The sequence below is a fragment of the Symsagittifera roscoffensis genome, chromosome 1 (assembly GCF_963678635.1).
Source record: "Symsagittifera roscoffensis chromosome 1, txSymRosc1.1, whole genome shotgun sequence".
In the NCBI taxonomy this organism is placed as follows: Eukaryota; Metazoa; Xenacoelomorpha; order Acoela; family Convolutidae; genus Symsagittifera; species Symsagittifera roscoffensis.
Window position 1 is genome coordinate 22,388,940 of NC_087062.1, and position 72,089 is coordinate 22,461,028.

Genomic DNA, 72,089 nt, shown 5'->3' on the forward strand with positions numbered 1-72,089 from the left:
ATGATGTTCGCCAAATACCAACGTTCATCATCCATCCTTCAAATTGCAGAAACATAGTTCTAAAAAACTCTGTAATCCCCGGATGTGTGGAACTTGATCTAAACTACATTTTATTATTGGATAAATTAAATATTTTACTACTGTAAAATATTTAATATTAACCAATCATAATCCATCTAACTAACAACCCACTTATTTGTAAGTGCTGAAATTACTTGTAATTTCAGCAACAGAGAGATTTGAATTTAACTTAGAAATTAGTTGCCTCTCCAAGAGAACTTCAGCTGCCGCAATAAGCCAGTATACTCTAGATCTATTGAGCCTAGCAGAGACTAGTTAAACACCCTGAGACTAGTAGATATAAGAGTAAGATTAGGATCGGTATTAGACTAAGAAGTTGCATGAATCTATCCGGCCGAAAATAAGATAGCGTGACGAGCAGACCGTGTACCCTATCCGAAATTACTCTATGAGTTAACCACATCCATCTTAATTCAAATTTTACAACTACGGCAGCGACGAAATTGACCGGTTTCGCGGGAGCCCCCTTTCAAATAAAAACAGAACAGTCAGATGAGGATTTCGAAGCAATCGACAAACGGGAAATGGATCAGACCAAAGAAAAGGAAAACGTTCCAAGGGAGAGAAGGTAGATGCTATAAAAGGGGCGGATAATCAACAAACGGCCATGTCTACAAGCGGCCATCGCTTGAAGCCGGAGTGGCATCAGAATAACGTAAATTACATCAGAATTACGTATATAGTGCATAACAACACCGAGAATCTGTTGTTATGATGCATAACAACATTAATTTTCGGCTTGTTGGAATGGTTATCCTTTTTCGGCTTTCAATAGATGCAATAGTTTATTTAGGAGAGTAATATTATACAGACAGGTAAATAATAAACCGTATGTACAAATCAAACCCACCAAGGATCATGAAAAAACCTATGACAGAAGTTGCGAGATAATATCCGACTTGATGATTCAAAAAAATAAATCTAGAAGATCTCCATTATCTTTAAGAAACAATGAAAACAATTTTTTGAAATACCCATATAGTTGATGCTCAGTTAATCGGCTTGTTGGCACTTCGGCTTGTTGGCCTACCACCATGAAAGGAGTAACTGAGGAATAAAGTGGGACTTTAAAAACATACCTAAAATTGAAAAAGGACTAGGTAAAGGTTAAGGAGAGCACTTAAGAGCACTCCAACTGGAATAATCCAAGGGCAGAAGAGTTAGAGTTCGACGATCCAGGGGAGATCCGTCACAGCTTCAGCTAGCTCTGTGTATTACCTTCGCCCGGTTGATTAGTCCCCTGTTAAAGAATATAAAGAGTGCAATGTAAGTTGGTATGTAAGCTGATAGTTACTTGCTCGCATGAAAGATTAGATTCATCGTCCTGAAATGTTCTTCAATTTTAGTGAATAGATTTTCGTTGTCCAGTTTTTGTCATTAGTTGTTGTACTTTTGGCGTTCATTTTTTTCTTCTTTTTGTTTGTTCAGTTCTCTTGATATCTACTAATATTACCGTCGGCGAGACGAAAAAACTATCCGAGCAATCCTCTAGTTGTTTGATATGTTTTTGTTTTAGAAGTTTGTTTATTTCCACGTCCATTTTTTTCTGCGATGTTACCGGGGGATTCTGAGGATTCACCTATCGACAAGTTTGCTGGACCCCGAAGTCATTCTCATTTCTCCTATTTTAAATATGGATATCTGAGAAAAACTTTTCATCCACAGCTAAGTTTCTTGTCCGTTAATTCTAATGGGAGTTGTTCGCCCGCTACTTCATTTCGGTTTTTCGCTTCGCTTGTGCAGACCGTATTGCCCCTACTGCGGTGGATTATCCGATCCGACCAGGCTTTCGTAATGCGACGTGTGGTCTCCTCCCTCACATGATCGTCGAGCTTCTGATTCTCCTGTCCTTTCCGACTGCTCTCCATCTTCTATACCTAATTTTTTAACCCTGGAGGTACGATCAAAATGTCCCATTTTTGACAGACCTTACAGGATTTTCCATTTGCTGGACGTCTAGCCATTTGCTCTGCTGTAAAACCTGGTTGGTCTTAATTGTAGCACCTGTGATTAGTTTTGTTCGCTTCTCGCGAGTTTATCAATTCTCATGGCACTGTTCCCGCTTCAAAGTAAACTTGAAGGGGTTCAAAAGTCAAATATCCAGAGGTGTGAGATGTAAAAATGTGGGATAAGGAGTCTGTGGGTTGGATTTGTCCCCCAAGTCAATCCATAAAACGAAAGTAAATCCAAAAAGTTGAGCAATATCAAAAAAAACTTATAAATAAATTTTTTTTTAAAGATTATACTGTTCTGATTGGTATAGACAAAATATAATTACATGTAACGCTACCAAAATGCGAAAGGTTATGCGACCATTTAGCGATATATTTTAAAAATTTTAATTTTTCTAGTGCTATAGTATCAAAAATCATCACTAATTTATCTATGAATGACCATGAAAAATGCGTTAAGACATCGACTTATGAATTAAAATGGAGTCATTCACGAAAATTTTCTCAAGACTGGATTATAAATTTTTCATCGATGCTTGTTCCTGGTAAGTCAATCCGGGAGAAAAAAGTTATACTAAATTAAATATAATTAGCTAGATTCTCACCACCTCACGCCCAGTTTGCCTAAGTTACAAACCAGCAAAACTGCAACACCGCAATGGCGTTTCTGCAGCTCTAGGTCAATTGGAATCAATCACTAATAAGATGACAAGTTGACCAAAACTTTTCATCAAACAATTTCGAATATTGAAAATTATCTTATCATACCTTTCCATACAATTCCATACGTTAAAAAAATTTTAAAATCTATTTGACAAACATTATTTCATATATGAAAATTGTATGACAAGCTTTTTCCATAAACCAAAAAAAAACTTCTTCTTTTGGAATTTTAACTTCTGAAATTTTTTGAGTCGTGTTCGTAAACGAAGGCATGTAACAATATATTTGTGTATCCAGGAATGCGTTGTGTACACAGGATATTAGAAAAATAAAAAAAATTATTTGAGTTCAAACTTCGTTTTGAGGTTGAAAAAAATATATATTTGTGTATCCAGGATGCGTTGTGTACACAGGAAATTAGAAAAATAAAAAAAAATATTGGAGTTCAAACTTCGTTTTGAGGTTGAAAAAAATATATATTTTTTTCCTGGGGCAACTTCAAAATAACTTGAAAAACTTTGCCTATAATACAGCTTCAAGATATGGGAATTGCATGATAAGCATTTCTTCCATACACTTGAGGGATGAAACTGTATGATAAGCAAGTTTGGTGTATGGTAGTCAACCCGGGTTTTTTGCAAGGTTGCTTGAATCAGAGCAACGTTCTGAGTGATACTAATACCTTTTAAGGTACCGGCAGTAATTTTTTTATACTTGAACATCTTTATCGACTTAAATTTTTTTCAAACTTTCTTTGTTGTAAATATGATCTATGTCTCACGAATTAATTTATTTGGCAGAATTAGGCCGTAAATGATTTGATACAAAAACGAAACCAATTTTTTTTGAGCTCAGGATATTAATATCGTCAGATGTTAAAGAAATTTTTATCAAAACATTCTATTGAAAAGTTGAAATTGGTCTGAAAAAAAAACACGAAGCATAAGTATTCCGTCACAAATTGAAACGAAAACTCAAAACTCAGAACTTCTAAGCTTTTTTTGATAGCAGTCCAGTCCAATTACTCCTTTCAAAAATCTGAAACGTGAAGTTCCCGCAAAATGAGAACTTTGGCGGCGTCGGTTTTTTTCTTCCAATCAAACTCATCAATTTTACACACGTTTAAACTATTTATAAAATTTTTGTTTGTATTATGGGGGATGTTAGTTTGGTATTACTTTTGAACTGCAAAATCTGTCTGAGCCAAAATTTGTCAACTTGTAACTCTTCGACTAGCATGCTGTTCATTGATAAAACCCAAGTTCATGTTCAATATTCTTTTGTCATTTGGGTCAGCAATTGAAACAATCTTTGTTTGTGTTCGTACTTAGCTATTGAAATGAATGAACAAATGAATAGATTATTCACATATCTGAAGCAGTACATGTTTGATTAATTGCCCAAAAATTGAAAATAACTAAATTAAGAATAACTAAACCAATTGCCCAAAGAAAAAAATTACCCAAATTTCTTGAAAAATGCCACTAAGTGACAATTTTGAAGACCTCTTGACATCCGAGGCTATATTTGAAAACCAGGAACAAATCGGCCCAGAGGAAGCTGTCGAAAGAGAAGAACTAGAGTGTAATTTATACGAAAATGTGAACTTGAGAAAACCGTTGCAGTTGGGACTCTTTTACGACAAACTAGGCCAGGCATTTACAAGTAAACTTGTTTTTACAAAAGTGGCTTTATACCCCTTTTTTGGGGTTTATTTGAACGTTCCTGGTCACATGTATGCGGCATTGACCTCGATTTTGCCGATGTTTTGGAGTCTGAAGTTCTTCTGGGGTTTTTTGAGCGATTCGAAGCCAATCTTTGGAAGAGGAAGGATTTACTACATGGCTCTAGGTCAGTAGAAATTTAATGGCATAGGGTTTGAATGACGTTTTGTGGCGTCGAAATAGCGTATTTAAAGCTTTAACTCGAATTCTAATTTTGGGCCGCGTCGAGTATAACCGGACATATACTAAGGAATTAGTTTCCACAAAAATTGAACATAGAGTTTCCCAAAACGGATCGTACGAAAAACTCAACTTATGCAATTTCGATACTAGAAAATTTTCGCTCACTATTTTTTTGTATGATAATAACAAAGTAGTTCGTCCAAAAACCATTCTCAGATTTTAATTGCGAGATCATTTGTGCACTCAATCATTCTTTTCAGATATTTTATTTCGCTAGTTAAATTAGATTTCTTTGTTAATAATGTAGTCTAGATGGACAAAAGAAACATTTGAAGAGTGAACACAGAAAAACCAAAAAACTGAAGTAAAATTGTCAAAAACCGAAATAAAAATTTTCAAAATCATACATTCACGCATTTGATTCGAGAAACAGTTATAATTTAAATGATTTTGGCATAAGACTGTTCAGTTAATGGTTATTTTTGTTCCGACTTTCAAAAAAAAACGATATACTTAAACTCGGTGTGGTTTTTTTTCTATCCAGTCAATTTTCGCCGATCGAAATAATAGTTTTCAACAAAGTTTTCTTATACAATTGAAGATGTTGACTTTCTGAGTCCAAACTCAAAAAGATATTTTACCTCCAGTTGTTTTTTGAAAAGTTCAGGGGTTTGAAAAATGTCAAACTGGCCATGTTCAGGACTAAATTATGCGTGCTTTGAAGAACTTATTCGAATTGCTGAGAACGTAACGCGAATTATTTATGCGGGGCAAATTATCCCGCACAACAAAATCGTTCGAAATTGAATTGAGGCTAGCCAATCGGATCGGTCGTATTAATTTCATACGACTCAAATTTCCCACTTTGATATTGTCCAAAATTTATAGGTTTTCGATATTTTCGCCTCCCAGTAACTATTCGATCTGAGTTAAGAGACGGTTGGAATCTTCAAGGCTTTGCCTTGATATACGAGCAGTCTCGTTCCGACTTTCGTAACGAAACTAACGGAATATTTGTGCTCGGGTAGGTCTTTTCTTCGGACCAATTTCGATTTTAAGATAGCCATTTTGAAGAAATTTTTGAATATCACTCAAAAGGTATTGTTGTCCTCAGCTTAAATTTGAAAAAAAAACTCACTACTGATCATTTTTCGTAAAGTAATGGGGGATTTGAGATGGCCATTTTGGCCGAATTGGGATAAAGAACGCGCGATATATATTGCAATACTAACTCGTAAGCTGAGATTTAATCCGACTTAAAAATCGTTCCAAATTGATTTAAGGAAGGTTTTTGCCATTATTGATATCCTACTACGAGCGAAATTTATCAGCTTGTACTCTAAGTGACTTTTAGAGTACTCAAGTTCAAAAAAATCTCAAGTTAAATAAAAATCAATTGTTTTTTTACATTTAGTTGTTTCATTTTGTTACTGCTCCATAGACCTGAAAAGATAGTAGGAACATTCAGGGCTTCGCTTTGATATGAGCAGTTTTGTTAGTGTTTGACGTATCTCGTAGTGCAAACGTACTGTTCGATTCGAAATGCAGTTAGGTCATAATGTCATTGTTTTGGCTTTCGAAGAAAATGAAGGAATGCATGTGCGGGGTCTTCTCTAGACAAGGTTCACAAGGTTTTTAACTAGCTCTTTTAGTTTTTAGCTAGTCCTCTCGATAAAGCAATAACTCAACGAACCGTCTTGAGTTTTGTCGCTTCTGTGTTTGACCCTGTTGGGTTAGTAGCTCCATACACAGTTAGAGCCCGTCTTTTGCTTAAAGATATTTTGAAAATCAGTGGCCAAAGTTGGGACGATGAATTGCCGGAAGACATAAGAGATAAGTTTCTAGAGTGGCACTACGGTCTCCTTCTCTTAGGGCAATTGACTACTCCCCGTTGTTAATTCACAGAACCTGTGGATCAAATTCAGCTCCACATGTTCGGTGATAGCTCGCAGGACGTTTTCTGTGCGGTTGGATTTTTGCGTGCGCGACTCTCGAGTTCGCCAAAAACTCAAATATCCTTCACCTTTGGTAAAGCTCGCGTTGCGCCCATGAAAGCTCTATCTATACCGAAGCTAGAGCTTCGAGCTGCTCTGCTCGCCACACGACTGAAAGATGATATACTGACCGCCCTTACTGTCAGCGTTAACCATGTCTACATGTGGACAGATAGTACAACAGTTTTGCAGTGGCTAAACTCCACTGAAAAATTACCTGTATTCGCGCTAATCGTGTCGGCGAAATCCTCGAATCGACCACTATTGATGAGTGGCACCATGTTCTGAGCGATGATTAACCAGCTGATAACGGTACGCGGAGGGTTTCTTCGGAAGCCCTCAAGGATAGCATCTGGGTTATTGGTCCGAGCATTCTCAGGACTACTGATTGGCCGTTTATACCCGTCGAACGTGTAATCAATAAAATTCGTTTGAAGGGTCCTTCTTGTGATGTTGATTATTGCTTGGAGACATCATCTTCCTTCGTTACCGTGGTCACATCCATCAAACCTCCCGAACACGGGTTCAATTGGGAAAGGTTCAGTTGCTTTACAATATATAAACGAGTAGTGGCTTTCATGTTGAGGATGCTGCCTTCACATAAGCATTTTCGTAATAAAGACTTACGAATCACCGACCCTACTGAACTTGATATTGCGGAAAGCAAACTGATTCATCTTGCTCAATGAAATCCTTCCCCGTTGAGTTAAAAACACTCATTGCTGGCAAACCTATTAAGAATACTAGTAAAATTACCACATACTCGCCATTTATCGGTCCCGCTGGTATCATTCATTCCACCGGACGGATTTTGCGCTTAGTGAATACCGAGTTTGATGCTAAGCACCCATATTACTCAACACCCGACATACCCTAGTTCATTTGCTGGCCCGCAGCCTCCACCAAAAGCATTTTCATCAAGGTTTAGACTATATGCGCTCCGCTTTAAATATGAAATATGCAATACTTGGGTCGCGTCGACTACTTCGATTCATCGATTCAGCAATTTTATGTCCAATTTACCTGTCAAACGTCTTGAATATAAGCAACTATTCTTCAATCATACGGCTGTGGATTACTTTGGAGCGCTTTACGTTCCGCTTTGCAGAATCACTGAAAAAAGATTGGGATTTTTTTTTCTTGCCTCACCACCAGGGCTGTACACCTTGAGATTGTACCATCTCTGGACACTAGTTCTTTTGTCATGGGCATTGAACGATTCATTGCGCGTCGTGGTACACCAAGCACGATCTGGTCGGATAACGGCACGAACTTCGTTGGTGCGGAGAAGGAACTACTTGCCTGCATCAAGAGCTGGAATGGCATGGCTCCGACCATTTTTGCACACAAAGGTGTTACTTGGAAATTTAACCCGCCAGGCGCACCCCATCATGACGGCTCCTGGGAGCGCTTCGTCCGAAGCGTGAACCGCGTGCTTTACGATATTTTAGGCAGTAGGCGACTCACCGAAGAGGTGTTAGGAACAACACTTTGCTTAGTTGAGCAGGCTTTGAATTTGAGGCCAATCACTCCCGCTAGTACTGATTCACGTGAGTTAAAAGCGTTAACCCCAAACGACTTTTTGCTGGGACAACATGCCACAAGCTTTCCTTCGCTTTTACCTGGGGAGCACTTCGACCACAAGAAAAGGTACGTGCGAGCGCAGTCATATGCTAACGCGATTTGGTCTCGTTAGCTTCGCGAACATGTTCCCTCACTGAATAAGTGTGTCAAGTGGCACACTCATTCTGACTTCACTCTTAAAACAGACCGAAGTCATTCGACCGACCGTTAAGCTCGCTCCTGTTCTTCCTTCTGCAGGGAAGAGGATGTTGCAACGCAAATGAAGAATATAAATGCATATAAAGCCAAACACAAGCTTGAATATGATTGGACCAAAATGTAACAACCATTAGCACAGTTGGCCAAGCGGACTAAGGCAAAGTAACACAACGCCGATTATATATGTGACATGACAGTTGACGTAGGTTCGAGTCCCCCACATGCCCATATAAAAAAAGGTGTTATATCCTAGTTTAACTGTTTTTTGATTCTAATTCGGTTCAGCCTTGATTAAGGCTGACCGCCAAAAAGAGCAATTTGTCTCAAGAACATTACCGACCGGTTCTTGTGGCTAGTTTGCGCCGATTTGTACCAAAACAAGCTGATGGTTGAAATTATACGATGTTTATGCTCGATAGAGGTTATGATGAGTTTAGCCGATAAAGGCTCTCATTAATTTAAACTTCTTGAACCTTCATATTTGTTGATTTACGGAGATTGAGCGCACACAAATTGTTACAGAAGAAGATGGATGAGCCCAATTTCAATTTTAAATGAGCTAATTCATTTATCAGCTACCACAAATAACCATCGGACAGGGTTGACTGATATATCATATTAAAGAAAAGGTCGAGAAAAAGCGTTTTGAAATTTTAGATTTTTGATCTAATTTCGAGCAAACTGGTAAGGAAGACTGTAGTTGCAATAGTTTATTTAGGCTTAAATTAAGCCGTGAAAATTTTGATTTACCAGCGCAATTTTTGGGAATCAAAAACTTTAAAATTTTTTAAAAAATTCTGTTGACCTACTATGATTCTCAAATATGTCTAAATTCGATTTTTACTATGACCTATTGACCTATTTAGCTATGACTCTCAAATATGCCTAAATCTATTTTTTCGCTCAGGTTTTGTATCACGACATGCCGAAAAAAACGACACCAATTTGAGAAAACATTTTCATATTTTTTAGACTGTGGTCGGTTCATTTTGTGCTATTTGCACACTAACCGGCTATCCTTGTTAAACTTTGTCCTCAGTCTTCTCGTTTGGCTCCAATTTTGACTTATGAAAAAGGGCTAAATTCGAGTTTTAATCCGCCGAAGCGACGCAAGTACATTTAAAGGTCTCACCTATCATATTTGTATGGTTGTACTGAATTTTTTTGTGTAATATAGAGAAATGACGTCTCTATGTTCTATCATTCATGTCTTAGGCTGGTTGATATCTGTTCTGGCCTATACAATATCCCTTTTCATTCCCTACCCTGAGCCCTACTACCAAGTTGCCAATTGTACCCTGGATAACACAGTAGTGAACAACCCAGACGCACCCAATGCAGGCATGTACTATGTGGCCATCATGGCTGTGGGCGTGTTCGGAGTCGGAATCACCGATCTAGCTTCGGGTGACTTTCCTTACGTTTTCACAATTGAATTTCTCTTTCGAATAAATTCTCGGTTGCAATTTCTACTTTTTCTACAGTCGTTGCATCAAATTTGAATGGTCTGGAACAAAACTTTAATAAAAACTCGGACGAATGGCTGAAAGTTCTTGAGGATGATTTTTATTAAAAAGATGAATTTCACAAAAACAATGGACTCACAGAATAGTATAAGTTTGTGGCTAGTTTGCAGGTTTTAAGAAAATTTTCGGAAAATCAAAATGTATCGGGAAAGGTCTTTTCTTTTCTTCAACCCTTTTCCTTTCGTCTAATGACTTCATTGCTTAAATAAAATTTTCTGAGATGTTGAGTTTTCCAGCCAATCGTTGGTGAGTTTTTCTGTTTGAGATGCCCTGGTGGTGGATTATGTGAAGCGAGAGCCTCTTAAACACCGGGGCAGGATCAACATCTTCGCTGCCATGTGTAACACCTTCGGGGGAGTCCTCTTGCTTCTGGTCATCGGAGTTCTACTCAACAGGTACGCATGCACTTCTTACCCGAGCAGGACAAAAACATATGGAACAAATAATACCTTGCCTGTGGTTAGAACTTTAGCAACAATAAAACGAAACTTTGTCATTAATTAGATTCCAGGTATGATTTTTGAATAACATTGACTGTTTTATTACTATTTTTTGCGTACTTGTTCAATACTATTTCAGTATTATTCTGTATGTGTTGTCCGACATGTAGCGAACCTCCCCAAAAGGGAGAAAAGGGGAAAATAGTTAAAGAACTCAGTATTTTCCTTCCATGAAATCAAAATTACGAAGCCGCTATTTGTTGAAAAATGTAACTGTGCGACAACTGTATGACATTTAGCAGAGGATAGGCGGTTGCTGTGAGAGTAGCACATAACTTCACAACCACGTTTGTCTTTGCAAAAAAGAATAACAGAAAACTTCAACTGTTTTCTTCATTCGAATCTGGGAGTGGGAGGGGGAGGGGAATGGCGCTGACAGAAAGCAATTTCATAAAATAGTTAATACAATGTTACTTAACGTTATGAGGGAGTGTTAGCTCTGTACTGATTCAATTTTTGAGAGACGTAATTGTTCCGACTTACCAAAAAAATGCGAAATTTTCATTCTTGGGGTTTTTTATTCAGTCGCTTTTCCCCGATTGAAGTAAACATTTTCAACGAAAATTCTTCTTACCCCAATGAAGGTTTTGAGTTTATATGTAAAAAAATATTTTGCCTCCGATCACTTTTTGAAAAATACTGAGCGTCTCAAAAAGCCAATTTGGCCATTCCCTGAATTATTTTGTGCGCGCTGTGAAGTTTTTATTTATGATGCTGAAAGTCTTATGCGATTTAATCATAAGCGTCGGATTATCCCGCACAACAAAATTGTTCCAAAATGAACTGAGGCAAGCTAATCGGTCGCATCAAATGATTGCACTCAAGATTTGCACTCAATCCAAACCATGATCAACAAGTCGTTAAAAGAAAAAAAGACTGCTCGCGAGGCCCTGAAGGTTTCGACTGCACTTTCACGTCAAATAAAAAGGTTTTGGTTGATTAATTGACAATTTCTTTATTTTCATTTTTCTTTTTAAAAATCACATGCTATGTAAGATACAAAGTGTGTGTTAAGCGTCTCTAATTTTTTAAGGACTAAATCACTGACCTCATTTCAGTTAGGAACACATTAACTTGTCGCTTACTAGTATTATAGGAACGCAGTATATCACGCGTTAATTTTCTCATATTGACCAAAATAGCAATTTTCAAACGCCGGTAATTTTACAAAAATTGATCTCAGGTGAAATCTTTTTTTAAAGTTGAGCTTAGGACAACAATATCTTCCTGGTGGTATAAGAAGCTCCGTCACAAAACTTAGTAAAGAAGACAACAAAGGAATAAAAAACACCCCGAGCATAATTATTCCGTACTTTTTTCAAAGTCGGCGGAACAATAATAGGCTTGACTCGCTATAAGGTTTGCTGGAAGAGACAAATGTAATTGGCCGAAGAGGCAAATGACTCAAATGATTTCTTGCAGTTTCTTCACGACCTGGTCGTAACAAACAATTCTGTAATCATAAGTAAGTATAGGCAGTCGCCTAGGCCTCAAAAATGTCAAAGATTATGTCAATTACAGAAGCTAAAAGGAGTGAAAATTGTCTATAGTTAAAATATTTGAAGTTATTATTGTTCCGCCTTTTTTCGAAGAAAGTAACGGAATATTTATGCTCGGAGTGAATTTGTTTCTTCCGACACAATTCAACCTTTTTGAGTGCCACTTTTTGACGGAAATTTTTGTATCATTTGAAAGAAAATAGATAGTTTTGCTTTGTAAAAGAAGTGTGGGGGGATGGTTTATAAAAACATCAATATTTTTAACAGTTTTTTTTTTTGTAAATTTCAAGAATGATTTCGTTTTAATCTACTCCAGAGAAGTTAAAACGCAGTTAAAAAATTTAGGGCTTCGCCCTGATACGAGCAGTTTCTTTAACATAAGTTATGAATATGTAGAAGAATTTTTTCTCTCTAGCCCCGCATATGGTGGCAGGTTCTGTTCGCTCAACTTCACCTTCAGGGACATACTCATGATCCTCCTCTGCATCTCAGTGTTAGGTTTCTTCAACTCCTCCTTCATGACCTTCGAGACAGAAACAAAGAAAATTAAAGTGGACCTAATGGAAACAGTGAGAGAGTAAATTTGATATTTTGATGACGCGGATTTAGGGGGGGGGGGGGGGGGGGGGGGGGGAAGGCGGGGCAGGGAGCGGAGTTTCCTTTTTTTCTCAGAGATTACATCCCATTTGGTACTATTTTAAGATATTCATACATTTTTAATCATCCAATACATATTTTCTTGTGGATTCCGCAAACTGCTCTGGATTTCGCAAACTTTTTTTGGATTCCGCAAAGTATGCTGCTTTTTTAGCGATTCTGAGCAATTTAGCGTTTTGCTTATTTCTTCGTAGAATCCAAAACAGCAAACCATCAAAAATCGTCTTGTTCTGGATTTTGCGACAATCGGTTTTCAGCCTGTTGCGAAATCCGCTCACAATTGACAAACTATACAATTACACAAAAAATACACAAAATACTCGTAATGTTGCCCGGAATTTGAATATAAAAATCTGCATGAATATAACCTGTTGCTTTCAAATTAAAAGTAAAACTCTATTTTGTGTCTCCTGAAAAAAGCATGTTTGGAAGAGGATCTCGTTCAAAAAATCCAATTCGTTTGAATGATCCAATTTATCAAAAAAACTGCTCATGCTCGAAATACACATAGTCTCGAGTTTAAGAAAATCAGTATTACTAGGAGGGGTGGATTTAGGGGGGGCGGACGCCCCCCCCCCCCCCCCTCAGGGATTCGACCCCCTGCCGACCCAAAGGGTCCCATTTTGATACTTTTTCAGAAATCCATTTGTGGCCGACCGACCCCAAAAATTTTTCTAAAGGCGCCTTTGGCGCCAATATATACAAACTTTGAGGGGGAGCGCGCCAAAAAAACGAAATTTTTTTGTCAAAATTTTTCAAAAAGTGCCCAAAAACGGGCCGAAAATTTAGCCAAAATAGGGGCAAAACAGTGCTTTGGAAGAGCTCGAAAAATCAATTTGATCGACCTAAAAAAAAAGGTCGTCAAAATTTTCGAAATTTTTTTTTTGAAAAGCCAACCCACCCCCCCCCCCCTCCTAGATCCCCCCCTGATTACTAGTAGGTTCAAAATGCAACTACATAAATGCCTCAACGATTCTTTGGTATGAAATATGGACGGCAACAATTTTTTTTTTTCTGTAGTTTCTATAGATAAGCCTGACCCTAGTAAATACTACTCTTATACCTCCTTTCAAAAGGGTATTGGTAAAGTTAATTGTCTAATTTCAGGTGCATAAATTCTGGAGTTTCATGCACTACCGGGTGTTCCAGCGTTGTGCGTTGTTGTTCATCCTAGTGCCATCTCTCTACAATGCCAAGACATCCGCCAACGTCAAGATCAGGAAGAACTGGGCAAAGGTTGAACTTGAACTTACTTGCAATTATTCTTAGACACAAATATGACTAGGGAAAGTTATTTTTCTGTGAGGGAACAGTTGCAACAAGCCACAACTCGTGATATGCGGCACTTATCATTGTGTGGCAATTCGTGTAATTCGTGGTTAAGCGTCAAACGCACTGAGGGAGCCAAGCGGTTAAAGCGGTCTCTACTTGACCATTGATAATGAGGAGAAACTTTGTATTCGGGTGTGTTTTAAGGGAAAATCAGGTACCACAATTATTCATCAGTGTGGATTGAGTAGTATATGTTATATTAAAGCCATTTCAGCTGAGATTCAAATGACATTAAAGCTTTCAAAAATTTGTCCCAGTGTGTACAAAAAACGGTTTGAAAAATTTGAGTTTTAGTTTAATTTCGAACGAGTAAAGTCCGTCATATTAAAACTTAATTTTGATAAAAGCAAAAATAGTTTTGAATGCTACGTTTATCGTTTCCTTGTCCCAAAAAAATGTTTTCTGATAAGTTTTGGAAATAATTGCGCAAAAAACTTTTCAAATTGTTTTTAAATATTTTTTTTCATTTATCGTTTGTTATTCATTTTTTGGCACAACTGTTGTCAATTATGCCTAATTTACTAATTTTCTACGCGTTTATATAGTTTTTTCATCGCATCTTGTGCAAAAAAAATTAAATTGAAGAAATTTTTTTTTTGGACTTATGAAGTGCACAGCAACCGACTATCCTTAGTATGAATTGTCGCATGCTACAAATGATCGCCCAAACTTATCTTCCGTAAATTACTAGCTTTGAGCAACTCTATGGGCAAGCATTTTTGAATTTTTGAAATGATGATGATATGTTTGTATCACACAGTCTAAAGTGTAAAAACCTCTAGGTCGAACCATTCTACGGATCCATGATTGGAGTGGCCGTGGCCTTGCTGGTCATAGTGGGGATGTATGTACTTCAAAGGTGGTTTCTGCACGTTAGCTGGAAAAAGTTGTACTCATACACCAAGGTAAATTAAGCTTGATGTAAGTTTGTTCAAGGTCTACTCAGAGACGTTGTTCGATTTAGTTTTCGGTATCTTCTAAACAAATTTCAAATTTTTTGAATGAGTTTTGTTGGACTTATTTTAAGCATAGGCTTGCAGAAAACAGGCATTAACTTTATCAACAAGTAATAAAAGGCCAAACTGTTTATTTTGTGAGTTGAAGCGGATTCTGCTATAAGGCAGTTCTCTTCGATCTTTTTTGTTCTTGCGTCTCATCTGATCTGATAAATCTTCGAATAAATCCCTTCCTTGAAAAATGCATTTAAAGTTTGAAGAAATTTAAATCAACCTCAGTTAGTAGAAGCCTAACTTTAGGCTTTAGTACCATGGTGGCGAAACTGTTAATAGGTTTACATAGAGAGTTTTCAATTTTTTTTATTGCTTTCAATTCCGGTTGTTTGCATCAAAATCCATTTTTATGAAACTATTTGAAGAGACAAAGATCAAAAATAACTCGAACCCGTTTCAAACATTTGAATCAAGGCGGAGCATTTATTGTTCAAAATAATCTTAAAATGTGTATGTAAATTTTTGCTTTTTCAGTTCACTTCTTTACCACTTCTCAAATAATCATTTTTTTACCCCAACGCAAAGTTTTTACCCCAACGCAATTCACTTCTTTACCACCTCTCAAATAATCTTTTTTTACCCCAACGCAAAGTAAAGTAATAAAGGCTGGTGTCGCAAAACTTAAGCCAATTAGCGTGTCTAAAATCAGTTTCGAACAACTTTTAATAAAAATTATTAACGCGTTAACAGAAAAATGATAGCGCGCATACATTGGCATTTTTCGAGTTTGTCGAAAAAAGATAGCAAGCAAAATAGATCTGAATAGTTGAGTTCCTAGAATTATTAGCATTTAGATGGTATAAAAAAAACTGGCAAAAATAAATTTTCTGACTCGATCGTATACATTTATTAAGCATAAATCAAATGCAAAACTTTTTTCTTAATTCATTGATTAACTTCAAAACTTACTTTATTTTTGACAATGCGTTCGGGACTAAATTTTGCAAAGTAAATACAAAAAGTCAAATATAAATGTCTTGCCAGAACTCACTGCAACTGATAAGCAAAATTCATATTCAGGAACTCACCATGAAAGAAGCAATTTTTTTGAATGAGTTAAAAAATAATGGTTTTTGAGCTGGTTTCATTCAAATTTTGCACAAAAGCTTTTTTTAAAAAATCGTTAAGTTTTTGAAACGGTTTTATTAAGTACGTATTAACTATCTTAAGAGTGCACTCCTTAAGACCTTCATCCCATTAAAAAGGGCACGTATAAAATTCAAGTTTTGTCCGGAGAAAAAAACACCCTGAGCATAAACTATTTCATTACTGCCTCTGAGAGTGAAAACAAAAATCAGAACAATAGTTGAGACCAACTTCACGCGGCGCAAAATTAATGTTGTGGTATATTAGATACTTGTTCCGACTTTCGAAGAAAGTGACGGAACCTTTATAGTTAGTAGAAACCAACCTCAGTTAGTAGAAGCCTAAACTTAGGCTTTAGTACCATGGTGGCAAAACTGTTAATAGTTTTACATAGAGTTTTCAGTTTTTTTGTTGCTTTCAATTCCGGTTGTTTGCATCAAAATCCATTTTTATGAAACTATTTGCAGAGACAAAGATCAAAAATATCTCGAACCCGTTTCAAACATTTGAATCAAGGCGGAGCTTTTATTGTTCAAACTAATCTTAAAATGTGTATGTAAATTTTTGCTTTTTCAATTCACTTCTTTACCACTTCTCAAATAATCATTTTTTTACCCCAACGCAAAGTTTTTACCCCAACGCAATTCACTTCTTTACCACCTCTCAAATAATCTTTTTTTTTACCCCAACGTAAAGTAAAGTAATAAAGGCTGGTGTCGCAAAACTTAAGCCAATTAGCGTGTCTAAAATCAGTTTCGAACAACTTTTAATAAAAATTATTAACGCGTTAACAGAAAAATGATAGCGCGCATACATTGGTATTTTTCGAGTTTGTCGAAAAAAGATAGCAAGCAAAATAGATCTGAATAGTTGAGATCCTAGAATTATTAGCATTTAGATGGTATAAAAAAACTCGCAAAAATAAATTTTCTGACTCGAGCATAAACATTTATTAAGCATAAATCACATGCAAAACCTTTTTTTTAATTCATTGATTAACTTTAAAACTTACTTTAATTTTGACAATGCGTTCGGGACTAACTTTTGCAAAGTGAATACAAAGAGTCAAATATAAATGTCTTGCCAGAACTCACTGCAACTGATAAGAAAAATTCATATTCAGGAACTCACCATGAAAGAAGCAATTTTTTTGAAAGAGTTAAAAAGTAATGGTTTTGAGCTGGTTTCATTCAAATTTTGCACAAAAGCTTTTTTAAAAAAATCATTAAGTTTTTGAAACGGTTTTATTAAGTACGTATTAACTATCTTAAGAGTGCACTCCTTAAGACCTTCATCCCATTAAAAAGGGCACGTATAAAATTCAAGTTTTGTCCGGAGAAAAAAACACCCTGAGCATAAACTATTTCTTTACTGCCTCTGAGATTGAAAACAAAAATCAGAACAATAGTTGAGACCAACTTCACGCGGCGCAACATTAATGTTGTGGTATATTAGATAATTGTTCCGACTTGCGAAGAAAGTGACGGAACATTTATAGTCGGGGTACTCTTTTCTCCAGACAAAAGTCGACACTTTAACAGTAAGTTTTTGAATTATTTTCGTATAGTTCAAAATATATTGTTGATATATCACCTGAGAACATTTTTTTTAAAGTAATGTGGGTTTATCAGTTGCCAGCTTGGCCAATTTGGGACAATTTAGGCGCAATAATTTTGAAGCTAGTAACGCGAAAGCGGAGATTTTTTTTCGTCTTAGATATCGTTCCAAAATGAATTAGGACTGCTCGTAACAGGGCGAATCTCTGAATGTTCCGACTGCTTTTTAAGGTCTATGGAGCAGTAATAACATGCAAGTTTTATTTGGAATAAAATAAAATAATTTTTTTTATTTGAGATTGTTTGTAAAAACATCCCCCCACACGTCATATTAAACACAAAGTGATAGATTTTGCTCCTTTTAACAAATCAATTATGGCAAATGAGGTTCTTTCAACCAATTTGGAACAATTTCTAAGACGGAATAAACCTCCGCTTACGCTTTAATAACGCGAAATATATCGCGGGTTAATTGTCCCAAATTAGTCAAAATGGCAATATTTAAACCCCAATAATTTTACAAAAAAAGATCCCAGGTGAAATATTTTTTTCAAAATTAGGCTCAAGACAACAATAGTTTTCGAATGATAATTTAAAAATACCGTCAAAAATGGTGAGATAAAAGTCAAGATTTGTCTGAAGAAAAAAAACCCACCCGTAAAATATTCCGTTACTTTTGTTACGAAAGTCAGAATAATGAGGCATGATATTTGGTCTTTTTGATACTATGTTATGCAAGTTATATCACTTTGCTCTAAACAAAGTTTGTGGGAGATGGTTCTCAAAAAAAATTATCCAATAAACAATTAAATTTTTTTTCAACTTTTTGATATTTCATCTATTTTTCACCTAAGACTTTACAATCCCACTTTTAATTGAAAAGCCAGTCCGAACATATTAGTCTGTACTTCAGCTAACGTGTGCGGAGATATTTTTGAGAAAGAGTTTGAATTTTTCGATGTCATTTTTGTTGAAAAATTCATCAATTTGTTTTAAGTCGAACTCTACTGCATAGACTTTATTAGGCAGTCGGAACATTCATGGGTTCGTCCTGATACGAGCAGTCTTTTCATCACAGTGCGCTTTTGTTCTTTTATCTTGGCAACGATTTTTCGTGAGAATTTTTTTTTCCACGCTCTGTTGGCTTAGTTAAGTTAAACCATTGATTGAAATTCGTATCATCATCTACTTTTTTTTCAACTACACTTTTGTTCTACAGCTGATGATCGTGGGCGTTAGTGTGGTGGTTGAGGGTCTGACTATTTTCGATTGGGTGAGGTCCCAGTACTTCTACTTCTCAGAAGATCTCCTCACCAGTGTCGCCCAGGCCGCCTGTGCATTCATCATGCTACAATTGGCAGCTGAGGTTTGAACAACTAAGTGATCATTTCCCTGCCATGCTAAAGATATTGGGTTATGAGATATAGAAGTATCAGTATGAAGGAACGACGTGGGTTCTGACACATCATCCCTATTTCAGTTGATGCGATAAGCATGCGCATAAAAAGCCTTGTACTACGTACATATAAACAAAAAAATTAAAACAGGTTTAAAAAAGGACAGAAAAAAAAGTTTGTTTATTCAATACATGGTACCAAAAATTTTGAAACATGATTTCTTTGATCAGATTTTGTTATTCAGACCTCTATTCAGACCTGTAAAAAAATGGAAGCCAAATTTTTATTTTTATTTTTTTGATTTTGTAGATCAAGGTTTTCAGGTTTTTGAATAAATTATTTTTTTTTGCAAAGAAGAACCAACATTTTGGCTAGCGGAGCAATTGGAAGTTTCAGTTTGAATTGGACACTAGCTGGAGGTTATATATTTTTATCCAGGTGTCGGAGAAGGGTCTGGAGGCTCTCACATTTGGCATGTTGATGACCAACTGGACCATCAGTGCCTGCTTTAGTGTCATCATCGGCAACATCATATCAGCCCCATTCCAAGTTAATGGTGAGTCCAAAAACTTCCCAAGTTTGTCCGTATTGGACACAAAAAACCCTAAGCGATCTGAATTGTATTTTGAGAGCCACTATAACCTAAATTCCTAGTCTGGAATGAAAACTGAAAAAAATGTGGTTCTCTGCAAGTTGTTGAGTATTAACGAAACCCCGATATTAACTTAGCTTTGGCATTTCTGGTTCAATCGCAGGTGAAAATAAACTTTTTGTCGTGTCTTATCATTCCTGTACCGTTAACCAAATATTGAGGGTAAAAATTATCTTACATCAGAAATTCGAAAATCGACGAATATACGAACAAAAAGAGTCTTCGACCAATCACAGCCAAACGAAACCAAAGTAAAAAATGTGTTCGAAGTAAAAGTTTTTGGATTTTCTATTTTCTGTCACAGTTTTCATGAATTTTCAGCAGAACCGGCAGCTTCTGTTTAAAAAGATAAATAATCGGCTTTTTTCGAGTGAGATGTGCGAACTGTCGAAACAAAGCTATATTAGAAACCAACGTTAAATTGTTTTTAAAAAATCAATATAAAGTTTCAAAGGCAATATTCAAAAAATCGAATTTTCTACGAAGGCTATTTTTTTTATATATCCCGCTATATCAGGTAACGAATTTAGGGGAGCGATGAAACGGCGGGTATTGGGGGTGAGGGGCTCCCTTCGCCTCCTTTCAGGGATTCGACCCCCTTACAAACCATAGGGTCCCCCTTCTGATATTTTTTATGTCATTCAGTTTCGACCGAGCAGCGCAACCCTTAAAGTTTTCTAAAGGTGCTTTGAGCGCCATTTATATTAATTTTGAAGGGAGCGCGCGATGAAAACTTTCGAAAAGTGCCCAATAACGCCTTTTATGGCCTGTTTTTTTCAAAAATAGGGCTGCTGCGCAGATATTTTGCTAGAAATGGGGTCTTTATAGTGTTCAGAACATCTGTTTGGTCGACCCAAAAAAAATTGACAAAAAGTTTCGAAATTTTTGATGTAAAGCCAGTGGTGTGCGCAGAAAGCTATCTAAGGGGGGCGGCTTTTCGAAAAGTTTTGAAAAATTTTTGCAGACATTTTTTTAGGTCGACCAATTTGACTTTCCGAGCTCTCCCAAAATAGCATAAGGACCCTATTTTGTGAAAAAATTGGCAACCAGAATTGAAAAGGGCCCTTGGTACGCTACTGTGTAAAGTTATGATCGAAATTGAGATGTGTGTTCCGCTTCAGACGACGATAGGTATTTGCGGGACTCACTTGAAGATAGATGGGCCGTGTTTGGGTCAGTACTCGCCACCAGCTTCGTCAACATCCTCGCAATTCCTTTCTTCGTTCTTCTCTGTCCCTCAGACCGAAGTCAAGTCAAATCCCTGAAGGAATCACTCGGTAAATCGAAACCGCAAGCCCAAATATATGCAGCAACGTTCTGTGTCGGATACATGTTTATATTTGTATTCAATGCCTTGATCATGTTCCCACAAACTCAGTGCTATCAAATACTTGGTGGAAAAGGCTGCAAAATATAATACAATTTGAGTAAACTTTCCGATATTCTGCTGAATTTTTAGATTTCATATTGAAAATTGTTAATCTTTGGTGGTAGATAACTATGAAATTCTATAGTTATACGTGAAATTTTTATGATTTTTTGAAATTTATTCAATGTTAATTTTTTTGTATGTTCATTTTTTCATTCAGGCAGTCTCGATATTTTAATTGAGTGAAAACTGTTGAAACATTTTTGAATGTGGCAAAAAATTGAAGCGTTTTGTGACTATTAAATTCTTGCCTTAACAAAACGGGAAGCTAAATTTAACAGAACAAAATTGGGGCATTGTATCTCGGAGTCTTTCTTTCGAAACAGGTAAAGCATCTATTAGTCTGAAGAAAACTTTTTTCCAGTTACCTACTATTAATGTAACTAATTTTGAGTGTTCACTGAACTTTGAATTTCAAAAGTTCAATTTCCAGAAGTTTGCTCGAATTGCATATATGATACGTCCCCAAGAAACATGGATGGGGAATGCAAAACTTGAATGCTCTTGATTTCTTCTAGAATCCAGCTCTTTAATAAAATTTTGAGTTTTTCTAGAGCTCGAAATTCGAAAAACTGTAAGGTTGGTGTCAGACTCTTATAATAGTCGTTGTTAGGCTTTGAAAATATATTGATAAAATTTCCTAATATTTCTTACAAGATGTAAAATATTTATATGAAGTAGTCTTATAAAATTTCCAAATATTTCTTACAAGATGTAAAATGTTTATATAAAGTAGTTTTCCAGCATAGCCCGGGTCAATGAGTAGTTTGTGGGTGTTTAAGTAATGAGTTATGACCGAGTTGGTTAACTCATAGAGTAATTTCGGATAGGGTACACCGTCTGCTCGTCACGCTATCTTATTTTCGGCCGGATAGATTCGTGCAACTTCTTAGTCTAATACCGATCCTAATCTTACTCTTATACTATCTAGTCTCAGGTTGTTTAACTAGTCTCTGCTAGGCTCAATAGATCTAGGGTATACTGGTTTATTGCAGCTGCTGAAGTTCTCTTGGAGAGACAACTAATTTCTAAGTTAAATTCAAATCTCTCTGGTGCTGAAATTACAAGTAATTTCAGCACTTACAAATAAGTGGGTTGTTAGTTAGATGGATCATGATTGGTTAATATTAAATACTTTACAGTAGTAAAATATCTAATTTATCCAATCATAAAATGTAGTTTAGATCAGGTTCCACCCATCCGGGTTTTACAGAGTTTTTTAGAATAATCTTCCTGCAATTCAAAGGATGGATGATGGACGTTGGTATTTGGCGAACATCATATTTCTTCTGGGTTCTCTTGTTAGAGAAGTTCCAGGTTCAATCGTTGTGTCTTCTCATGACAACGACTGGGTTTTCGCAACAAACTCAAATCTGATTTCAGAATGGTTGGCTATGACAGGTTTTTCTGTTTCATGTAGAGAACTTCTTTTGGGTTGACCTTGTCTGGGAATGGCGTGGAGATTGTGCGTGGAGGGGATGCCTGGTTACTCGGATCTGTACGTATACTTGAACATCGAGGTGGTCATTGGTCTAGTTCAATGAAGTCCTTTTCTGCGAAGTCAAGTCGTACTCTAAATCCTTTGAGTTGTGATTGTGGGCGGCATATTGATTGTGGTTGGCCATTCTTTTTCGAAAGTAGTGGGGTCATTTTGTCTTTGGATGTTCGTCTTTGGTGTTGTATGCTGATCTATATACTGCAAGGTGTAATTTACATTTTATAAAATTTTTATTAGTTCGGTGTTTTAATTATGATTTTGGTTAGTTGTTTTCACAAAAGCTTTTTGTTTTAGTTTGGTTATTTTGAAGAGTTACTCACCCTTGAGTACCTCTTATTAAAAATAGAAGTGTGGTCACAAAGCGTGGATGTAGCGCGGTTGGTTAGGCCGGCTATAGAGCATGCTCAGGACGTCCTCTCTGGTGGGTTAGGCCAGGAGTGTGAGTATGATTTCGTGCGGTTTTTGTGAGAGGTCCTGTTATGTGATAACGTTTTATGTTGGGTTTATTGTGGTTTTTCTTATGTTTCGTTGGTTGTGTCCTTTTTTCAAAAATCAAATTGTTTTTGGTATGGGTTTGTCTTTCGACTTTTTTGTGTTTTATTATTTCTTTCTTAGACTTTATAATAGTCTTCAAAAGAATAAATTATCCAGTTTTAAACTGGGTTAATCCGGTTTGGGTACCGTTGGTTTCCTTTTCTTAGTCATGCTGTTATTCTATGATCTGTGGTGTTTAGTAAGCTGCATTGGTTAGTTTTGTTTAGTATATAATTCCTTTCCAACCGGGTTAAAGGAAAGTTTGAAACGTGTTATCTTGTATTAGAGTTGTTGAGTGTGAAAGCTTAAAACTGAAATTCATTATTTTAAACAATTCTTCGTGGGCGAGCTGTGCGAGTTTGGATAGAATTTTTGTGCGAGTGAATGAAATATCAAAAGGTTAGGACTGCATTTTCGTTTTATCAATTTACTACATAGAATTTCAATTTTACTGCTAGTTTTTTGGAAAAATTAAGCTACAAATTTTCATCATTATTAGATTTACTGCTTGTGGGGAAACAATTTATAAATTAATTTACTACATTGGTATGAATTTCATTTAAATTAGCTTGTGCAAAATATTAATAGAGTTTTGAACAATTTGAAGAATTTTTCTATTTTTATTTTTCTTTTGTGTATTTTGCAGGTGATCGTGGGATGAAGACTAAAAATCTAAATAAGACATGAATAAAGAATGGTTAGTTTTTTAATTTGAATTTATTAGTTAAGAATATGTATCAGTCATACTTACCTGTTAGTCGTCGGGGAAAAAACCGTGGGGGAATATGTCGTGTATTATGTCGGAATTAGTTAGTAATTTTGCTAGTATGCGAATGATGTTTTTAGTTTGAAGCAGTGGCCAAAGCAATTGAAGTGCTTTAATGGTTTTTAGTTCTTCAGTGCCAACTGCAAACTCATAAGGTGTGTTTTGGATGAGATTATATAATTTGTGGTTATATTTAGTGTTGTGGATGAATTCTAATATGGGGATTTCTATAGGTTGAACAAATTCATGTGGGATAAGGAAGGGTCTGGATTCTTCTGCGTTGAAGGTCTTTGTGATGGGACAAAAAATATACATTTGGGTTATGGGATCATAATTGCGAAGAATACCGTGAAGGTTAGTATCTTTGATGCAATATGTGAAGTTAAGAAAAAATGGTGATGTGTATTTAGAGTTAATAAATTGAAAACGGTGGTGTGGTTGTCTTGATGGAGTGTGTAGGTCAAAGTGATTTTGTATGAAGCGGTAATATGTATATGTGTGGGTTTGTTTAGTGCGTAACATAATGTCGTGTGAGCAGTGCAAGTCTCGTTCATGTGGTGCAAGGAAATGAAAGGTTAGTGAAAATAATTGAAATCTTTCTTTAAAACTTTCGTAAGCTTGTGTGTCGGTTAGTGCTTCAGAAATGTTGTGGTCGAATTTGCGATCAAATATATTGAGTGTAAAAACATATGGTGTTTTGATGAAAAATTTTTCTGTGATTTGTGGGTTAGCGAAGCGATCATCATCTAAAAATTGGTCTTGGTTAGCTCGGATGATGTTATGATCGTAATATTCTAGCGTATATTCGTTAGCTCGGGGTGCAGTGTATGTTTTTAGTGACTTTTTATATCCTATATAAGTAAATTGTCTATGTGTTAGTGGTGTAGTGAGTCGATATAGCATATTTTGATTTCTTTCTATATCGATGTGAGTATTCGATAAAGGTAGGCAAAGGGGGTTAGTAAAATGATAATATGATGTCCATTGAAGTGTAGGCATTAAAACGTGTTCATCTACAAAACTGCGTGTGTTGTTAGTGTCGTTAGGGGTATTCAAGGTATACTGTGGAAATGAAGGTAAGGTGATTTCTAAAATTTCTTTCGTGTTAGTATGATTTGGGTGATTAATATATTCACGGGCTGTTCCTGGTTTTGTTGGAAATGGATGGTTTGGGAATTTTCTTTTGAAAGTGCGGTAAGCTCTATTAGTGCTAATTGATGATTCGGTGGATGTGGATGATGGTGCTAATGATGCGGTATAAGCTGAAGAGGGTGTAGGGGTAGGTGGGTTTGATGATTCTATGGTTGATGAAATCTGGTTTATGGTTGAGGTGTCAAGGTGGAAGGGTCGTTGTTGTAAGGTGATAAAATTATCTAGTTCTTGGGAGATTTGGGGGGTATCTGGAGAATTGGATGATCGGTCTGAATGAAGTGAAGAGTAGGTTGGGGTAACTTGTGAAGCATAGGAGGGTGTAGAAATGGATGGGAGTGGGTTATTTGGTGGGATTGGTTGAAAAGGGGGTTTCGAAAAAACTGAGGGATTGGTTTGAAAATTATTGGATGGAGATGGTTCAGAGTCGGCAAATTCATCAGGGGTTTCAATATCTGGGTTATTGAGTTGTGAGATGGAGTATAAAACTGAGATATGTGAATTAGTGTCTGAATTCTTGCCTGATGTTATATTATTGGTTGGGAAATCGGGTGGCGGGAAAGCAAAAAGTGGTATTATTGTAATTGGAGTGGTGAGGTTGGTTGGGTGGGAATTTGATCGGTGTAGGGATCCAAGTTGTCGGCTCATCGTGGGCTAAAAAAATTATTATTTTGAGACTGAAAAGCGGTGGTATGGGGTTGTTCAATAATTTGTTCATAAGTATTATCATCTTGTGATTGGTGTGTCATTATATGTTGGATGGGACTTTGTGATATGGTTGGTCGAAAATTTGGATTATGTGTTATTGCTAAATTTCGAAAATTTCGTGGGACTAGTGATAATGGATGGTTATGTGGTAGGGGTGGTAACTGTGGTGCTGTAGGCGTTATGTCTACATTGTTATGTTCTTCGTCATATGTGTTCTGTCTTGTTGCTATTTTTGTGTTGTATTCCTTTATTTGTGCGTCTAAAAGAATTTTGTTTATTGATGATGAAAAAATTCCAAAAAATCCTGCGAATAGGATGCGTGCTACACTTGCTTGTCTATTTACTTGTGTGCGTATAGCGCATGTATTATAGATTCCTTTTAAGAGTGAGAAAAGAAATCCTATAAAGTTAAACATTGCGTATAGAATAGTTAATTTTTCTAAGATGTAATAGGGCCATCCTAGAAAATCAAGAATTTCATTTTTGAGTGTAACAAAGCTAAAAATATTTATAGGTGAGATATCTTGTGGTCGGTATTTTTCACCGTTGAGATATATATAGTCTTTAATGTCTTTAAAATATCCGCTATAATCTTGTGTATAAATATCTGCAAATCCTGCTGTTTCGGTAAGTTTGCGTAAGTTTTGGTCAATTGATTGTCTTTGTATAGTGTCCATTTGTGTTAATAATTCTTGGAATTGTTGTGTTCTAATGTGATGTTGTAAATCGGATTTTGAATATATTCCAATTGATTGTAAGTCAATATTTGGGTTTCGAACAATAGCTCTAATGCTTTCAGGTGAAAATTTTTTGAGTGATTGCATTAATGTGGGATATGGGGTAAGGAGGTAATATTTATCTTCATCAGGGTTCAGTTGTACTACGTTGTGGCTGTTTTCTGATCCACATGGGACTGCGGTATCCCAGAAATAGGTTCGTCTTGAAAGTGTGTCAACGAAATGTACTTTATTCTTATAAAAATAGGGATTCTTTTATAGCATCGTTTATCTTCAAAAACATATAGTGGTGATACTTTTTTGGTACAGGTATAAAACCATAAGATGTTTCCTTCATAGTCTAAAAAATTTGATCTATTTCCTGATAGTAAATATCCTGCGTATGGTATTTTTAATACTGCTAGTGCAAGTGATTGTAGGATTTGTGTTCTTTCTAATTCGCATAGTTGGTGAAGTGTTTCTAATTCGGAGAGTGACATTTCTTGAAAAATGCGGCTAATTGTGTAGTCTAATTTCATATCTAGGTGAATATCATAGTGGATATTACCGAAATAAGTACTATTCATTAGTGATAGTTCTTGTAAACGTGTGCTTCTAGTGTCATGGGGCTTTAGATGTCCACCAGGTTGACCTTTACTTTTTTGAAAGTTAACTGGTATATATGGTATATATAAATGATGTTCCTTCGTTTATAGGATGACTTGTGGCGTATGGGTCGATTTTTACTTTTCCAGTGGTCATGTCGAATCCTTTTTCGTATTCAACTAATATTTCGGAGTATTGTGTTTTGTGAAGTGGGTTTCTGTATTTACATGCAAGTTCTGTTTCTTGGTATATTTGAAAACGTGTCAATTTATTTTCTATATTGTGTATGTTCCTAAAATTAGAACTTTGTTTTCGTGATGGATTTACTTGTTCATATGGAATTGACTGTATAAAATATTTTTCATGAAATTTTATCATACGAGCGTGTATTTTTGCTACTTGAAATGTTGTACATGTGTCTTCGGGGAACCAAACAATTGTTGCTTGTGTTCGTGTTGTAGGGTCACAATAGCCTTGGTCATTTTTACAAGGTAATCTAATTCCTTGATAGATCATTGTGTTGTCTGATAAATCGCGTGTGAGTTTTATTTTTTCGAGTTGTATTTTCCAATCGAAAAACATTATTTCTTGGTATCCTTTATTTTTTGTGTCTGCTTTGCAGTTTGATGGGTCATTTATACCAATATGTGGTATCCAGTGTTTATCGTGTATGTCATAAGTTAATCTTCCGTGTGCGCCGTTGTATGGGTATTTTTCATCTAAATTTATATGTCCTTGATATCTTTCAAGTTCTGCTTGATGTACAGAATCTGAAAAAACTTGGAAATATACTAACTTTCTATCTGTGTTTTTATTTTTTGTGATATTTAGTCTGAGTAACTCGTTTTTACAATCTTCGGGATTGAGATGTAAAAGTCGTTCTATATTACTCTGACAGAATGATTCGTGGTCAAGTCGGTTTTTATTTCCATTAGAGACTTGTGAACAATGTACTTTCTTTTCAGAAAATGTTGCTGTGAATTTATATCCTATAACTGTTGTTGCTCGGGCTTTTGAATAAAGTGTCGCTATTACATTTGTTGTTTCTATGGCTTGTGGTTCTGTTTCGCATTGTGATACTTGATTTATTGCATATTTGTGTAGTGTTTTTTGTTCGTTTTCTTCACAATCGTAATGTGTTACTAGTAAATCTTGGGGTCCTGTGCGGGGGGAAGGGTTTGTGTTTTTATTGGGTGCTACTAGAAAAAAGAGTTGGAGAAAAATTAATGTTTTTAGAATATACATGTGTATGACAATCCTGAGTATGGGTTATAAAATGTGATGTAACCAATTGTCTTTTTGGTATATCTGTCGTATTTGTATATTACTTCCGTGGTTATAAATGGTGGTGGTAGGGATTGAGCTGTTATATTTGGTGGGTTTAATGGGTAGGGATGTTGTGTAATGTTGTTTAGTTTAACCGTGATTTCAAATTTTAATTGTAGACTATTTTGTTGGAGTATTTGGATGTTATGATCACGAATGTCTTCGTGGATGTCTTGTCTATATTGTAGTCTATTCAGTGCCCAGTTGTGGAGTCGATTACTTCCTGGGTGTTGTCCAAATAATGGTGGAGGTGCTGTGAATGTATTCCAGTCTAGTCTTAAAGGAATATTTGTTGATGATTGTTCTCGGTATCTAGCGTCGAGGTTATTTGGGAAATTGAAGTTAAAAGGTGTTGGTGAAATCTGGCTGATTGATGGTGTTGATGGTAGTGATAATGTTTCTGGTAGTGATGAGGATGTTGTTGTATCCGTGGAAATATCTATTGGGTCATTGATTAAATTTGGTTCACCTTGTGTGAATGAATGTGTTGTCCAATATGGTAGTCGTGATGTTTGGTTTGTAGGGTTAAAGGGATTTTCACGTATTTGTTCAGATGTTGGTGTTGAACCTAAGTAATCTGATGGTAGGCTTGAGGTGCTACGTTGTGAAAGAAGCGTAGGGGTTTCTGGTAATATACCGATGGGGTTTTCTGGAGTACTTTGTGATGGGGATTGAGGTATATCAAAATGAACTCGGGGAGTTTGAAAATTTCTGTTTCGTCGAGGATGTATAATTTGTCTGTTTATTTCGACTGTATTTTGGTTTTGACTAATGCTTCGTATTCTACTTAATTCTTGTGGTAGTGTTGGGTATAAGTTATATGTTGGTTCACTTAGAGGTGCTTGTCGTTGAACTGGTTCTAGTGGTTCTGATAAGCGAGCGTGTCGTTCTTCAAATGTATATGGGTTATCTTGAAAGGAAATTCGTGTAGATGTTTGGGGGTTTTGGGTAGTTGAAGGTGGTGTTGGGTTATCTTGGGATGATGTCGGTGAAGACTGCCTGTGTGACTGTTGGTTAGCAATTTTTGATAGTTTTTGATCTATTCTTTTAGTGAAAAAATTTATGTTTATTATAATATTCTTCTAGAAAAAGAATTAGGAGGATTGTTGCTAGGGCGAATGTGATGATTGCTTTCTTTATACATTTGCATATTGTCAAGATGAGGGATGATAGAAATGTTAATAAAAATTACAAATAGTAAGAAAATATCTGTTCTACTAAAAATGGTTCGTATCATTTAGATAAGTTTTGTGAATCGTACCTGTGGATATAGTCAATAGTTTTTGAAAGCTGGAGGTATAGTTCAAATATGGAATAGAAAATTTAAAAAATATTGCAAAAAATGATTAAGATTATTACAAAAGATTCAAAGGTATCAAAAAGAACTATGATTAAAAGTTTAAATATCGTTAAAAAGTTTATGAGAATGTTAAGAATTATGTTGACTGGTCGAGAGAAGAGCATTTAAGAAATGGCTTCTCGATCGAATATTTTTTGTTGTTTGAGGCAATTTTCAAGTGTGGTCGAATTATTTATTGGTTTTTTGACATGTGGGTTGAGTTTTGTGAAAAATTGTTGGGGGCAAATTTTATGGTGATCGGGAGGTCTTCTTTGTCTTTATTTTTATTTGTCAAATGATCTGGGGTATTTTTGAGATTTTTATACTTTAGGCTAATTAAAATGGTCGTACTTTTACTTTAGGCTAATTTAACATATTTGTTTTGGGGATATTTGAGGTCTGAGTTTATTTGTGGGGTGATCTGGGGTGTTTTTGAAATATTTGTATTTTAGGCCAAATGATTATGGTTCTTTTTTACTTTAGGCTAATTTGTTATTTTTGGTTGGGGGGTTTTTGAGGTCTCAGTTGGGAAAATATTGTTGATCTTTGGGTTATTAGATAAGGAAGGGTTATGATATTATGGGTATATTTTTTTTAGTTGTCAAGTTGGAGTGGTTTGCTTATTTTTGACCTGGAGGTTGCAAAGTTATAGTTAGAGATATGCCTGGAGTTTGATATCGCTCGTCTAGTTGATCTGTGTTAGAGTTAGAGAAGGTGACGGATTGGATGAATCCTATTGGCTAATTATGAACTAGAATCGTTGCGTGTTTGTCAGCATGTTATTTTGAAAAATAAAAGTTCAAAATATTTCAGAGGTGCAAAAATTATTAAATATAAAATTAAAGCTGTTTTTGAAATTCGACTTTCTTTAATATTTTAGATTGTGGGATGAATGTTTTACAGTTTTTACGTGGTTGATTTCTAAGTCGTGATGACTCTCTATGTTCTGATTTGTCGATTTGTTCTTGGGGTATTATTTTTTCTGTCATTTTTCTATTTTTTCTTTCTTTTTGAGGTGTATTTTGATCTAGCTTTTTTGTATTGTTTTTCGTTGTAGTTGATTTTTTATTTTGGTTTTCGAGGTGAATGTCATGTTGTTCCTTTGTTTTATTTTCCGTATCTGGGTTATTGTGAATAACTTTTAAACCTGTGAAAGAATATAATTGAGTTAGTTCGCGTAGTGCGTATTCTTTTGGGTAATAAGGTAATAGGTTGTTTCGATGTTGAACAATTTCTTTTTGTTCTGAGTCGGTGATTTTATATGTGACATCAGTGGGTTTGGCAATTATTTGGTATGGTCCTTTACGAAGGGGTTGTAATTTTTTAGAAATTCCTTTTTGAGTGTTAAAATTGGGTATTAAAACAAATGTTCCAATTTTTAAATCGGAGGCTGGTGTAAAGCGTGAATTTATTTGTTCATTAATGTTTTGCCTTTGTAACAACTTTTTTGTTACTTTTTGGTAAATTTCATTGTGTTTTTTATCTCTGTTTTAAATCCATTCGGTGTGTGTACCGGAGGCTAATTTAAAAATTTGTGGGTGATGAAAATGATCTTCATCATGTGTGTGTAAAGGTAGGTTATAACAAATTGAGTCTTTATTCGGTTGACAATAACTCTGAGCATTTTTATGAGAGTTTGCTGTAAACATAATCGGTTTGCGTGGCTTTTGATTAAAAACCATTTCATATGGTGACATTCCTAGAGTTGTCGTGATTTGTGAATTATATGCTAAGGGAAATAGTCTTACATCTGCTGACCATTCGGTGTATCTTGTATCATTTCCATTGATGATACACCTAAGATATTCTTGTAGTGAACGGTTCATACCTTCGACTAAGCTGTTTGTCCAAGGTGCGTGAGATGTACGTGGTTTGTGTTTGATGTTATATAAATGACATAGTGTGATGATTTCATTATTTATGAATTCTGTACCGTTGTCTGTAACTAAAATTTCTGGTAATCCAAATTTAGCTATCCAGTGTTCATAAAGTGTTGTGTAAGCATAATAAGGGTTACAATGTGGTACTGGGTTAAGTGCTACATAATGTGTAAATGCGTCAACAATTACCATAATGTAGGAGTTTCCTTCGGATGAGGGTGAAATTGGTCCTTTTGTATCAAATGAAATACGGTGGTTAAAGTACAAACTTTGTCCTTTAAAATCTTGTTTTTGTGCTATTTGTTTTTGATTTGGATAATGTTTATTTAGCTGACATACTATACAATCATTGCATAGTACTTTTATCCAAATTGGTGCATTTGGAAAATAAAAGTTTTGTATGAAATTTGAATATGTTTTCTCTGATCCAGAGTGTCCTTTAATGTTTTGTGTATGTGAAATATTAAAAGCTATAAGAATCATACTTAGAGGGAGACAGGGAACTGTAGATTCATTTAATTGGTATTCTAGAAGGTCTGTGTTTTCAATACTTTTTGTATTATTAAATTTTCGAAAGTATCGGAGGAGTGTTTTATTTCCTAAAATAGTTGTATCTGCCTTGACGGGTTTAGTTTTATATTTGTGCCATGATTTTAGTTGTCTAATTACTGGGTCAAGATTTTGATATTGTTTCAAAGTATTAATTGTAATTTTATCTGTTGGGGGGAGAAAAATGTTTTCAATTTCTAATTTAGATAAAGGAATTGTATCAAGTGGGTCATGGAGGTCAAAAACTTGATTTATTGTGTATTTGGAATCGTTTGTTTGTGGTCCTGATAAATTTATTTTATCAGTTAGATTTTCTTTTTCAATTAATGGAAAAAGGTCTTTTTTATGCGAGTGTTGTTTTACTCTTTTTTGTTGGGTGTTATTTTTTATCCATTGTGAATATGGAATTGGTTTAAAAGTTGATGTTCCAAGTAGATCAACTTCGTAGTGGTTATTTTGACAATCTAAATAAAGTGGAAAGTGTTGTGTTTTTACTGCATATTTGCATTCTAGTCGGGGTGATGTTTCATTTTCTGCAAGGTAGAATTTTATATTTTTGGGTATTTCAACTGTAGTTTTACGTGTAAGTAATTCAGGTGGTGTATTTCGACTTAGAGTGTCTGGTAATGCAAGATTTTTTCCTGCTGTCCAAACTATATGTAAGTTTGGGAATTTCATTAGAATTAATTGAAATCTATAAACTCGGTGATTTGGATTGGATTTTTGTGTAAAGAGAAAAATGATTGGTTTGTGATCTGTAAATAGAACTATTGGATGTTTTGATCCAAGTATCAGAAATTCATATTCTGTTAGTGTATATATTATGGCTGTACATTCTCTCATTAGAGTTGAGAGTCGTAGCTCTGCTTGAGTGAATAATCGAGAATTTGCTGATATAAGGTTCATTTTGTTTGTACCATTGTGTGATTGTAATAATGCTGCGCCGATGCCAAAATTCGAAGCATCGCACATTGCATAGAATGGTTGATTTGGATCTGGAATTGTATTCGAAATTTGTTCGTTAAGAGTTTTTTAATTTCTTCAATTCGTGCTTGATGTTCTGTGTTCCATTCAAAAATATTTTGTTGTCTAAGTATATTATAGAAAGATCTTAGGTATAATTGCATTTTATAGACATATTTGCTTAAAAAGTTTAACATTCCAAGGAATTCTTGGATTTTCTTTTTGTTTGTTGGTGGTTGGAGCTTCTGAATAGCATCAATGCGTGATTTTAATGGAGTGATTGTTTTTCTTTCTACATTATGTCCTAAGAATTTAACTCGTGTTAAAAAGAAGTGTGATTTGTCGGGGGCGGCCTTCAGATTTTCGTTCTGAAGTATTTTGTGATAGTGTTCTAAAACATTGAACATTTCTTCTTTTGTCTGTGATTGCATAAAAACATCGTCTAAATAAGTGATTGCGTTTTTCTTGAGTATTAGTGGTCTAAAAATTTTGCTCATAAAAGCTGAAAATGCTGCTGGTCCTATGGATATTCCATAGAATAGGCGGTTGAATTCATATTGCTGATTTCCAATAACAAATTGTGTTAAGCGTCGCGATTGTTCATCTAGTGGCATTTGATTTTATGCACTATTCATATCTGCGGTTGTAAAGTATTTTCGGTTTATTTTTGTTAAAATAACTTGTATTGGTTCAATAGGCCAATTGCATTTTGATTCGTCTATTAGTGAATTAAGATATCTAGCGTCTAGAACTATTTTTAATGATTCTCCTTTTGCTAGGATGATAACAGGGTTGATAAATGTGTTACATTTTGGTTGTTCTTCTTTGTTTACCGGTGAGATAATTTTGTATTGTTCTAAAATATCGAGTAATCTGTTCACTTTATCGTGTAAATGAATTGGTACTTTACTTGCACTTTGTTTTTTGAAAACTGTGTCAGGTTTTAATGGGAGATGTAGTGATGAGCTGAATTTGCCAACATCAAATTTAGATGTTGCATAGACTGATGAATATTTTATTAGCTGTTTGGCTAATTTATCAAATTCGTCTTGTGTTATTTGTGAATGTTGAAAGTTAAACATTGTTAAAAACTTCTGTTGAGTCTCTGTGTATTTACTTATGTTGAATGTAGGTTTGAAACATGGAGTTTTTGTGAAATAATCTGTATTTCTTTTTTCATTACTTATTATATTATTTATGGATAATTCTTCATTAAGAATTGTAGATTGACAAATATCTAATAATTGGAGTATATTATTTACGCGGTATGCTTTTTCATGTATTGGTGATATCGTAGCGTTGGTTTCGCAATAGCCTAAAAGTCCTAAAGGTAATGTTACTTGATAGGGGGTGTTGTTGTATACATGTAACGAAATAATATCTGAATTCGAGTTTTTCAAATATTTTATGGATGAAATTGTGATTTTGAAAAACTTATGGATAGATTTGAATTCAAAATCTGACATATAGAGTTGTTGTTTATTTTGTTTTTTATCATATTGGTGAACTTGTTTTATTGAAAAATTATTTATGTTTCCTGATAGTGGTTTCAGGTGTTTTCTTTGTTGGTTATATATTGGATAAAATTTTGAAAAGAATGGTTGATCCTTGTGCTGTTGCTAGTTTACTGGAGGTTTCAAGAGGCGTTAGTTTTGGGTGTAATGTTTTTATCTCATTCCATGTGGGAATGTTTATTATGTTTGATTCTGCTCCTGAATCAATTAGAAAATCAATTTCAAGATCTGGTGGTTGAAATTCTTTGTTTCTTGAACTTTCTAAAAGAAATGGTATTGTTCAAATTTTTTCTTTAGGTTGATCTTTTTGTATATTTTGATAGATGTGGTTTGTATCAAGCATTTTGTTTTGTCATTTTCATTGGATTTATTTGTAGTGTTGATTTCGTTAGTTTCTTGTGTTGTTTGTGTTGAATGGATGGGTTCAATATAATAATTGTGAAGGAGTTCTAATTGGTTTTCATATATATGTGATGAAAAAGGTTGTTCATATGTAATAGGTTCGTAGTCATTTTCGACTGTTATCATATTGATGGAGGTAGTGTTTTCTGTTTCACTTTCTGAATCTGATGATCCACAGTTTATTTGGTTTAGTTGTAGTTCGTCATTTACTGTGTCATCAATACCTGGGGGGTCTGATGTTGTTTCTGGATTTGATTGTACTTGATTAATATGTCTTTGATGTTTAGGTGTACTACTTCTGTGGCGATTGTTGGAATTGTTATAATGATTATTATTTCTGTGTGGTGATTGAGAGTAATTTCTATAACGATTATTATAACTTGAATGTCGATTTTGTGAATTATTTCGTGATCTATTTTGATAATTATTGTTTGATCTGTGATAGTTTGATCTGTTATATGAGTTATTCCTTGATCGATTGTTCGGGTAATTCTGATTTCGGTTGTTTGAATAACTTCTATTTCGATTATTGGAGTAGTTTCTATTCCTTTTATATGATGAGTTTCGTGACTGATTGTTTGGATAGTATCTATTCCTTGATTGGGAATTAGATCTAGAAACAAATTGTGTTGTATTTGAATTTGATCTGGAATAGTTATTTCGACTATTTGGTCTATTGTAATGATTTTGTGACGAATTTTGTGTATTTCTTCGTTCTGGTGATCTTCCTCTATAACTTGAGTTATATGGTGATTGATTTCTCGTGTAATTGGTATTGTTCGGAAGTGGTTTTCCTGAACTGTTGTTGCTGTATACATTTTTGTTCGGTAGATTTTGATCTTTCTTCATGTACTGATAGAATGATTTATTTGGTTCTTTATATTTTTGAGGTTTGTTTTGATTGTCCTGTTGTTTTTGTCTACATTCAGAAATACTATGTCCGTATCGTCGGCAATAATTACACCATTTTTTGAAAGTTGGTTTGCCTTTAAAGTTTGGGTGTTTTTCATAAATATTGAGTATTTCAGTGATTTTTTCAACAAGGTCTGTATCTGATTCCTGTATATTGTTGATACTTGTGGTATTTGTTTCGATTCGGTTAACATATTGTAATTTCTGATTTTCTGTTTCTTCAAGTTTCATTGTGATTTCCGCTTGCTCTAGCTTGTCTACTAGTTTTCGAAAATCTAAATCGGGCTCTCAAATTGAGGAGGGATGTGATGCTCTCTTTTTTATTGCTATTTTCCTTAATTGAGGTGTTAAGGTCATCATTAAGATTTCTGTCATTTTTGTGTTTTTATAATCGTGTGTATTTAATGAATATGCTTTTCGAACTAGTGTTTCGATACGTACTGCTAATTGTTTGATGGTTTCATTTGGTAATCTGCGAATTTCATTACATAAAACTCTTTGTTGTTGTTTGTTTCTTTCGGAGTCAAACATTTTTGAAAATTCTTGTGTAAATCTCTTCCAATTTGATTTTATTTCTATAGGCAATACTGAAAACCATTTTTGGGCTGCGCCGTCTAAGGTTGTCTGTATCAACGCTGTGCGTCGATGTATCCAGTTTTGATGTAGTGGCGTATTAATTGGTTCAGGTCCTATATTTAAAATTAAATTTGCTGTTACTGCATTTAAATAATCTTCTACAGAATATTCAGGGTCTGTTCCTGTGAATACCATTAATGGTTTGTTTGATGTTATTGATGATCCACCCATAAGGTATGGATTCATTGTCATTTGTAATGATTCTGCTGCATTTGGCATTTGTGAAAAATTTGAAAGTTGATTTTTTGTTATTTCGTGTTGTTGAAGATAATAGGGAAGTGGTATTTCATTTTGCATTTGTGTTGGTTGATATGAGTGTGTAATCATTGGGTTTTGTGGCTGAATTGGTTGAAAAGATTGTGTATTAATTGGGTTTTGCATTTGTATTGGTTGTTGATTTTGTGTATCTATCTGGTGTGGAGAAAAAATTCTATGATGTGTATATGGTTTCTGCACTCCTTGTCCGCGATATTCTTGGGTATATGGTGCAAATATATCTGGTTGTAAATAATCATCATCAGAGGATAAATAATCCGTCAGATGAGGCCCTTTTTTTTATTTCTATTCTGTTGAAAGAATGGGTAATTTTCACTACGATCCTGTGGAGGATGTGAATTAGTTTGAAAATTTACTGAATTGGTTGTTGCCATTGGATTATCCCAATATCGAGATCTGATTTGATTATTATTATTTTTTCGTGGAGGATAGTTTGTTTTTGATGAATGTGTATAATTATAATTGTGTTCCGCAAAATTATTTCTTGTGAACGTTCTGCGTGTTTTTGACGGTATTGTCATGGTTCTATATGTTTGATAATCCATGTGTGAATATTTTGGAGCAACCGAAGGTTTAACGGTTGATTGTAAGGTTACCTGTGCTAGTGAAGTGTTTGTATTTCTTGGTGTTGTTAAATTTGGACGTATCGGTGAAATACTTTGTTGTGTAGTTGTTGTTGTTTGGACAATTTCTTCATTTATGAAGTGTGATGGTGTCTGAATATTTTGTTGAGTGAGATTCCTAGTTCCATTAAGGTTTTCATTGTGTATGACGGTCGAGTTTAAGCTGTTATTTCGCGTATCAGGTAGAAATGTATTGTAGTTTAATGGTGTTGCATCAATGGTTAATGGTACTACTCTTACATAATCTCTTGTATAAGATATTGTACTTATAGCTTGACTTGCAATTGATTGTGGGATATTTATAAATGCATAATGAGACCAATCGGGGTCCCAAACGTAGTCTGACTGTTCTGTGATGGCGGTATCATCGTTTGAATTTTGAGGTCTGAAATTTTTTCTTGCTTGTGAAATTAAATCTATATTATGTGTGAAATAATCTATTATAAACCATGCCAAAATTTTTTGTAAGTCATGTTTTGTATGTTGTGAAACTTCATCTTTAGTGAAATTTTCTTTAATTATATGTAGGAAAGTTGAAAATAGTGTGATTTCATGTCGTACCCTTATATGTTTAGATGTCTCTGTCGGTGAGACATTTGGGATTGGGATTTCGTTTTCTAATATTGAGATATAACTATATATTATTGCAAAAACTTCATTAGTAAATATGGAGTTTGCTCTTTGTGAGTTATGATATTGAATGCTTTTTATATATTCTGAGAATACTTTTGAAAATTCTAAATCAAGGTCGTCTGTTTGAATTACATATTTGCGGTGATTCGGGTTTGGTGAGGTGAATTCTATGGTGTAGATTCCGTAGTGTTGTGTCAAATTACATATATCTTTCAGATAGTGATCAATAATTTGTCTTTTGATTTTTACATCTGGGAACTCTGTTTTACATGGGCTGATTCCGGGTTCAAACAAATTTAGGAGTAAATTCTTGCAAAATATATGCTGTCCTCTATCATTGGGTGCATCTACGAGGAAGGGGAAGATATCGTCATCATCTGGACTATCTTCACTTGGAGTGTGTGTTTGGCTCATTTTTTCGTTTAATGACTGTTAATAGGTATTTATCGATGTGTCTAATTGGTTGATTCCAATTATAAAAGTGTACTGGTTTGTGTTTATATTGCTTTTTTATTCTTCTTTTTCCTCTTTTTGATGAATTTGAAGTTGTTTCTGAGTCGGAAAAATATAATTGATCGTGAATGGGACAATTTTTATCAATTGATTCTTTTAATTTATAAAGTTCGTCTAAATTGCTGGCTTCTGATTCTGAAAATGCGTTTCTGTTTTTGGAAAATCTTTTTCGTGTTATTTGTCTTTGTTTGGTTATGATTTTCCTTTTTAGTGTTTGTCGTTTTGTTCTAATATATCCAACTGTTTGTGTATGAGGCGTGATTACAAGGTCGTATTTCTTGTTATCTATTTCACAGTTGTGTAAAACGATTGTTTGTTTGTTTCCTAGATTTTCAAATGACATAAGGTTTAGGATGACGGATGCAAAAAGTTATTAGATGATTTCTATTTTTTTAACCTGTTAGTCCTTACGATTTTTTGGTTAGCTTAACCTGGGTCTTTTTTTTCAGGGTTGGAGAGAAAAGTATATCGATTCCGAAGAATGATTTTTTACTTTCTCGTGGCTAGTATAAGCTAAGGTGTTAACTTACTTAATCTTATTTAGGGGTAGTGATTGTGTTCAAGGGTTGGAGAATAGTAAATCGATCCACAAGGTTCAGGTATAATTAGAACGCGAGTAGTTCGTTAGATACTATTTTAGACTTACTAAGTCTAAGATTTATCCTGGGTCTTGATAAGAGGAGGGTTCAAGTGAAGGATGAATAACCGAAGTTCTTCACTGTTTATCCTAATTTGAATGATTAGTTTTGTTCAAAAATTTCTATTAGTCTTGGGTTTTTTGAAAGGGTTGATAGTGAATCGACGTTTGAGGTCGTTAGACACTAGCTAAGTGGGTGGGGGAGAACAAAACTGTTCTGTGTGATCCAAGGATAGGCCTTGATGATCAAGTTTTACAATTTTAATTAAATAGAAAATGAATTTAGATCCGAGGATAAGCCTTGATGATCTGATTTTAAAATGAAGTGAATTTAAGTTTAAAATGGTTTAAATTTGTTTAAGAAAAGATTTAGTTTTTTAATGATATTAGTGAGCTTATGAATGCTGTTATGTTTAGGTGATGAAGCTGGGACAACTGGATGATTTTATGATTACTAACAGTTTATTGTCATGCTACTAATTTTTGTTTTGATTTTCAATAAATATTTTCCAAACATGTTTTATATAATACTGCAGAATTTTGAGGAAAACGATCTGAGATCTTTTTATCAATCGTTATTGTATATTAATAGTTCTGTTTAGCGCCTGAAATGATTATCAAGATTGACTTCAAAATTTTATGTTTGCAAATGAAAATCTAAATTCATTGCTAATAAAATTCTAAATATAAAAGTTTGTGTTGGCTTTTGCCGTACTATCATATAACTATTTGGTAAGTTTCTAGTTTGCCGTATGTCGTCTCTGGTTCGAGGTCTTCTTGCAATTCCGGGTAGTTCTGTTATCGTTCGGAATATTGGCTCTGATCTATTGAGTCGTAGAGACATTTCGATTAAATTATCGTCGTATAACATTTTAAAAATGTTTTGTCTAAATTCTAATCTATTTTTGGTTAATTCTAAGCTATTAAGGTCTTGTTCGAGACTTATGGTCGCACCAGATGAGTTATGACCGAGGTGGTTAACTCATAGAGTAATTTCGGATAGGGTACACCGTCTGCTCGTCATCTTATTTTCGGCCGGATAGATTCGTGCAACTTCTTAGTCTAATACCGATCCTAATCTTACTCTTATACTATCTAGTCTCAGGTTGTTTAACTAGTCTCTGCTAGGCTCAATAGATCTAGGGTATACTGGTTTATTGCGGCTGCTGAAGTTCTCTTGGAGAGGCAACTAATTTCTAAGTTAAATTCAAATCTCTCTGGTGCTGAAATTACAAGTAATTTCAGCACTTACAAATAAGTGGGTTGTTAGTTAGATGGATCATGATTGGTTAATATTAAATACTTTACAGTGGTAAAATATCTAATTTATCCAATCATAAAATGTAGTTTAGATCAGGTTCCAGTAATGAAAAAGCGCTCGTGGAATAGAAGTATTTAAGGTTCCTGGGGTCCCACTCTTTAACTTCACGATATTTAACCCCCTATGTTTACACCCCCTATTTTTGGCATTTAAGTTGTTTTGCGGAAACCGTAATTAGCAAATATAGCAAATTGTGGCTAAATCTGCTTTTGTAAGTGGATTCCGCAAATGTGAGTAGATTGCGCGAAAACTTGCGGATTTTCCTAACAATTTTTGAATTCCGCCCACAATTTGCGGATTTAGTTTGGATAAATCTTTGCGCATGGATTTCACAAATTGTTCTGGCTTTCGCAACTGAGTTCTAGATTCCGCAAATTGCTGCTTAAAAAGTGAGCGAAAGAATAGCTCATCCATTTCTTGTAGATTCCTTAACAACAAAAAGAACACAGAACGATAGTTGTATTGCGGCTTCCACTACATAAGTTCTCAGTCTAGTGCGGAAGCCGTTGAAAATTACCCAACTCGACGTCGTAGAAATACATTTTCTGGAAGTGTTTTCAAATCATATCGCCTAGAATTTCGTTGCACAAGAACTTCTTCTACTGGAACTTGTTTTGCTCAAATGTTCTTTCTGATTCATATTTTTGATACCTGAAGCAACCATTAAAAAATATCAATCCTTCAAAACCAATTACGCGGACAAAATATAAAACAACCACGCAAGTGGTTTCTCAGATATACTTAAAGTTTTTCATGTTTTATTTAGTTTTGCATGCAGACGCAAAAGTCATCGTTTTAGTTGCTGTATGTGTTTGGTTAATCATTGAACATTTTTTTAAAAAAAAGCAAAACTGATATTACCAAAAATGACTAATTGCTTAACTTTTTTTCAAACAGTTTTTCTTCGATTTCACTTGCCGAAATCTGGAAAGATTTGGATATTCATTATTTTACTAACCTGCTTTTTGAGTGTTACCATCATAAAAAGTGTGTGAAGCTCTGATTTCTTGCAAATTAAACTTATTGTTTATTCAAGATACAAGATTAAACTTGTTTCAGCAAAAAAAAGTTTCAAATAACTTCGTGGTATTTTTAGCGGCTTATTGCCATTTTACATTGCCAAATAAATAAAATGATTTAACTTGATATTTGATCAAAGTTTTGAGCGGAGTTTCTTAGGTTTTTTTGTAATTAAGTGCATTGTTTATTAATCAGAGTTTCTCTTCATTTGTTGTCGAGGTTTGTCACAAAGCGCCGACATCTCCCCTGCAAATATGTAAGTTATGCTATGCTGATCATATTGTTCCGAATTTTGATACAACGAAGAATTTGCTCGGAGCCATTTAAATATTTACTGGTCTTTCAATTCATAACCCCCAGTTTAGTCTTCAAAAATTTTTCTGTTGAATGAATGATCGTTTTTGATACGCGCTTTGAATCTCGGTGTAGGTATTCCTACTCAAATTTATATAGAGTTCATATGCTGTTTCTTATCTTATTGTTCCGACTTTTGATACGAAAGTAACGGAATATTTGTGCTCGGGGTGGGTTTTTTTTCTTCAGACAAATTTCGACTTTTTAACTAGCCATTTTTGACGGAAATTTTTATATCAATCAAGAGGTATTGTTGTCCTGAGCTTAAATTTGAAAAAATATTTCACCTGTGATCATTTTTCGTAAGGTTATGAGGGTTTAAAGATTGCCATTTTGACCAATTTGGGACAATTAACGAGCGATATAATTCGCGCTATTAACAAGCAAGCGGAGATCAAATCTGTCCTATAATTCGTTCTAAATTGGTTGAACGAAGCGTATTTGCCATAATCGATTTGTTACAAGAAACGAAATCTCTCTTTTTGTTTTTATATGGCGTGTGGGGTGATGATTTTCATTAAAAATTTCAAATTTTAGAAAAAAAATTTCTTTGTATTTTATTTTATTTTATTTTTTTATGTTACTACTGCTGCTCCATAAACCTTAAAAGGCAGTCGGAACATTCATGGTTTTACCCTGATACGAGCAGTCTTGTTTTCAATTTCGATTCATTTTTCTGTAAAATGACGTAAAATGAAAAACTGTCGCAATGGTTTCAAGGTTAAAAGCTATATGAAAAGCAATCAAGTCTTTGAAAATTTCCTATTTTATAATTATTTTATAGTTTTTTTTGCTCAGAGGAAGTAGATCATTCTGTCCCGACTGCGTATTAAGGTTAATGGAGCAGTAATAACATTCAAAAATTAAAAGTAATAAAACAAAATGAAATTTTTTTTAAGTTTGAAATTTTTAATGAAAATCATCCCCCCACACGCCATTTAAAGTACAAAAGGATAGATTTCGCTACTAATAACAAATTAATTATGGCAAATAAGCTTCGGTAAACCAATTTGGAACGATTTCTAAGATGGATTAACCCTCCGCTTATGGGACAATTAACTCGCTATATATTAACGCGTAAGAGGAGATTTAATCCATCTTAGAAATCGTTCCAAATTGGTTTACCGAAGCTTATTTGCCATAATTAATTTGTTGTTAGTAGCGAAATCTATCCTTTTTAACTTTGAATGGCGTGTGGGGGGATGATTTTCATTAAAAATTTCAAATTAAAAAAAAATTTTCATTTTGTTTTATTACTTTTAATTTTTGAATGTTATTACTGCTCCATAAACCTTAATACGCAGTCGGAACAGATTGATGTACTTCCTCTGAGCAAAAAAAACTAGAAAATAATTATAAAATAGGAAATTTTCAAAGACTTGATCGCTTTTCATATAGCTTTTAACCTTGAAACCATTGCGACAGTTTTTCATTTTACGTCATTTTACAGAAAAACGAATAGAAATTGAAAACAAGACTGCTCGAATCAGGGCAAAGACTGCCTTTTAAGGTTTATGGAGCGGTAGTAATAACATAAAAAATTCAATGAAATAAAATAATGAAAATTTTTTTTTTAATTTGAAATTTTTTTATAAAAATCATCACCCCACACGCCATATTAAGTACAAAAAGATAGATTTCGATACTTGTAACAAATCAATTATAGCAAATAAGCTTCGTTCAACCAATTTGGAACAATATATAAGACGGATTACATCTCCGCTTACGCGTTAATAGCGCGAATTGTGACTTTTTGTCTGTTACTATTACTCACCTTAGTATATTGGACATTAATCAATAATGCTAAATTGCCGATTTCAGAAGCAAAAATAATCGATTACGGACAATAATTTAAACCACGAAATTGAATAAATTGCTATCATAACCAATTCGTTTCGAAAAAAAATCAGTTTTAGTACAAAAAAAATAGATTATAAACCATTATTTTCAAAATTGAATCATTTATTTTTCTCAAACAATCGAATATAAATCCAATGAATGTTGCATCTACTTTTTGCATCCACTTTTTGGTATAACGAGTAGCTTTACAGGGTAAGCTAAAAACAGTTTGGAATAGCCATATAGTCCGTGTGTCATTTCTTATAGAAATCCTATTATGACAGCCGAAGACTTTAAAAAACTTGCCGTGAGAGGAGTCGCTTTTTCAAAGCAATTATAAAACTTAATTTTTAATTTTTCACTTGTAAAACAGCTTGAGGATAATTTTTTGAATGCACAAAAATTCAAACTTAAAAAATGAAAGTTTCACTTTTTTGTTGCTAAAAACTACATCACTTACATGCGGCCTGAAACATACAGTCTTGTAATTGTTTCAGCACCTTAGAGCTTATTCATACTAAGGACAAGAAGGTTCTGCTGATTCCCAAAAAGGACTATTCGAATGGAATGCTGGACATGTATTTCAATGGAAATGCCCGATCTACATGTAATTTGGACTTCAATTGTCAATTCTCCTCCTCGCAACTGTTGAAGAACGCGAAAAAACTGTCTCGGTACGACTTGATTGTAATTGGAGAAAATAGAGGAATGCGAACAATGCTTCAGTTTATTCGAGAAAAAGATTATTCAAAATGGCGAAGCAAAGATCAACTGTGGGCCTATTTTGGAGTTGAATCTTCACAAAGACCGACACCATACTTGTTAGGGGCTGAAAAAGAATATCAGGTAGGCCGAATAATTGCACGGTTCACTCCCCCCCACTATATTATTTGCTGTCCCGCCTACTTCAACCTTTTTTTTCTCATTCATCAAATTTTGTTACATCTCATGAAAAGTTATTTAAAATTAATCAGGATCCCAATTATGCCGGTCCAAAAGGCCGGTCCAATTTTAATACATCTCATAAAAAGTTATTTAAAAATAATCAGGATCCCAATTATGCCGGTCTAAAACGCCGGTCCAATTATGCCGGTCTTCCCTTCTAGTCTATTATTTCTCCCGAATAACGAAAAAGTAACTCCTAACAAGGCCTAATGATCAGTTACATAACTTTTTGCTTCGCCGTGCTCCCTACTTTTTGCTTTGCTTCGTTTTCCCTCCCTTTAATATTTTACCCTTAAAATATTGCGGACCCAACAGTTAGTCCCCGTTAGCACAAAGAGTAACCTGAGAGGGGACGTAACTGAATTAAATTTACGCTTCATGATACGGTCCAACCCTTTCACATTCATAATCATCACTATCAATTGTCTGCACAACAGTTCAGGTGGGATCGCACACAATGTAACTAAGCACCAACTGATGAGATAAAAAGATACAGTTTACTAATGTAAGTTTTAACTCACAAATTTGTCCATTCCAAACCGTACAGGTGGTCTCCTTACTCGAGTTAGTCGACAGCCATCATCTGCAGTTCCAACTTCCATCACCGGTTCGGCAGACATCACCTCGCCAGGTGGTCTGTCTTCCGCCTCACAGGGTAGATTCGCTGGCTCCTCCTCCCTTCTGGCCTCCAGCTCCGTCGCATCGTATGCCTCAATCGCATCTTCTTCCCTCCTAGATACTTCTCGTATCATTCGTGGTGGATCAGCGAAGTGTTCGGGCATCGACCGAATTCGCACATTTCTTCCGGGCGGATTAAATTATTGCTCGACTGCTCGATTTCTCACAGGGAACAATCTCACTGTTACATCTCGTGGGCCTGGATCATGACTAAAACCCTCCCTGTTGTTCGTCCACAACAACTCATCTTCATCATACATCTCCGGGTCATCGAAGGTATCGGAGGTTTCGGTCATCGAAGGTACCCGTAGGGTTTCGGTCGCTTGCTGCTACTAGCCTCATCTGACTGTGCCGTCTCTTCTTTGAATCGCTTCAGCATGTTGAAGTGCAAGAATTTGACTTTGCTAGGAGTTGACTCCTGTGCCATCTTGTAGCTCACTTCAGACATTCTCGCCAGTACAACATAATGTCCTTCCCATGGATCAAAGTGGTTCCTCGACTTGAAATTTTCCTTTGCCCACACCCAGACTTTATCTCCAGCTGCGTATGGTTCTCCATGAACTTTCTTCCAGTACTGATCCTTCTGTCGTCGTTGATCCGTCCCAAGGATTTCTCTGGCACTGCTATGAGCATCTCGGAAGAGCTCATCTAGTTCCTCTGCAAAACCATCCTTCGTCAGCACTTCGTGGTGAGGTTTCGCGTAGAACAGCTCAATGGAGTACTGGCATTCCTGACCATGAAACAGACTGAATGGCATCGCTCCCGTCGTCCGATGAATAGTCATGTTGTACAAAAAACTCAAATACGGCAACATCGTATCCCACGTCTTTGGGTTCTCCGCACAGTACTTTGAAATCACGTTCCGGTTTGTATGGCAAAGTCGGGGTTACATCAATTCCCAAGAGTCGGCACATCTCCTTGATCAGTTTACTGCCACAGACTTTTCCATGGTCCGTACGCAAAGCATTGAGAGTTCCAAACCTCAGTACCCAAGGTTCTGCATTTGCTTGAGCCACGTCTGATGCATCTGTTGATACAAGAGGGACTGCAATCCGAGGGATGTCCGTCATCACCAATACATGCTTCGCTCTTGTCCGCGTCGCCATCATCATTGGACCCAATATGTCCACTGCCATCGTACTAAATCTGATTCCGGGATCAAATGAGGCCTGAACCGCAGCTCGCTTCCTTTATCCCACTGGCACTCTGTGCTGCTTGGCTTAACCACCACTAGACTTTTCTTTCGACATCCGTCCTCATCGTCGGCCACCAATATCTTTGTCGTAACTTCGCCAACGTTTTCTCGGTTGCAAGCTGTCCTCCTCTGGTCTCCATTGAATCAAACTGTCCGAGGATCTCCTTTCGCCCTGCTGCTGGAACAACCGTCAAAAGTGTCGGCTTTGACCCATCTCTCTGGAACCATTTCTTGTAAAGTATTCCTCCCCGAATACTCAACTCATCCCACCTCGACCAGTACGCCAATGCCTCAGGTCCGTACTGAATTGCATGCTCCTTCGGATTAAGTTTCGATCCCAATTTAGGCATATCGCTCATCTCGTCTGCTGTTCCTGCCCAGTAGAATACTCGCGCAATCGCTTCGTCTTCTTCCTGCATTGTCGCAATCTCTTCCTGCGTTCGTTCCCATCGAATCGCGTCGCTGTCGATTACTTCGTCCACCTCTGTCTCTGGAACCACTGCAACTCTCTCTGCTCGGCCTCCTCCATGAGTTCGTCTCAAAGCTTCAGCTAATGAAGCAGGCTTTGGGCACCCGTACTTTTCGTATTCCTCCACTTTCGTTTCTTGAACCACATTTATGCTGTGATCGTCATAACTCGTCAGCCACCCTTCCAAGATTTTGTCGGGAGACTCCACTGCCGCTATTATCTTCGCAATCAGCTCGTCCGCATGTCTGATCTTGGAATATGATTTCCTTTAATCTGTCCGCCCCGTTCATGTGGCAGAGAGGGCATCCGTTCCGGAGAAGGCCTATGAGTCAAGTGCCGTATGGGTACCATTGAACCTTCTCTCGTCCCCGTCCACAAGAAAACTTCTCCGCGACTGAACACCAATGAGCACTGATACTCTTTCATCGGTCGTAGTCCTAGGACCATCTCGGCTTTCAGTTTCGGGACGACAAGCGCTTCGATTTCTTCGGCAATGTCGCCCAACTTGAAGCGAGTTCTGACATTTCCGTCGACCGCCATTATTTGTCCGTCTGCTGTCTCCAGTCGACCTACATAGCGTTCCATGGTCGGTGCGTCAACCATTCTCCGCGCAATATCTGTCCTTATGAGGTCGGTGGTGGCTCCGGTATCAAGCAGCACCTCAAAATGGGTTCCGCCTACGCAAGCATTAACGACTGCTCCGCATGGATCGCTGACATCATGACTGATCCCAACACGCTCGATGCGCGTCCGCAAACTTCGTTTCGTTTCCAACTTTGGCTCGCTCTCTCTGATCCTTGGTAGTCGCTCCAATAGCGATAGTACTTGTTCCTGCTCCAATATCTTCTCGCTCTCCCCTTCTCCATCATTATTTGCATTCGTATTGTAATGCTGGCAAGACTGAGTTCCAGAAGCTTGTGTTCGCCTTTTCGCCTGCTGTTTCTTAACTTCGGCCGGGACAAATCCTCCTTCGAACTCGCCTACTATCCCGGCCCTTGGTAGTTTAAATGACTCGCGCTTTTTTGGGGACATCCTTTTGCAATGTGGTCCAACTGTCTACAACTAAAACAACCACTCTGGGTCCATGGGTTGTTTCCACTCTGTCGCCCATTTGGGTTCGCAAAGTTGCGTTGCTGATTCTCTCCCCGTCGGGTGTGACTCTCTGGCTTGGGATTACAAGGATCAACGAACCTATCTATAATTGTAGTTAAGTTTGCATCTGGGCCATCATTTGAGCCCCCAGATCGTTCTGGCGTGATTCCTGCATCTGCATCTGCAATCTCACCTCATCATACCTCGAACTCCGGACATCTATCCGCTTCGCCAGGTTGTTCTGAGCCTTCATCATTTGGTCCAGCCTCTGGTCAGTATCCGTCTGCAATCTCGTCAGCTCCGTCCGTATCTGTTGAGTCTCGGTAGTCAGCGTACTGTCTCCGCCAGCCTCAGTCGTCAGGTCTTGAACATCGTGCACCGATTGAACGTGATTTGGCAGTCTCCGACTCTTCATCCTGACTGTTTTGCGTGCCATATCTAGAGCCTGTGCTCGGGCCACCACCTGGTTGAAATTCTCGAGATTTTTTCGGAGAAGCAATTCTTGAAGCTCGAAATCACACAATCCATCAGTGAACTGTTCGCTGTTCATTTCGCCTCGTGCTTGAGCTCCCAGGTTTGTATTTGCAACTTCACCCAAGGATCGCACTCGTCTTGCAAAATCCGTCAAGCCCTCGCCTTCCTCCAGCATGAGGTTCCTAAATTCAGCCCTCGCAGCTGATCGTGTCTGAAATGGCATCATCCTCTGATCGAGTTCCGCGAGCATTCTGCCTAGCGTCGACTCCTCGAACCCGTGAACGTGCTCTCGAAAGTGAGCTGGCATACTCGTGAACTCATCCAATGTCCAGCCTGTCAGACACGTCGGCAGCACCATCCTGGCCTGCTCATCGTCCCATCGATTGGCGTCTGCTATCCAGGCAAAGTGTTTACTCCAGTCTCGCCAGTTCTGATAAGTGCTCGAGGGAAACAGATCTGGTCGTATTGTACCAAATCCGAACACTCCCTGTTGTCGATCGAGAGCATTGGCCGCTGCCACTGCAGCGTCTGCTATCAGCTGTCTGTATTGATTGTTCATCGCCATCGCAATTGTTTCGTTGGTCGTTCGTTCATTCTTCTCGTCTTCGTAATCCCGCACAAATCGTCATTGCAGCTACAATCCAGAATAGCGCCCACCCAGGAGTGCCACTGTAAACGTGGGGGAGTTCACAATATCTCTAGGTCGGTCTTGCTCGCTATTTCACACCGTCGCAGTATGTTCCCTTTGGTACTGAGGTCAGTGGGGCAACCGATTCTCAGTACAGTCCACAATCCCAAAAGGGCTGATTTGGTGGTTGGCAGCTCTGTACTGTACTGTGCTGCTCGCCCCGTGATTCGTGCTCTTCCGACTGTATCTCACCCGTCAATCAATAATCGATTGCAACAACAATTCCAATAATAAGAATGAAATAAGAAATGAATATAACCAAATACAGAGTAGCCTATTATTGGCTAAAATATAAATTAATCATTCAATTAAAGAAAGGGGTTCGCGGTTACTTTTATTTAAACCAACTGCTCCTGCACTTCAATTAACACCTCACTACTAACTAACGTTCTCCTCGAGAACTTCTTTCAATATCAATCGTTCAACAACGATTTCGCTATCCTCTAGATAGCCTAACTAACATTCACTAACTAATCTACCTTCACATTAACAAGTCTTTCAACTCGTTCTCACTTTACCTTGAGAATCAAGCGACTACGTTAGCTTGTAGCCCAAATTGTTCTCTCACTGACTGAGAACCAACTATTCGATTCGCTCGCAATAATTCTTCTGACTCTTGCAGGCTCTCCGGTACCCTCCATTTCCTTATCTTTCTTTACACTTAATTTTAGATAAGTCACGCCATTCCCTATCAGTCCTGATATCCGCCTAAATCACCCGTCCGCACATGTTTTCAGACTATATCCCTCCTCCTGTCAACTCTGCCGCGTGCCAACTTCGGTTTCTTTTATCAATCTTTTCACACTTATTAGATACCCGAAATGCGGTAGTTGTCACATTTTGACCGATCAAAAAAATGTCATACAATTTTAATCAACCAATTCTTGAACTCTGTGAACTTCAGCTCTCGAGTTCAAGTTCAAGTAACATCTGCTATTTTTACCCAATGATTCTCCCAAGGTCTTTATTTTAGTTATCCCGTTAACGTTCCCACCATCCAAGGGTAGGAGGATGCCCTTTCCATGGGTAGCTAATTCATTCCAAGCATCTAAAATTTTGACCTGAACTCGATTCCAATCCCGACCTTCGAGCTATCAGGGTAGGGTAGTTCGTCTTTTAGGGGTCAACTTAAACCAGAAAGTCACTACCGAGAAGCCAAGTAAATTCCCCGTCTGTTCATATTTTTTAGAAGACTTAATTCTCATGCTACGGTCCTATTACTATCAATTTCCTCTGGGACTACTTTTCTTTAGTCTAGTTGAATTGCTATTAACAGATCATTCGCCAAGCTAAAATGAACCCAATATTTACCATGTCCATTTTGAATTAAATCCGCTACTCCAAGGTTGCAATATAAGACTGTATCTCTATCAGCTTCTGCTCTAGTTCCCAATATATAAGTTTTCCCCCAAATTTTAGCAAGATGACCCATTCCGGGAAAACCCATTCCCATTGGGGAATACGCCACTTTCCGGTTTTAATAATGGGGTTTTCCATTCAATTTTGGGGTCAAAAGCCCAAAGGTCAACTTAAGGTCACCCAGGGGTCAACCGTGGTCAAAATTCCATATTTGGGTTCAGACTCCCATGGGGGTCCTAACTACCAAGTTTCATTCCTATCCCGTTAATACTTCACAAGTTATCCCATTTCTAAGGTCCATTATCACTTTTTCCGGAAAGATACTATTAACACCGGAAGGAGTCGCCAGAGGGTTTTCGCTCATTTAGGGTTTTTTTCGGGGATGAGTTGTAGTATCTAATTCCGTCATAAAAACAGTATGCCCTTGCTCATTATTTCGCGTAAATTGCCTACTTCCGGTTTAAGGGGTGGTTTTTCAAAGTGCTAATAAATTACTTCCGGTTCAACCGCTGGATTTGGCTCAATTTATAATACAAGATGTATCTTGCCACTACCTATCATCCCTCCAAGTTTCAGCTCCCTGTGCTCATCGGTGAGCGAGAAACGACTTCCGGAAGTTACGGGTGGGTTTGTTTACTTAGGGCATGAAACCGGAAGTGGGGGTCTTCTGAGGGGTCTGGGTTTCCACACTTAAGCTCCCCTTAACTAGGCCTACAACATACTAGAATTTGAGCCCAAAAGCACTGCTAGTTTCCGAGTTCTGATAGGGCCATTTACACTTCCGGGGAACGTTATCACCTGCCTCCCAAGGGTCTGAGGTGTCCCGTTTTTTGTGTGCCCGGGTCAAATCATCTCTAGTATCGCTCCTCTGAATTTCATAACATTAGCTTTCTTAGTTCCGATTTGGTGGGGGGTTCGCCGATTTTGTCAAATTTTTTTTCTGGAATAGGAGGGACGATATCTTCGAAGATTGAACTATTTCGAACTTTACCCTTTGTTTGCTCTACTGCCTAACTTAATGACGAATCAATCTTACGCTCAGGTTACTATAGCATGTAATACAGTAGAATCACCAATTCTACAATCAAATTTTGTTACATCTCATAAAAAGTTATTTAAAATTAATCAGGATCCCAATTATGCCGGTCCAAAAGCCGGACCCAACCCAGAAAAATCCATTTTGAATTCATATTTTATGTGGATGAACGTCTCTCAGAAGCCCTGAATGTTCCTATTGTCCTTTAAAAGATGTATCGGTTTTCAAAACTCGATAATGGAAAAAAAACAAATGAAACAAACTGAAACTTATGTTTTATAACCTCCCCTCACACCCAATAAATCTCGTCTATTAATTCATTACAGACAAAAATAACCAAAAAAAATGCATGTAGTTCTTAAACAGGGGCACAACAGCGGTTCGCCGTGATGAGCTGTACAGCTCTTGTGTTGGTCCTTTCCCCCGTGGATAAATGGTCTTAGATTATTTCGATCAGTTGACGGACCTCAATTGGAGTAAATTTGGAGCTGGATTCTTGCTTATGAACGATAGTAAAATTCACACTACAATCATCCCAAATTGGCCTATCTAGTCTTAAATTCGCACCTCCATAACTTCAAAAAAATAACACTTACACCTAAAAGACTTTAAAATTTGATCTCTGGGTGTCAAATTTTTTCAGCGGACTTATTTTCTACTTCAAAATTTTTACACGGGATACGCGGGTCGAGGTACGCGACTATTTTTTTTTACTTTCTGCGACAGAAACTGCAGAGCCTGGACAGGGTTTCATAGTCGCGCACAAAATCTGGAAACACCTTATTTTGTCGCGATGGGCTGGAAATTAGTCGCGCTAGTCTATAATTTTGTCTCCACATTATTCAAAAACTGGTAGCGACATTGTCATAAAATTCGACGCAACATTTTCTCAAAATTAGTAGTGATTTTGATAAAATAAGTCGCTGTGTTGCAAACTATGATATTAAACACAAGTCAGATAACTGATAACTGGAGGTAAAAATATTAGCTTACTAGGGTTTGATATCAAAATAGTTGTTCATATCAAAACTCAAATAAAAGAGAAGATAATATAACCAAAGATGATTTTTGAGAAGCGCATTTTTGTTACAATGAAACCTTGTTGCTTGGTTGTAGATCTAGAAATTAAAAATTGCTTGCATAAACAAAACACTTAAAAGTCGTTGCAAATACAAATGCAACAGTCGCGAACGTCGCACAGGTAGTTGCTTGAGGGTGAAGCAACATTACCCACCCCAGAAAAATAACCAAAAAATTGCATGTAGTACTAAAACAGGGGCACAACAACGGTTCGCCGTGATGAGCTGTACAGCTCTTGCGTTGGTCCTTTCCCCGTGGATAAATGGTCTTAATCTTAATTTAAGTTTTCTTCGGTCGCGCTGGTCGCGGTTAAAGTTTTTTTTCGTCGCTCTTAACGTTCTTTCATACGTTCTGGTCTCGGTTAACTTTCTATCGATCGCGGCGGTCGTGGACGCATCCCATCTGCTCGGTCTGCAAAACTTAGAATTACCATTTTTCGATCACACCCGTTGGTCAAAAAACCACAACCATTATTCTTCTCCTTATTGCCTCAATTTTTGAAGAAATAGACAAAATATTTTTAAAAAGCAAATCTTGACATCAAAATCAGTCTGAAATATACTGATGCTCAAGGCTCAATTTGAAACAGATATTCAATCTGTACTAATAATTTTCATAGTTATGGGGGTTTCAACTTGGCATTGACTGTCGTAATTCAACTTGGGATCCCAAAAGGTATGTTTATCCTACTAAAGCCTGAGCGGCAAATTCAATCAGTCCAAAGTGAACTGAGGTGAGCGACTTGTTCTTATGATTACGTTATGAGATGCAAAATATATCATTTTGTACTTTACATAGCGTACTTTACATTGGGCGTACATGGCGTACTTTAAAAAAAGACGTTTTTCATTCACTTCAAACAAACTACATTGGGGATAAATAAAGACTTTTTTCATTCACTTCAAACTTGTAATTTTTTTTCCAAACAGTAACAATTGTTTTAATCAAAAACCTTGACAAAAACGTAACAAGGTAGTCAAAATTTTGAGCGCTGCGCCCTGATAAGAACAGTCTTGTTGCTGATAATTTTTCTATTTGCTCCTAATTTTTAGAATGCATTCAACTGGACAGTTTTTGCATCGCCTCGCGCCACAATTTATCGGCCTTTTTGGTACATCCGGGAGTCCACAAAAGAGACAAGAAAACAATCCAAACAACTCATTTCAGGACTCAAGTCGAGGAGAAAAGATGTTTGCTGGATATTCAGCAATTGTTTTACAGATTTCTCCCGCAGAATTGAATATGCCACCGAATTTATTCGACATTTTGGGGGTTCTTTCCATATTTGGGGCGATGCCATCGGCGACTGTTTAAGCGGCTCGACTTGGAAGAAAAAGGTTAAAAGTCACGGAACCATTGATGAAAGAAAAGAAGATATTTATTCTCCGCAACAAAACAAAATGAAAGATTGCAAGTTTTATTTCGCATTCGAAAACTCTGTATGCGAAGATTACGTAACAGAGAAGTTTGTCAATGCGCTGAGTGGTGGAGCAATACCAATCGTCAACGGTTGGCGCGCAACTTACGAGAAAAACTTACCAGGGTCATTTATTCATGTTTCGGATTTTAGCTCTCCTGCTAGTTTAGCGAAATATATCGAAGACTTATCAAAAAACAAAACAGCGATGCTATCCTATCACCATTGGCGAAACCAAAAGCGTATCGATCCTGCAAAAATTGAATCTATCTGCGAAATGTGCAATAGAATGAAAACAATTGACAATCAGAAGGCAATGGGTATCGATGTTAAACCTGAAGTAATAAGTGATCCAGTGAAAACAATACAGAGATTGCAAACTTGTATGACGCCAAATCGCAAAGCGTAACTTTTAAATAGTAAAATTGATGATGAATGTTAATGTAAAATTTCTATGCTAAGTAAATGTTAATACTAAAAAGTTTGCTTAAATAGCCTGCAAATGTTAAACAAAGATAGCCGGTTACTGTGCAAGTAGCACAGAATGTTCCGACCACAGTGTTACAAATACAAAAAAAAATTCAAGTTAGTGTATTTTTTCTGCGTTTAGTGATAGAAAAATCTGAAGAAAAAAATAGAACTTAGGCATATTCTACATTAATAATAAAATAGGGCAATTGGAAAACCTTTATTCGATAAAATTATTTTAATGATTTTGTTTTGAGTTTTTCTAGTCATTTTTCTAGAAAAACTGTTTTCCAATTGGCCTATTTTACTATGAATATCGAATTTGCCTAAGTTCTTTTTTTTTCGCTTAGATTTATTAATCACACACCGCAAAAAAGCAAAAAAAGGACACAAAACAAATCAAAAAACAAAACATCGATGCTATCCTATCACTATTTGCGAAACCAAAAGCACGTCGAAAATTTTTTGTATTTTCTAAGACTAGTGTCGGAGCATTCTGTGAGTGGTAAGATATATTGCTTTTTTCTGACCATCTGAACAATGCGTAGGAACTTTTTTTCTTTATATGTTTTCCAAGCAAAACCAGGTACCACAAATACTCATTGGAATGCTTTGAGTGATATAGCCCATTAAAGCCGTATTTTTGGCCGTAGTTTGAACAACATTAAAATTTAAAAAAAATTAGTGTCCAGAAAAACCAGTTTGAAATGTTTGATTTCATTGCGATTAAAGTTCAAAAAAAATCAAAATTTTCAAATTGGTTTTTCTCGACGCTGAAAAAAAACTTTCAAATGTCGTTCGAATCACGGCCAAAAGAATTTTAACATGATATATCAAGCAAAAAAACAACAAGCACAAATATTACCACTCAACGAATAAGAATGGTGAAAAAACCGTAAATTTTAGTTGAGACGATTCATCAAGAAGGGAAAGGGCCAATATGCACCCCTGCTTAACATTAACATGCATGTTTTGGCTAATTTTTTGAGCATGATATCTTTCCTCAAACAACGAGCACGGATAACGGCGGGCCTCGTACATCCAACCTCAAGATTGAGAAGTGAAGATTCAAGTGCCACCGCTACCCAGAAGTGAACACAGCATCCATACGCTTTCGAGAAATCCACCACTCAGCGTAGAATCCATTGCCAGATATTCACTTTAAAAGTTCATTTTGGTGACTAAAATTGACTAAATGTCTGGAGAGGGTATTTTTAAAATACTTTGATACATCTCTTCTGTAAGAAAAATCAGATAGCATTAAAACAAGGGAAGAAAAAGATATTATAAGAGAAGCGTTTTCCCAACAGTTTCAACTCATCCCTTCAAGTTTTCTATTCAATAACTGACAAGTGAAGCAAGACTAGTTTTTTATAATTTACAGGTCGCGGTGCCTTTATCATATATATACTTTTGTCTGCAAAACTTTTTCTATATATAATCAATTAAAATGAAGTTTCCATCTACTTTAAATTGAGAAAAAAAAACCAGAAGCTTTGACTTCAGTGTTTTTTGGTCCATTTTATCATTAAGAGCAACTATATTTTGAACAACTTTTGTAATCAGAAGTTTTTTCTCTTGTAGATGTTTTTAGAGTCTGTAATATTTTTGGGTCAAATTAATTCTTTTTTGCTCGAGTAGTTTCTCCAAAGCTAATAAAATTTAACAGAAGACTAGAAGATTATAGCTGAATGGTTTGAAAAAGCTTTTTTGTCTGTCTCGATTGTTTCTTTCTACTTTTCGCAACTCAAAAACCTCTTTGATTAGACATATGGTGGTTAAACATATAAAGAAACATATAAAAAATGTTTTGGTCATTGTCTGAAAATCTTTACTTGAGTCCAAAACAGCCAAAAGTAAGAAAATTTTATTTTTCTGTTCACTCTAGTTGCAAAATTTTGTCCATGATGGGAAAGAGTTAACTTTTCAAAAGCTGCTTGCTAAATAAAGGTATCCGGTATCCAGTTGGAGAAACAGCACATAATCAGAATACTATGGCCTCAACATTTTTAAACGACCCTGAGGTCCTTAAAATTTTTTTTGGACTTCGGATCACGACGAGGGTTTATTTTGTAAACGCATCATTTTACCCCTGCCAGTTTTCTTCGAGAAGTTAAAATTGGGCGGCAAAATCACAACTCTACGTTTTAGTTTTTCCTCTTTCCCACAAAATGAGGGGCTGGTTGGAAAAAGAATCATTTTCAGTCACTAGAATTTTTCCGCGCCCGTCAAAAGTTATTGGATTTTTACTTAGATGATCTCATTGGATAAATTTTTCATCTTCCGCTCAGCAAGGCAACACTTTTGTTCTCACAATATTGTTAAATAACAAGATCATGTTATAACTGCCAGAAGTTAAAGGGCTAGCTAGCGCTTCGAGGTTCTGTTGATCCCTTTGCCTGCCTTTTCCGAATGCTTTTACGGTAAGTTTTTGATGATAAAAATTATATCGGCTCGGACTTTTTTGTTCCTTCTTTCTTTCATTTAAATAAAACTTTTTCAGAATTTTTTTCAGAAAAACTTAGAATTTTTTCCAAAAACCTGATTTTTTGATTTTTAGAATGATTTCAGAAGTTTTGCCACGTTTCCTGCGATTTCTTATTTTGATTTTCCTTAATAAAATACAACTATATTCAAAATTAGACGTACATCAATAACCAAAAAGTTTAGTTTTTGTTTTGCCCAAGATCTACAAGCTAGTTTCTTCATCTCAAATTAGAAATAAATTGCGGTTTTGTGAACTTATGGCTTATTCTAAAATGAATATTAGAAAAGCTGATTATTTTTCTGATGTTCAGGCAAATTTTTCTTCATCTCAGAAACATTTTTTATTGTCGGTTTTTGTCGGTTTTTCAAATAGGACTAGCCACTTTTGTAGCTTTCTAGTTAAAAAGTAGATAGAAATAAAGTTTTTTCTGACTGATAACTGCTAGATTTGTTTTTCGAATCGCTAGTCAAAAGACAAATTTGGAATAAACATCTCCAGCTTTAATTGCGCATTTTAGAAAATGGTTGTCAAAACTTCAGATTAGAAGCAAATTATCTCTAAAATTAAAAAAATCCTTATGCTAATATTTACTGGTTTTGAGGGGGAAGGGCGCACCAGAAAAACGCAAATCTTAAGTCAAAATTTTCTTAAAATTGACAAAAACTGATTAAGAAACTGCAGAAAAATTTGGTCAAAATAAGGTCTTCGTAGTGATTTGGGAGAGCTCAGAAAATCAAGTTGTGGTCGACAACAATTTTGAATTTTTTGACAAAACATTTCTCATTGGATTGCATTTTGTTCGTTTTGTGACATACCTAAATTTATCTCAGAAAACCTTATCGTAAAACATTTAGAGAATGGACTGAAAAATAACAGCTGATGGATTCATTCGATACTTGTTTAGAAAAAAGAATGGTCAGAAAAATTGCGCCACTGTGTTTGACTATCGCTGCACTTTTAATTTCAAATGCCGACTGCTATCGCTCTATATGGTGCAATTCAGATTGGGATTGCAGAGGTGAAACATACTGCGAGTATGCTGTCGACAAGTGTCTGCAAATCGTAAGATGTAATTCACACGAAGACTGTCCGAAGGGTAACTTCTGCGCTTATGTTTTTGGACACTGTATGGTGGGTATTCCGAACCGGCCAGTATCAAAGCCGACGACTACTGAGCCCGCTTCAGACACGACTGAATACCCGGCTTACGAGCCCGCTGAATACCCGACCGAACACCCGACTGCAGAAGCCACTGTAACTACGACAGAAGAACCCACTGATCACACGACTGAAGAGCTCGTTGATAACACCACCGAAGAACCCACTACGACCGAAGAACCCGCTGATCATACGAATGAAGAACGCGCTGATCAGACAACCGAAGAACCCACTAAGACCGAAGAACCCGCTGGTCATACGACCACAAAACCCGCTGTTCACACGACTGAAGAAACCGCTGATCACACCACCGAAGAACCCACTACGACCGAAGACCCCGCTGATGAGACGGCCGAAGAACCCACTACGACTGAAGAGACCACTGATCACACCACCGAAGAACCCACTACGACTGAAGAACCCGCTGATCAGACGACCGAAGAGCCCACTACAACCGAAGAACCCGCTGATCACACCACCGAAGAACCCACTACGACCAAAGACCCCGCTGATCAGACGACCGAAGAACCCACTACGACTGAAGAACCCGCTGATCACACCACCGAAGAACCCACTACGACCGAAGAACCCGCTGATCACACCACCAAAGAACCCACTACCAGCCTGGTCTGCTACAGTGATAATCATTGTTCAAAAGACTTGATGTGCAATTTGGACATTAAAGAGTGTGTTGAAGTTGTTCACTGTGAAACTTATCACGACTGCCCTCCCGGTAACTTTTGTCCCTCGGTTTCAAAAATCTGTATACCTTTCGGCGATGACACTGTGCTGCCGGAGCCAACAAACCCAGACGAGCCTCTTGCATGCAAATGGGACTTCAATTGTCCAAAAGGCTTTTACTGCGATTTGCGCGTCGCTCAATGTACGAAAATTAACAAATGCGAAAGCAGTCTCGACTGTGAAGATGACGAATTCTGCAACTCGTATCTTAAGATTTGCTTGTCATTAAATTAACTTGCTACATACGACGCGCTCAGAGTTTGCTTAGAAGAACTGTAAGTCTGCAATATGACTTAAGTGGTAGAAGGGCAATCAATGTACTATCAACAGTATGTTTTGAATTTTGACATAGTGGACTTGAATTAACATGATTTCAGAGCGCTAGTAAGCAAAATTTTGAAACAACAGATACATTTTTAAAATAATAATGCATTATTATTTTAAAAATGTATCTGTCAAACCGTTCTCAAATCAAGCAATATTTTTTTCGATGTCTTGACCAAAAACAATGTGGGCGACTTTTTTTAAATGCTTTTTTCGATATCTTGACCAAAAACAATGTGAGCGACTTTTTTCAAATGACTTTTTTCAATGTGAGCAAAATAACCACTGGAAAATATGTAAGGTTTGAGCGGTTTTTTTAGATAATTACGCTCAAAATCTTGCTTCAAAATGAGCGGTTTTTGAACGGTTTATCTAAAAAAACCGCGCACGATTTGAACGGTTTGAGCGGTTTTTTTAGACAATTACGCTCAAAATCTTGCTTCAAAATGAGCGGTTTTTGAACGGTTTATCTAAAAAAACCGCTCAAAAATCGCGCAAGATTTGAGCGGTTTGAGCGGTTTTTTTAGACAATTACGCTCAAAATCTTGCTTCAAAATGAGCGGTTTGAGCGGTTTTTGAACGGTTTATCTAAAAAAAACCGCTCAAAAACCGCGCAAGCTTTGAACGGTTTTGAGCGGTTTATCTAAAAAAACCGCTCAAAAACCGCGCAAGATTTGAGCGGTTTTTGAGCGGTTTTTTTTAGATAAACCGCTCAAAACCGTTCAAATCTTGCGCGGTTTTTGAGCGGTTTTTTTAGATAAATCGTTCAAAAACCGCTCAAACCGCTCATTTTGAAGCAAGATTTTGAGCGTAATTGTCTAAAAAAACTACTCAAACCGCTCAAATCTTGCTTCAAATTAGGTGAAAAATCTCGACTCGGGTGATAAAAATCGTTACAAAATGTTTTCATATCAGAGATTATTCAATACTCATTGGTCAACTTACATAATTCTGATATGCAAGGACATCAACAGCCCGAGAGGCCTTTTCAAGTGATGCTTTAATTAAGCAGTACAATTTCTCAGAAGTGCTATGAAGTTTCAACTGTAACGTAATATTACTTGTCCAAACCTACAATTTGCAGACAAAAAAAGATCTATCATTTCTTAATTAATTGCGATGTATCAATGTCGCAAATCATGAAAAAAAAAGAAAGAGCTAATATTAAAATTGCTGACTGTATCAGCAAAATCTGAAAAAAAATCATAAAATTGAATAATTTTCTAGTCTGCACAGATTTTCATCTAGGATTTTTAGTAGTAAAACTTTTCGTTGATCTGTTTTTTTACTCATGTCGGTTTCAATATATCAATGTCTGAGTCTCAAATCGAATTTTTTTGGAATGCAGTTTTTACGTATGTTTACGTCAAAGCTTACTAAAGTTTTGATTAGCTCGTTTATATGCAATTCTTCCGCAGAGAATAGCTTGTACGTTTCTTTAAAATCTGTTCCAGAGTGATATCTTCGTTTTGTAAAAAAAAAATCAGAATTTGGTTTTGTTTCATTTCAAGTTTTTCTACTGATGTTTTACTAGCTATGTCGTACACTTTGTTGCAGCATTGGCTGAAAGCTAGTAAAATTAGTTGTGCTGTTGTTAGTACGTCACATAATTGGTAGAACAATCCAGAAAAAAATGTTCATAAGAAATTTGAATTTTATTTTTGCGTTCAAGTGAATCCCCAAAGAATAAGTGTGCAGGCTTTTTTTAACATCATCGGTTCTCTTTTTTTAATGTATATTTTTACGATTTTTTTGTTTTTAAAATTTAAAGCTATTGTTTTGTCAAGGTTCAGAGCTAGCTTATTGATTTTCAACCAAAGTAAAATTTTCGATCAATCCTCAAGGTGTTCATGAAGCGTTATTTTTGGTGTATCATCGGCGTATAAATATATGTTCAAAGAATTTGTAATTGATGGTCAATCATTTATCATTAAAGTTAACAGTAGTTGCCCGAATACAGACCCCTGTCGAGCTTCACAGTGAATAGTTTTCAATCAAAAAATTTTTCGAGCCTATTTTCACAACTTGTGATTTAATTGTCAAATATGATTTCAACAAGGCTTGAATGGGCATTTGTAGTCCGCAATTTTAGATTGTTTTATATCCATGGAAGTTGCGTGTGTTACAATGTGGTTCAGTTCCCAATCATTTCGGTTTTCTTCCTTAAAATTTATGAAATCATCTCTTATTGACAATTTAGGTCTGAACCAGAATTGGTTTTTGGTAAAAACACCATATTTATCTAAGAAATCCATTGAGCTTTTGTGCTGAAAAAACCGGTAAAAGAGATAATGGCTTAAGGTTATCTAGATTTTTGATGGTTCCTTCCACTTTTATGTATTGATTCTACTATGGTTCTTTAGGAAAGTGTGGAAACACTTTTTTTTGAACGTTATTTGATTAATTCTGTCAGAGTTTTAATTGCTGCCATTTCTATACTTCTTTTGTCAAAAGTTTTTGATCAAAAACTATCACAAATTTATTTATTATGAAAGTTACGGAAACTCAAAAATGTTTATTTTTTTGCTTGCTTCCCGAAGACAAAAACTGCAAGGAAATCTCTTCTAATCTGATGAGTTTTTGTGAGATTGTTTAACTTTCTCAGCTTATTGATATCCTATATTAGCTAGAATTTTATTGAAATTTTCGGTTTCCTCTTACTTAAAACCAATTTTTTGGCTTTACCTCATAATTCTTTTGAAGTATTGAAAAAAACTCTTGAGTTTTGCTTTAATTTTCAAATTTAACTTATAAAAAAATTTTCTTTATGACAATCAGTTTTTGTACTGCATTTGGATTTCTTATGTGATCTGAATTGCATCCTTTTTGTCTTTTTTTAGCCATTTCTTCAATTTCTTTTTCTGAATAGAATTTTTGTTTTGTTAATAATTATAGTTGGAAAAAAATAGTTCAAGATTGTTGTAAATATCTGATGAAAGAAATGAAAAGACTAGTCTCAACCTAAATATATAATTTCTTCTTCGTGGTTTTGTAACTCCATTAAATTTTCAAAACTCTTTTTTTACAATTTCTCCTGTCTTCTAACGTGTTCCAAACTCTGTATTCTTTTTCTTGGAAAATTCATCAGAGAACTTGCTTCATGTTTTTTTAGGTACGTAGCTACTGCTGAACGGCCTCAATGTATCCGATAACAGCTCGAGTAGACTTCATCTATTTTTTTTTCTGCGAGGAATTGTTTGGCGAGTTGATACTAATTTGCTTAAATTAAAAGAACTCAGACAATCCTCGCATGCATTGTTAGGTTGATATGTTGAGTAGTCAAGATTGAAATCTCCAAAAAAGTCTGTTCATCATTAGCTCCGACATCCATTCCATCCAACTTATTTTCCAAGCTCTTCATTTAATCAATCAGTTTCAAGCCTTGGTTTAAATCAACCACTGAAAAAACTTATCTGGTTTTCTTAAGTGATTTCAAATATCAAAACTTAATACTTATCGACGTATAACCACTGATGCGCTGAGATTTAGTGCCATTAAAAACAAAAATGATACCTCTCCCACCTCTCGTGTCTCCTCTTTGACTTTCTAAATGATGGTAACGTCGTAAATTGGAGCATTCTCTGTTCAAATCCATTTGAAACCATGTTTCTGTTAGTGCAATAACAATTGGTTCGCAATCTAAATTACTCAGATAAAGCTAAAGCTGGTCGATGTTTTTTCTTCAATGATCTGAAATAGTTTTCATCCTTTTTAGTAAAAGCATCTGCTTGTGACCAGATACGATGTTCAGCTTAGGCCCACTAGGTTCATGAAATATTACAATTCATACCACATAAGACTCATTAAACCTCAATCTATTTTGATGTAACATTTTAAAAATTTTGATTGTTTCAATTTTTTCTTATTGTCGCTATAATTTAACACTGATTTTTTTTTCAATCAAAACAAGAAGAGGAAGAAAACAGCGACTATGGACTCCTGTCTTCTTTTATAAACAAGGATAAAAATTTTTTCAGTTTTTTTATATATGTTGTGTCAGCGTATCATGTTTGTTTTTGGCAAATGAAGATTCGTACAATCTTAGCTTCTTCGCGGATATCGTAAGGTTTTCATACATTCTCCAATAGTATACATGCATCTTGAATTTTGTTTTCATTTTTGATATAGAAAAAGTTTAAAAAAGAAACAATGATTTTTTCAAGCACTGTTTTACAACAAATGTCTGAAACTGAGTTTATGAAGATGAGAGATTTCTCAAAATTTGAAAACTTTTTATCATTTTTTTCATTAAATCTCAATTTTAGGTTCTTTCTGAGGCTCACTGTGGTTATCACAAGTCTGTTTCAAGTCTGGGAGTTAAAGAACGTCCCCCCTAAATTGCTGAATTGCTACTGATTTTATGTTGTTGCTTCTAATTTTTTTAGAAGCTTGAAGCGTTTATTTTTTGGTAAAATTTTAAGCCAAATAATGCACATTTTTCAACCAGTTGGATTCATTTAATTATGAACTACAGTGTTGGAGTAAGAAACTGTTGAAGAAGATTTTTGTTTCCTATTATACAACAATCTGAGGCCAGATATGTGAGAAAAATGAATAACAATTTATTTAATTCGAAAAAATGCTTTCCGTTTTTGCCTTAGGCTTGCTTTTTAATCAGAATTTAAATTTTAAAAAAATTGTTATCCCTGTGAATTCTCGAGGATACTAGTTTAAACAAGACTCAATTCTCCTTGTTTAATCATTAATAAGAATGTAAATAGATAGATAAGGTAAGTTATATAAATAATGTCATGACATAATTCTAAGGTTCAACTTAAATCTTTCATAAATTGAGACAGAGTGAGTGAGAGCACTTGATGATAAATAGAGAAAGGATTGGCAGGTCGGTAGCGACCTTGATAACCAATAGGCGAGATTAGCACGAATAACTAGCACAGATAGTAATACAATAATGACGTCATAACAATACTGTTAAACTACGCCACACCACATTTCCCCCTCTAGGGAAAAATCAAATGAACACTTGAATTTCTTTAAATTAAAATTGACTAAATATGCCCCCACAGCCGTTTAGCAAACTTCTAGTAACCTATGAAACACTTATAAAAGTTTACAAAATTGATTGACGTAACTTGAGGAGATATACAAAATGTTTTGAAGAATTAACGAGTTTGAATGAACGGAGAGTTTTATCTGTCTGAGCGACGCAATGGATGGTCGGATGAGCTCCTTTTTGGAAAAAAGCGCGTGAATTTCCTACAAAATCTTCGGATTCATCGGGAAGAACAACCCGAGACTGCCCCGCTTGACCCACTAGATCTGGATTAGCCACGACAAAACGAATTTTCTTGTCCGACGAAACAGGAGTTGACGGGGAATTAGACGTGGATTGAGTTTGAATGACATTCACGGAATGCCTGATGGGACTGCCGTAAAAGGTTGTTTGTTTTTTTTCGGCGCGAAGATGTACGAGACGAATTTGATGATGACGAAATATTTCCGTCCGGTTCGGAAATTACGCTGGAACCATCCCGGGTGGGGAGACCCAATGCTGCCAAACTTGACGATGTACACTCTTGGAGCTTCGGGGCCAAAGACTAATCGGCGGAAGAAATAGGAATTAGATCTGGACATAATGGAGCGTTGACTGTAGTTGGTGATTTCGGCTTGACACTGATTAGAACCTCCATTCCTTGGTTTCCAGAAGCGGATGAAGAAGCCGTTAAGTCTACTACTGGAATAGATTGTTGGGGAAAGGGAATAGCCTGAACTCCTGGAGCCTCCGATACTAAAGTTTGCTTTAAATTGGTCGAGGCAGTTTGGCCGCGAGATGGTGTTGATGAAGATGGCAAAGACGGAAATTTAGGGCGAGCAGGTACGGCCACAGTTTTGGCCGTTATTCGTTGGCGTGTGCTTGGCTGTTTGAGAGGCCGATTGTCTTCTGACGACGATGGCGAAGATTGCGATGGCGAAGATGGCCTTTTTGCCCCTTCTTGACAGACGTTGTTTGTTTGCTTGAAAAGCTTGGATCAGTTGATTTGAGACGTACCGCCAAGTGATTTCTACGACTCACTTTTCCCTTGTCGGAAATAAATGTGGACCCAGTAGTCTGCACAATTTTGCCCTTAAAAGGTTTGAAAAGTTCTCGACCAGACTTCCTATTTAGAAATTTCCTAAATATTTCGACCTTATTTGGTTCATTCAACACTAAGTAATCCAAATTACGTTTAGGAATTGACGGACGAATTTGATCCGTTGTCATCTGGTTCCTAAATCTGAGTGTCCCAGCAGACAAGTTGGAGCGAAGGGTGGCAGCAAGAACTTGATTTCGTTCAGTCAGTGTCTTCAGAGCTTTGACCCCCTCATGATGCGACAAGGACTTCTTCAACGTCAGCCACTGATTAGCGGATCGGGCCAGGCTTTCAAGCGCGCGATAGTGGGGTGTATCCGAAACTGACTCCGTAGGCCCCCCAAAGTAGGGTGACACCGTCGGGCTTGACTGCCCCTTCTTGACCAGTTTTATCCTTGGTCGGCTGTCACACTGCTCCCGACACTGTTCAGGTGTTAGTAGATCCCGTTCCAATTGTTGGTTATCTAAATTAACGCCCGTAGACAAACGCTCAGTCGCAATAGATAGCTCCGTATTCGAAGGACGGCCAAAATGAAGCTCAAAAGGTGAAACCCCGGTAACAGATTTTTTTGTAATCCGAATATCTTCAATAATATTTCTAAGTGTATCTTGAACATTTGAAAAATCCGAACTTAGACGCGATGCGCCCAAACGACGTTTAATAGTTTGGATCGACCGTTCCACTAGGCCACAACCACGATGATCCCCCACCGGGCAGAAATGTTGGGCAATATTTTTATCTTTGCAAAAGGCCTGCACTAATTTGTTCTTAAAACCTGAATATTGGTCAGTTTTGATAGATTTGGGAATACTATGCTGTTGAATTTAAGAAATTTAATAATCTTCCGTCCCCCCGTAGAACGTGTAATCATAGCTGACGGATATTTAGAGTAACGGTCAATCGCGACCAAGATATAAATACTGTTACCATATGAATCGAGTAAAGGACCCGCATAGTCGACCTGAAGCTCTTCATTAGGACCAGACAAAAGGGGTAAAGGCTTGGTAGAGTTAAACGAAGCGTTCGCTTTCAAATTCTTACCGAACTTTGTGCACTGGGGACAATCTTTACATAGCTGGACAATATCTCGATGCATTCGAGGCCACCATATGTATTGCGCAGCATCAACCATGGCTAACTCACCCGCATGCGACCTATGTAGCCGAGACAATAACGGTTTTCTTAGACACATGGGAATAGCGATCCTATTTTCCACGATAACACAGCCATCAACCACAGCTGCACAATGCCAAAAAGACTTTATATATGGGTCAAAACGACAAAACCCTTCATAGTCATAGTCCCGGTTAATAAGTGCCCGTTTCATCAAGCATAGGCTGGGATCTTCATCCGTAAGTTCCGCTAGTACATCGGAATCCAGAATGCCCACCAACCCGGTTATCGATTTCTGTTCCTGAGCGACCACTGATTACTTTAGAATTTGTAGACTTTGAACTGACTGAGTTTGACGATTGGTTAATTTGGGTTTCCTGAGCCTTTTTGATCTAAAGTTGGCCAATATTCGGGCATATTGACCCCTTAATTCCGCATTACGTTGTAGGGTTGTCGACCTCCTTGGGCGTACTGTCATCGCGCGAAACCGCGGCCGGGCACGATCCGACGCAAACCAATGTTGGTTAATCGGGAGATACTGATTGAGTAACTGCTCAAAACTGTCGTTGGAGTTATTTGCAATAGGGTCCATCTCAGTCTGAAAATGAAAAGCGCCCAATAATACGAGTACACAACAAAAGAACCAATAAGCTGAAACAAAGTCAAAAAGGCCCGCAAACGATGATAATAACACGCAATTATGAACGGCTGTACTGAAAATCCACACTGAAAACAAAATTGTCAGATAATTTGTAATCCATGCTGAGAAAGTGACAAAAACTTGCATGATCCAGCTCAATGCTGATTGGCTATATTTTAAACCAGCAAAATGAACGCCTTCTAGCGGAGAAGTGACAAAGGCATTGGATTGCTGTAATAAATTGGTATAGCCACTGGTAAAATTTCCGTCGCCCTCTACCGATTTTATGCGAAATGAACGAGCTGGAACGTCATGAATTACGACGCCCTCTACCGAGAAGCTTCCAAAATCATTAGATGAAGTTAATGTATTACCCCGAACGGGACAATTTGCCCGAGGTTGACCAAAATCCAATGATTCAATTAGATTTATCGACTTAGATAAGACGTAATTTCGGCTGTTTTTCGGAATATCAGTTGATACTTCTGATAAGGAACCATCCCTAGCCCATTCATCCAGATAATCGCACGCATCAAAGAATCTACTAATACATTTGACCACATATTGTTCATCAAAACTGCTTGGTCGTGGCGCTTCGAATGTTGGGAAAGGAGATAAATAATCCACTATACCCAATTTACATCCGGAAATGTGGAAAACATCGAAATCAAATGGCAATAATCTGTCAGCCCATCTGGTTAGTCGAGATTGATGAGTCTTATTGCCTCTATTGGTTTTTAACGCCGAAATGATCGCTTTATGGTCGGTTAGAACCACAAAATGATTTCCCAACAAGTAATTACGAAAAAGCTCACATGACCACACAATTGCTAGAAGCTCCAGCTCATTAGTGCTATACTTCTTTTCCTGATCATTGAGAAAGCGTGACGCGAAATCAATAGGAACCCAAACATCACTTTCTATCTCCTGTTCTAACGCGGCACCCAAACCACTATGACTAGCGTCACGTTTTAATCGCGAATTTCGACCTTGGTCATAATGATACATCTTTGTGATATTCGCTATCAATTGCAAAATTTTCCTGAAGGCAGTTTGTTGGCACTCCCCCCACAAAAACTTGCTTTTATTACTTGCTTTCGAGGAAGGGCGTAACTGGTCCGAATGGACCTGAAGATTTGGCAAAAATTGTTGTAAGTGGTTGAGTATGCCCATTAAGGAACGAAGTTGCTTGAGCGACTTAGGAGGCTCCAAAGCTAACACTGCATCAATTTTAGAACGTTTTGGCCTATAGCCCTCTGAATCAATGTCGTAACCCAACCAAGACAATTGATTCATTGCAAAATCACATTTCGACAATTTCAAAGCGAAACCTTCTTCATCCAAACGAGTTAACTTTTTGTCAACAAGAATATTGTGATCCCTGATTGATTCTTTCGAATTCTTTCGGCATATCCGTTAACCCATAAAACCCAGTTTTAAAACGATACGTGCCAGTTTGATCTCCACAGACGATATTAGAGTTGCAATGACGACTGACTTCATCACTGAGTGGAATTTGACTGAATGCAGATTTCAAGTCTAAAGACGTGAACTAAACATCACCTATTTTATCCGATGTAATTATCTGAGCCGCCGAATCCAACAGTTCCAGCAAATTCGGCATCTGATATTGGTTCTTATGAATTTGATCATTCATGGGTTTTGCATCCATAGCTAATTTCACAGAACCATCCTTCTTAGCCGTAATTACGATCGGAGAAATAAAATGTTCGCTTGTACATTTATTAGGTTTGACCACATGGCCTTCTTGAATTGACTTTTGAAATTCCAGGCCGACTTTATCTTGTATATTCACAGGAACCCGTCTTCTTTTCTCCTGAATCGGAACAAGAGGAGACTTGAATGTAGAGAATACTTTATGATTCTTAGCTCTACCTACTCTGGAAAATACACGATGAAATTTCGAATGGAAGTGTGTTTTCCAGGACTCAGACGTCACATTCAGGTTTGACTGGGACCCTTCACCCACCGGAGACCGTTCTGGTCTAACTTGCGTTGTTCTCACCCCCAATTGGGACTGCAAGTCCAAACCTAATAAACATCGTGTGCGATTTTCTGAATTGAGGAATTTTGCAGACTTTACATACCAGCCCAAGGATGACACATCCAGGATCAGTGTACCCATCAAATCAATTCTTTTCCGATTATAATCAACATATACTGTGTCGATTGGGCGTTCCTGAATACTAAAGACGTTGGCTGATGGAACAGATTTAACAATATAGTCTGCTGTTTTCTTATTCACTAAAGAAGCATGGTTTCCAGTGTCCACCGTTGCTTTGAAGAACGTCTTCCCACAACGCAGTGTTATCTGGATAGAACGTAACTTGTACGTAGCAGCATTTACCACCTCCAACTTCTTAACTGACGCAATGGAGCGGCTCGAATCTCCTGCCGTCACTGACAGAACAGCAAATTCCGACTCACTATCAGATGTGATGAAATTACAATTCTCTTCCACCGTTTCATCTGACTCAGCTTCCACATTCGCTACGTTTTTGGAATTACAGCACTTTGCAAAGTGACCCTTCTTACTGCAATTCCTACAAGTCACATTTCTAGCTGGACAACTTTGCTTGTGATTTGCTGAAAATTTGTTACCACAAAAATAACTTAATTTCGCTTTCTCGTTGGTCCCCTTTGCTTTATTGTTCTGGGCCCGATTGATTCTATCAGACAGTTTCTTCCCTTGGACAGAGAAGGTGGGTTCCTGTTTTATGCGAGTGTTTTGACCCGAAGTGACTCCTGATTGGGAAAAATTGCCCATCGAAGCCGAACTTCCAAGTTGTTTTGGCAAATCAGTGGCGGTTTGTGCCCCCTTTTCCTGCAGTAACGCTGACTTCAGCGTCTCTTCTGGGGTGGTGCCTGGGCGGATACACAATTCTCGCTGAATATCTTTATATCTCATAAAGGTAATGAAAATATCTCTTACGACTTCTTTTTCTTGATCAATTTTCCAACCACATAGGGCGGCTTGGCCCGTCAATCTCAGATAAAATGCTTCTAAACATTCTCGATCGGAATGTACGGCGTTGTACATTTGCAGTCGTTCAATAATGTAATTTTTTCCTTCTTGAAAAGAAGTACACAAAATTCGTGAAATTCTTGAAATGATATTGCACTGAGATCTGCATGTGGATAACTTTGGAGGAACCGTTTCCTCCCTTCTGAGCCAACCGAAAAGAATAATCGAGATTTAATTCGTTGCTCAACTTCATAGTAGAATACTCCTGGTGCTACTTTGGGACCTTTTGCCCGGCGTTCCTCATTGATTTCCGTCACTCTACGTACAGCTGCCTCGTTTCTTGCAATACGATTCGCAATTGCAACCGCATCCTCATCCACCCCCACAGGTTCTGGTTTCGGGACAGGGTCATCGTGTACCATACCCGGAGGTTTCAATAGTTCACGTGGATCGCACCTTTCTCTTAGGGTGATTGCTAGGTTGAATTGGCCTATCCAAGAATCCCAGCTACTGGGTGGATCCGCTGTTGGTTTATGCCAGAATACGGGTACACCTAACAGGTCAGTCCGATCCCCCGGGATCGAAACTGCTGGCTGCGCCATTTGAATTCTCGAGGAATACTTGTTTAAACAAGACTCAATTCTCCTTGTTTAATCATTAATAAGAATGTAAATAGATAGATAAGGTAAGTTATATAAATAATGTCATGACATAATTCTAAGGTTCAACTTAAATCTTTCATAAATTGAGACAGAGTGAGTGAGAGCACTTGATGATAAATAAAGAAAGGATTGGCAGGTCGGTAGCGACCTTGATAACCAATAGGCGAGATTAGCACGAATAACTAGCACAGATAGTAATACAATAATGACGTCATAACAATACTGTTAAACTACGCCACACCACAATCCCAAAAAAGAATCATAATATCGAAACTGAGAAAACATGTGAATTCCGTTTTTGCAGCTCGAGTCATGACTAAACGCTTTTAGTTTGAACAATATCTCAACCCAATTGGAGGTTTTGCGGTAAAATCATTTCGTGTGAAGCTTCAAAAACAAAATAGATGTGTCCTCCCGCCTAAACGAAAACAAGTTATTAATCTAGCTATGTGGGTCCTGCAATGGAACATACCAAAAACTGTGAAGTATCTAACAAAAAACTATTTTTTTATCTCAAGCTAAAATTGATTAAAATAAAAGCAATCAGGTTGACACAAAGTCAACCAGAGGCGTCTTGAAAAAAAATTTCACGATGATGAATGTTTTGTCGTTTTCAATTTCAACTTTTGAAGATTTAGTGGATCCAAAATTTACTCATGACGATGAGTCGTTTCTACTTTTTCTCGAAATCTCACTTCTGTATAGGAAGGCTGCAGGATTTTGTCGAAAATTTTCGCGAGTTTTTTTAGTTTGTGAAAAAAAAATTTCCGAGCTCTTCCAAACCTTTACAAAGACCCTATTTTCACAAACTTTCTCACTGCATGCAATTATTAGGCCAAAAACAGGCCAAAATGGCTTTTTAAGCGCTTTTTTGGAAAACAAATTGACCGAAATATCTTGTTAAAAAAATCGCCTACCTTAAATCCGCTACTGATTTCGTAAGAAGAGAGATTTTTCAGAAAAATATTTTAGCGTTAAACTTCTGTTGGTTTTTCAAACAAAAAAATAACAAGACTGATTGTATCAGGACAAAGCCCTGAATATTCGTACTGCCTTTTATTGAGCAGTAATAAACGAAAAAATATTCTTTGTAATAAGAAAATGAAATTTTTTTTAATTGAGATTTTTTGTGAAAATCATCACCCCACACGCCATATTAAATTCAAATTGATAAGTTTCTCTCCTAGATACAAATCAATTATGGAAAATAAGCTTTGTTCAACCAATTTGGAACGATTTATAAGACG

General features: G+C 36.5%; 3 protein-coding genes across 5 annotated transcripts; all 3 read left to right on the forward strand.

Moving 5' to 3' along the window:
* The first annotated feature begins 3,997 nt into the window (after window positions 1-3,997).
* On the forward strand, window positions 3,998-21,076 carry LOC134855553 (uncharacterized). 2 transcript variants are annotated; one of them, XM_063872098.1, is made up of 9 exons: window positions 3,998-4,547; window positions 9,595-9,786; window positions 10,171-10,300; window positions 12,320-12,473; window positions 13,669-13,797; window positions 14,676-14,798; window positions 18,765-18,911; window positions 19,381-19,498; window positions 20,716-21,076. In XM_063872098.1, the coding sequence occupies exons 1-9, from the start codon at window positions 4,175-4,177 to the stop codon at window positions 21,009-21,011; spliced, it is 1,662 nt and encodes a 553-aa protein (XP_063728168.1). In that variant the 5' UTR covers window positions 3,998-4,174; the 3' UTR covers window positions 21,012-21,076. The 2 variants fall into 2 exon arrangements, with proteins under 2 accessions (XP_063728168.1, XP_063728175.1); XM_063872105.1 differs by lacking the exon at window positions 3,998-4,547 and adding an exon at window positions 8,991-9,008 and having other exon boundaries at window positions 9,557-9,786.
* A 20,228-nt stretch (window positions 21,077-41,304) lies between these two features.
* Window positions 41,305-54,618, forward strand: LOC134855571 (4-galactosyl-N-acetylglucosaminide 3-alpha-L-fucosyltransferase 9-like). Of its 2 annotated transcripts, none has more exons than XM_063872113.1 (4): window positions 41,305-41,511; window positions 41,740-41,800; window positions 44,235-44,583; window positions 53,806-54,618. In XM_063872113.1, exons 1-4 carry the CDS (start codon window positions 41,391-41,393, stop codon window positions 54,577-54,579), a joined length of 1,305 nt encoding a protein of 434 aa, XP_063728183.1. In that variant the 5' UTR covers window positions 41,305-41,390; the 3' UTR covers window positions 54,580-54,618. The 2 variants fall into 2 exon arrangements, with proteins under 2 accessions (XP_063728183.1, XP_063728190.1); XM_063872120.1 differs by having other exon boundaries at window positions 41,764-41,800.
* Window positions 54,619-58,254: 3,636 nt separating this feature from the next.
* On the forward strand, window positions 58,255-59,259 carry LOC134853406 (cell surface glycoprotein 1-like). Its single transcript, XM_063869435.1, has one exon. It carries the CDS (start codon window positions 58,255-58,257, stop codon window positions 59,257-59,259), a length of 1,005 nt encoding a protein of 334 aa, XP_063725505.1.
* Window positions 59,260-72,089: the final 12,830 nt, after the last annotated feature.

Excerpts from the sequence above, each read along its gene's own strand:
- LOC134853406 (XM_063869435.1), top strand. The coding sequence starts at position 58,255 with ATGGTGGGTATTCCGAACCGGCCAGTATCAAAGCCGACGACTACTGAG.
- LOC134855571 (XM_063872113.1), top strand. The coding sequence starts at position 41,391 with ATGACTAATTGCTTAACTTTTTTTCAAACAGTTTTTCTTCGATTTCAC. Across the intron at positions 41,801-44,234 it reads GACATCTCCCCTGCAAATAT|CACCTTAGAGCTTATTCATA; the intron begins GTAAGTTATGCT and ends TAATTGTTTCAG. Across the intron at positions 44,584-53,805 it reads GGGCTGAAAAAGAATATCAG|AATGCATTCAACTGGACAGT; the intron begins GTAGGCCGAATA and ends CCTAATTTTTAG.
- LOC134855553 (XM_063872098.1), top strand. The coding sequence starts at position 4,175 with ATGCCACTAAGTGACAATTTTGAAGACCTCTTGACATCCGAGGCTATA. Across the intron at positions 13,798-14,675 it reads TCAGGAAGAACTGGGCAAAG|GTCGAACCATTCTACGGATC; the intron begins GTTGAACTTGAA and ends AAAAACCTCTAG. Across the intron at positions 18,912-19,380 it reads TGCTACAATTGGCAGCTGAG|GTGTCGGAGAAGGGTCTGGA; the intron begins GTTTGAACAACT and ends ATTTTTATCCAG.